Consider the following 72,089-nt stretch of genomic DNA (forward strand, 5'->3'; position numbering starts at 1 on the left):
GCACCCGTTATTTCCTTGGCCCTCAACAGAGACGTGTGTTTGCTTATCATTTATGTCATTTCAACTTCTCCCAGTGAACACATGCCGTACGCCCTTGAGTTTTGCAGTTTGGGTTCTTGTGAGCAACTCTAAAAGTCCACGATGTAGTGATTCATAACTCTTCTGAGACAGGAATTTGTGCTCCCTCTCTGAGGCTGGTGTATGGAAGTGAGTCATTTAGGAAGTGAGTGAGAGCCAAGGGGCTTCCCTGCACCTGCCCCGTCAGCTTGGGGGTTCTCATTTCTTCCACAGTCTCATGTAATCCTCACAACAATTTAGGTGTCTTTCTCTCCATTTAAAGACAATAAAATGACAAAACCAGGTACTTGAGATTTAGGTCGTCTCACAGATTCTGGACAGTTCAAGACAGAGTCAGAGCAGAGCGTGGGATCCGAAATGTGTACACAAGGGAAGTAACCCAAACCGGGAAAAGATGGTCACTGCCATCGGGCATTGAACTTCACCAGGAGCATCCTCACAGCCAAGGTCAGGGGGAAATATGGCAAAGTTCAACAAACTCAATAGCTTAACATTTCAATCATCAATGCTATTGCTTAAGGTATCATACGTATTTGCCTGGTAGACAGAAATCTGCTGAAAGAAATTCCTTCATTGTCTCCTCCATTTTTAGGACTTTCCATTCCCTTTTTTTTTTTTTTTCCTTAAGTAGGCTCCATGCCTAACTTGAGGCTTGAACTCACAACCTGGAGATTAAGACCTGAGCTGAGATCAAGTGTTGGATGCTTAACTGACTGAACCTCCCAGGTGCCCCCAAGAAATTCCTTCAAAGAGCTGGGCATCATCGGAGTTCAACTTTTTCTGACTCACTGGAATCTGGCAGGCCAATCTCCCACTCCACCTCATGCTAATTCTGTAAGGTTTTACAGGCGAGATACACAGGACACCAGGCAACATAGGCGCAAGGCAAGGTTTATTAAAGGCGCCCTTGGGCGAGGTTCCGCGACTCCCAAGAGGAGAGTCGGGGACCACGCCCGGGAGGGGGTCGAGTGGGTTTTTTATTTGGGTTAAGACAGCACATAGGTTCACAGCCATATAAGGTAAGGTATTGGGGGCGTGGGTTCACACAACTACATATGGTAAGGTATTTGGTGATTGGAGGGTAGGGGGAGTCCTGATGTTCCTGTTTCCTGCATAGGTATCGGTTTACTTATGGTGACGTGTCCTTGGCATACATCCTTCCGGCGCGAGAGTCATGGGTAAAGGAAGAGGGTGGCCTGGAAGATGACGGCCTAGCAGCCATTTTTATTGTTCCTCCTGCGTTCCCAGTGCTGCGGACCCAACAAATACATCTATACCACCAGAATCTACGTTCTCAGATTTATTGAAAAGTACTAATTTTTAGTATTATATTCCTTAAAATAAGAACAGAATGGTTTTCAATGTACCAAAAAATGTGTATCTCAATAGAGGGCGGAGAAAAGAAACAGGCGAGTTCGCCAGTATCCAACATGATAAATGATTACAAAAATCTCCAAGGAGCATATTCTTCTTATGAATACGTTTTTTCTTATAAACATATTTGTACTAAATATAGTCATGAAACAAAAAAGTAGTAAGTAAATGTAAATGGAGGTCTAAGACCACCAAAAATCCCAGAGCTTCTACAGGTGAGCAATACAAAAACAGAGTTAATATTCACTTTAAAGTTGCCCAGAAAATAGAAAAAGAGAAGAACAAATATTACCCAGTTCGTTTTATGAAACCAGTGTAATGTTGACTCTAAAGCCTTTTATGAACAATACCAATACAATTCTATTTCATTTATGACTATGGATAATAGTGAGAATAGAGATAATAATGATAACCCTGGGTAAAATATTAGCTAAGCAATGTAAAGAGTAATAAAACAATAATGATATATTTTTTAAAGACTTTATTTACTTACTTGACACAGAGAGAGAGGAAAGAAGCAGGAAGAGTAATAGGCAGAAAGAGGGGGCGAAGCAGTCTTCCTGGTGAGCAGAGAGTCTGATGTGGGGCTGATCCCAGGACCCCGGGATCATGACCTGGGTCGAAGGCAGACACTTAACCAACTGAGCCACCCAGATGCCCCCAACAATAATAATATGTTATCTGGGGGCACCTGGGTGACTCAGTCCTTAAGTATCTGCCTTCAGCTCAGGACACGATCCCAGGGTCCTGGGAGAGAGCCCCGCATTGGGCTCCCTGCTCAGCAGGAAGCCTCCTTCTCCTTCTCCCACTCCCCCTGCTTGTGTTCCCTCTCTTGCTGTGTCTCTCTCTGTCAAACAAATAAACAAAATCTTAAAAAAAAAAATAATATGGGGGTGCCTGGGTGGCTCCGTGGGTTAAAGCCTCTGCCTTCGGCTCAGGTCGTGATCCCAGGGTCCTGGGATTGAGCCCCGCATTGGGCTCTCTGCTCAGCAGGGAGCCTGCTTCTTCCTCTCTCTCTGCCTGCCTCTCTGCCTACTTGTGATCTCTGTCTGTCAAATAAATAAATAAAGTCTTTTAAAAAATAATAACAATAATATGTTATCTGTCAGTTATATCTCTTCCCTTCCAATTCTTAAACCTCTTCTTTACCCTTCTACGTCGTCTGGGGCCTCCAATGCCACGTTTGACAGTAGCAGTATGGGGAAGATTCTTTACCTTGTTCCTTGTCTTAAAAGATATGCACCAAAGTTTCTCCATAAAGTATTGTTTGCTGTTGTTTTAAATATAAAACTGAAATATAACTAAGTTTATTAAGAGTTGTTTTTAAAGTTATAAATAGTGATGAAATCTACCCAATGACTTTCCTGCACCTATTGAGATAATCAGATAATTTTGCTCTTTTACTGTATTCTGTAGTAAATTATACTGATAGTTTTTTTTTTAATGTACTATGCTTAACATTCCTTTAGGGGGGGAAATGTACCTGTTCATAACATATTGTTCCTTCCTGTTCAGTAAGAAACTCCGTCGAAACATTAATGAATGGACAATAGATTCACAGAAGTCCCTTGCAAACTATGAAACAAACATTGCAAGTTGAAACAACTAATATTTACAGTTTACAAGAAATCCCACCAAGCAGTAATAAAACGAAGAAATTAAAAAGTTAACAAACCTAAAAAGAGATGTTCAAAGTTGTAGTAATCACAGAAGTGCTAATGAAAACAATAGGGAGAGATGAAAGCACTTGGATCTGCATAGAGGAACCTCTGTGTTCTAGAAGAAGTAAAGGCTGAGGAGAGTGCTGGCAAGTCTCAGTAAAACCAATACAACCATGCCCGATGATTCAGAGTTTCCACTCCTAGGTATAGAGCCTAAAGAAATTCCCACCCAGGTTTATACAAGCACATGTTCAAGTATTATTGCAATGGGACTTGGGTAGAGAACGAGGGGAGTTGGCTGCAGCCTGATACCCATCACTGGGAGAGAAGCTGGATGAAATGTGGGCCAGCTGCCGCGGGGGTAGAAACACTGGTCAAGGTGTGCTGGTCATAATTTGAATAGCTTTATAATGGAGTTTGAGTGAGTGAGTCTGAGTAAATGAATAAGAGCTGTAACATAGTAACACTTGGGTAAGTGAAAAATACATACGTATAAAAAAAGACCCATGCTGCAGGAACACATAAAAGCAAAAAGATATAAATTAAGCTCATTTTAATGCTTGCCTAGGATAGTGTGGGGGAAGATGAAAAGAGGAAATGGGAATAAAATGGAAGAGGGAGAGAAAGAGACACAGGATTCGAGCCCTTCAATGATAATGTTTAATAACTTGAGAATCCTACGATCCTATTATTTCCAAAGAAGGGGAGGAGAGAATATATTCATGAAGAAACACTAATATACTCTTGAAAATAAAGATTCTTTACAGTCTTTTGTCAGTGAATGAGCCCACTTCCACCACCCCACTACCCCCCAAACCCAGCATCCCCATTCATCTTCCACCTCCCTCTACCCCACGACATCTAACTGCAGCAGCAGGAGCTGGGGCAAGAGCGAATTTAACATCCCTTAAAACAAGTTATGAAAGTAGGTCACCCAAAACTGAATATTTAAAAACAAGTAAATGTGGTGCTTTGATCAACTGATGAATGGTTTTCAGGAAGTTGATTTTTGGAAAGTTGACATTGAGCAATTAGGAAAACCTAGGTTCTGATTCTCTTTAAGCAACTTCCCATAACATATTGGAGCACTGCCATGTTCCTGGCATCAGTTCTGTATCTATAATATTGAAGAAAGCAGGAAATGGGGAAAAAATCAACTTTATAAGCCAGTGAATATTCAGTAGCTGAAAAGCCAAAGATTTAAATCTTGTAGCCTCAAATCTAGCGTGTTCCTTCATGTAAGCACAGAATATTCCTTCAACAGAATCAGACACCTACTATGTCCTAGGTACTGTGGTAGGAATACACACAGATTTCAACTTTTGACATAAAATCTACTCCCAGGACCAAAATTTCCAAGACTGTATATCTTATACGCATCATTGCTTGTAAGCATCAGGATAGCATCATTGAGGAAATACTACATAAAATAAGATCCAAATATGTCTATAATTATTAATGACATAAATATGTTTATAATTATTCATGCGTTTTTGGTAGGCAAAAAATTGTCAGAAACATCAAGACAAATAGCATATGATGTGCTTTGTTTCTTTTCTCCTTCTATTGAATTAAACCCTGCCCCCACTCCACACACACACCGCAAAGAAAAAGCTTGTAAGAGGTCTTCGAGTATAAGTTTTGCCTTTAAATCCTCATCGTATTCCAAATGTAAGTCTTCCTTTTATGTCCTTTCTATAGACAAAGATCTTTATAATATTTTGAGCATGTTATAAATACAGATTCTTAGCAGTCCGTAGAAGCAACAATATTTCAGTGTGTTAGACAGGAAGCATCTACGTAGGAATAGAGCTTCTGTTGCTTCTCTCCTGAAGATCAGGGGAATTTTGTCTCCGTGACTCTCCCCACCCACAATTGTCTAGGCATGTTCTCCCCACCCGGTATTTCTCAGAGTTCCCAGAAGAGTTTGGTTGTGTTGTTTCTAAATTTTCTCTCATGCATCACATCATTTATAGAACCAAAACTTTAACTAGAAAACTGCAGAAGTAACAGAAGTGAAGGAGAGCAGTGACTGGAATGAGGGTGTCTGTCCCACCAGCCAAGCACCCCCTACCTTCTCATCCCTGTCTCTCTGGTCTCTTCACATGTGGAACCACCAATGCATCACAAATACCAACTTGAAAACCAATGATCCTGTCCACTTCCAGGATTTCATAGAAAAGAAAAAGGGACCTGGTGAAGGGGAATGGGACCAAGGTCAGACGCCTGCTGAGGTAACTGTTTTTTTGGACCATGGAATTATTATTAACGAGGTAGAAGTAGAGCTAAAATTCACATCCAAATTTTCTACTTCCAGTTTCTTCTCCCTCGCTGTCCATCTCAGCTTACGGGTGTACTGTAAAGCAGTGGATAAGAGCACATGGGCAGGAATCGGGTCTCTTGGATTGCCGTTCTGGCTCTGTCACTTATCAGCAGTGTGATTTGGATGAATTCATCAACCAATAGATGCCACAAGGTGATAAAATGAATAATGATATCCACCTCATAGAAGTCTCATAAATACTAATAAGATGAACCATGAAAAGCACTTAAAACAGGTCTTGGTATCTAATACGTTTTCATTAAATATTGGTTATTACAACCTAAAGAAAGATGGCTGAAGATGTTACCTTATGATAAGTGCTATCTTTGTCAAGAAACAATTTGATCATACGCTATAGGCTAACACAATGAAAATACTCAACTCACTTTGCTGAACGTAAAAAGAGAAAATTACTATGGATACTGAAGATTTCTGCTATACCTCAAATTTGCCACCAGATGACAGCAGCTGATAATAGGAAAGACAGTTCAGACAACAAGTTGATTAATGCTTCCCTCCATTTGCAACATCAGTAAGAACACCCCTTCACGCCTTATTATACGCATATGTTTGTAAAGCTTTGTCAAAGAACTGTCAAATTTCCTTTCTTCTCTAGAACTTCTACTGTAAATGTAAATGCTAACAACAAAGGTTTAAACAGAACACAATCTCATTATATACATAGTGTTACTATTCAGCATTTTGAGGGAATAATGCTCATAAATATTTAGAAACTATAGAATTTACATTAAACCAGATTTTCACAGTGAATAAGCTATGTCCAAGCAAAATGAACAGTTGTTCACAAAATGAGATTCCAGGCAGCAGGGAAAAAAAGGCACAGACTCCAGCCCCATGTGACTTTTTTAACTGAAGCACTGAACGAGGGGTTTCTGTAGAACAGAGGGTTGTAGGAGTCTCATTAAACCCAAAGAACCGAGTGAATCCAGATTGTGCTCAGTCCTCCCAGCCTGAATCATGCTGCCTGTGGCTACCTGCAGACCTCAGGGAGTAAGAGAGAAGGGGCCTGGAGGACTGATTGCTCCAGAGAGCTGGTATGCAAATTAGCCACCTGAGTCCATGGGCCAGACAGGAGAAATTTTAGCCTACCAGGTCCAAGGTTCCGCTGGAGGGCCCGCTCATGGAGGAGATGAGCCCATCCCTTGAGAGTATGAGTTCAGAGTCAGACAAGTTGGGTTCAAATTCTGGCTTTGCCATTTGCTCTCTGGCTGTCTTTGTAGGGTCTATTTTACCTATTTAAGCCTTCATTTCCAAAAACGTGTAACTGAGGACTATGTGAACTTTAATTAGTGAGCAGTCGATAAATGTTAGCTTCCACTCATTATTATTTTTATCATTACCCAAATACTATATGCCAAGTTCTGAGGATACAGTAGAGAACAAAATAGAGATACACCTTTACAGGTCAGATACAGACAGGCAAATAAATGCATACTGAGTGTTATAAAACGGAGAGAAGAGGGTGCTGTGGGAGCCAGTGGAGAACAGTTAAACCCAAGCAAGGGGATGCTTCCCTTGGAGAAGTAAAATCTCCACTGGTAACTAAAGGATAAAAAGCTTTATCCGGGTGGAGTGTCTGGAACAGAAGGAAGAGCACCTGCGAAGCCCTGGACTTCAGACATTGCATTTAGCTTATGTGTAATAATGATAGCTAACACTTCCTGAGAGCTTAGTATGTGCCAAACACACTCGTAAGGACTTTACACATATAAATGCATTTGCTCTTCATAATAACCCCCATGAAAGACTATCGCAATCCTGATTTTACAGATGAAAAGACTGAGGCAGAACACCAATTAGGTCACATGTCTAAGGGCATAGAACCAGTAAGTGGCATAGCCAGGATTTGGCTCCAGAAACTTGACTTTCAAGGAACTCCTAGACTCTATCGTCTGGGAAGAACGAGCTAGAATGGAGTGGCCTCTACCAAAAGTTTGGAGAGACTCAAAAAGACCAACACAAACTAAAATACAGATCTGCAACCCCTTCCAAGAGCACTCAAGAATCAATGTTATCTCTCTGAAGTCCTCAGATCTAAGAATGAACCAGGGATTGCCCAGAACCCCTGGGGCATCTACAGATCAGACCAGCCCCAAAGGAAATGGCAAGAGCCATCTGTCACCACAAAGCCCTCTCTCAAAGAGTTCTCGAAAGCTCTGCTCTCTAGGACAGTAGCCACCACCTAGGTGTGGCTACTGAGCTCTCGAAACGTGGCCTACGGTACTGGTAGAACTGCATTTCCCTTTCATTATTGCAGCACATAAGACATTGTACAGTAGGATGTGTGTTAGCAAATATTGTCTTTTCTTACTTCTTAGTAATTTTTATATTATTGCTGGTTGAAATTATAATTTTTTAGATATACTGGATTTAATAAGATATATTTAAAATTCATGGTACCTATTTTTTTTTACTTTAAAAAAATGTTTAAATTACACATATGGTCCACATGTTCTCTCTATTGAACAGTGCTGGCCTAAAGGACCCCTGGAGGTTCCATTCAGAGTCACCATCCCATCATCAGGGGAGGGTCTGAGATGGATGATTTGGCCCCTCACACTCCAGGAGCTTTCCCCTTGTGCTTTGAATGTGTGAGCTGCTTGAGCTTGAATTAGAACAAGTCACAAAAATCAGCTTAAAATCTCAGCACAACTGGTTAAATCCATGTGTTGCAGTAAAAAGAGCACTGACTGGGACATCAGGCCACAGGGAGCTCATAAATTAGTCTTAGCCTTCACCAAATTCTTTTTTTTTTTTTTTAGATTTTGTTCATTGAGATAGGCGAGCCAGGTGGTGGGTATTAAGGAGGGCACGTATTGCATGGAGCATTGGGTGTGGTGCATAAACAAGGAATCTTGGAAGACTGAAAAAAATAAAATAAAAAATTAATTGATTAAAAAAAGATTTTATTCATTTCTTTGACAGAAAGAATGCATAAGCAGGGGTGAGGGGCAGAAGGAGAGGGAGAAGCAGACTCCCCGCTGAGCAAGGAACCTGACACGGGGCTCGATCCCAGGATCCTGTGATCATTACCTAAGCTGAAGTCAGACACTTAAACTGACTGAACCACCCAGTCACCCCCACCAAATTCTTTTTTTAATACTCACTATGATGTATTTTGTTGAAGAATAAATGATTTTTAACAGATCCATGTAGTCCTTTGAATAAGTGAGAATGTTCAAATATTCCACATCCGAGGTTAGGAATACCATTGAGAGTAGGAAAATGACAAAGGGACAATCTCTTGGATATCAGAGATACACAAAGCTTAATAAAGTAAGTTACATAAATTATACAGAGAGGACAAAATAAAAAACAAAAGAAATAGAAATTCCCAGAAAAAAATAGAAGGATCACGTGCTACCTCTAGAATCGGATCAAGAAATGTCAATGCTTGGCTCAGGCTAGGGGCTCTGCAATCCAGTGCAATTTTTCACCCCCAGGATCATTGGCCCTTTTAGAACTGCCATCCCAGAGAATCTCATCAAAGCCTTCTTTATGTCTATTCCTTAGGCTGTATATATGAAGGGGTTCAGCATGGGCATGGCCACGATGTACATCCCACTTGAGTGAGAGCTCTGGGTAGCAGTAGAGCTAAGATACTCTCCTAGCCTCATAGAATAAAATAAGGAGACTGGAGAGGTGAGATGCACAGGTGAAAAATGCTTCATACTTGCCTTGAGCTGATGACATTCTATATATAGAGAAAACTAACTGTTTTTGAGTAGGAGTAAAGGATCCCATCGAAGAGACCAACTACCAGCAACATCACTGCAAAATAGATCACCATGTTATTGAGAAAGGTGTCAGAACATGCAAGTTGTATCATTTGAGTGGGTTCACAGAAAAGGTGGGGGGCTGTACAGATGGCCACCACTGATGTTTGTAACAAGGAATGCAAGACACTCAGGACCCAGAACACCAGAGCCAGCAGTCCCCAGAGTCGGGGGTCCATGATGACCATATAGTTCAGGAAGTGACAGATGGCTACAAAGTGGTCATAAGCCATCACAGCCTAGAAGTTAGAAGTTGTCTAATCCTGCAAAACCATGAAAAAATACATCTGGCTGAGGCAGCCTTCATAAGTGATCACTTTGTTCTGAGTCTGCATGTTCCACAGCATCTTGGGGATGGTGGTGGAGGTGAAACAGATGTTTACAGAGGGCGGGTTGGAGAGGAAGAAGCACATGGGTGTGTGGAGGTGGGAGTCAGAGCTGACAGCCAGGATGATGAACAGGTTTCCAAACACAGTGATCAGGTACATGGAGAGGAAAAGCCCAGATATGAGGGGCTGCAATTCTGGTTCCTCTGAAAATTCCAGAAGCTGTAACTCTGAAATTCCTGTATAGTTTCCTGGGTCCCTATGGGGGAGGTTACTCTCCCATAAGGAATGTAGAAATAGTACCCAGAAATTCCTATTCATAGCTTCCCACCACCAACTTCTTTAATCTCCTCACACCTGCTTCCTCACTCCAGGTGGGCTAGATGCTTACTAAGGTCTGAAGACATTGTAATCTTTCATGATTAAACCAAGTATCAGAATCCATCCTGCTCCAGATCAAAGAAAAATCAGTCCACAATCACAACTCAGCAAGATAACATTCTGGAGACGCACTTGGCAGTGGAGGAGGAAAGCATGGACAGAAAGTGGGAAGGCCAGCCCAAGACCTTCACCCACTGGGGGGACAAAGTATGCACCCATCCACTTGAGGGCTCACACACCTCTCCCCTCCCCGACACACCCTCATTATCTGAGCATGCACAGGTATTAATCCAACCCTCAGCCAAAGACCCACCGAAAAGATGACACTTGAGACCATTCATTCATTCCCCTAGCAAGTATTTTGTGCCTTTTTCCTGTCCACAGGCACATGACAGATGCTAGGGATAGGATGTTAATAAGACTGAAAAATGCCTGCCCTCGGGGAGCTTAAATTCTGGTAGGAGAGACATTTAAGAAAGCGATGCGGAGGTAATTATTTAATTTAGTACAAAGTAGGAAGAAGAAACACTAGATGTGAAGACGGCTTAGAACAGGTGTCTCGATGATATTTCTGACACGCTGGGCAAGCCAATGCAGCTTAGCGGTGAAGAAATAAGACTCTGGGTGCAGTTCGGTTCAAAGCCCAATCAGACTATTAATGTCAGCGCTTTTCTTCTTTTAGTGTGGATTACTTACGATAACAGTGCTAGCAAGGACTCAATTCAACTCATTCATTTAATTCAATAAATTAAATAATGTGTACTCTCCTTGCTAGTAGTAATAGAAATTGGAACCCAGGTTTTCAGAAAGTAACTTGACAATATGTAACATGATTTCTGAAAATGTTCATACCCTATTAATTTCATTTTTAGAGTCCGAAGAAAATAATCTAAAGTGGAGACAAAGATGATCATTCTGTTATTATACAGAATTCTAGAAATAGTCTAATTACCCAATAATATGGAAACATTAAACAAATGATGGTATATTCACAAAAAGAAATTGGGGGAACTCATTAAAAATATTCACAAAGATTTTTAATCATATGGGGAAATATATATCAGACAATTTTTAATTTTTTTAAATGTCAGATATGAAATTATATATCCAGGCTAATTTCAGCCACATATGATGATAGACATAGAGAGATATAAATGCTGTGATGCTTTCATGAGCTGATGGGATGATTGGTGAATTTTTTTGTTCACATGAATATTTTTCTGCCGGTTCCTGTTTTTCAAAACGCTTATAGAAGTATTCTTTGCCTTAATGTTCTTCCAAGCTGGTAACAAGAGGTATGGGCATGTGACTGGAGATTTTCAGGAAAGTAATTGGAGCCAAATTTGAAAGAGTAGCTACAGGTCATGGAGCGCCTAATTCAAGCCTGCAATTCCAGGATTTAGGAATACAAAGGACGGAAAATGTATCATTTGCCCTTTCAATATTGTCTTCGCACACTTCCTTATCCTACCCTTACTCCCCGACTTCCTCTCCTGGCTTCCAGGGTGCCCTTGGAGTACCAGGAAAGACTCTTTGAAAGTAGCGCCCACCAACATGTGTTTAATTTCAATAAAAAGAGTTTCAGAGAATGGGCAAAGCTTGTAGGCAAAGACATTTACCTCCGACAGTGCCACTCCAAGCACTACCGTGACTGCCTGGTGACAGAGACGTGATGACCAGACCATGTTTCAAAGACGTGCCTTCGGTCTCCCCAAATGCAAATGCAGCCCTGGGCTGTGGTGTCTGGAGCTTTACAAATTCCGACTCCTTTCCCTGTGGACAACAAGAAGGTTTCACTCACCCACATGGATTTTCAATCTCAACTCTGATCCTTAAGACTCACCTAAATGTGGAGTGAATCTCACAAAAGAAAACCCAACAGTCTTGGTTTTCCTCAATCCCCACCCCACTTCAGGCTGGTTCGTACAGCATTACACCTGAGATCCGTGTATCTAATCAAGCAAATCTGCAACAATTTTCATTCATCAGCTGCTACATGAGAGTGACAAAGATGGGTGTGGCTTTCCAAGAGGGTCCTCGCATCTCTGAAGATTCTTTTTATTATGGAAGCCTGTATTCTGATGACCATGAATGCCAGGGGTAAACCCAGACTCGGGCCTGGCAGTCCTTGGCCCAGTTGCGTGAAGAACATACAGGAGTACCCTCGGCTTCCTAATGTGTTACAGGCAAGAAAGAGGATTGTTTTTTCCAGGGTTGTGCTAAAATGCTGGTACTCTGCAAAATCTTATGTCAAAGGCATCTAAAGAACAAAGCACGCAATCGCATCCATTTCTATGAAAGAGTCTTAAAATTTTGGACAAAATGTTGTATCTTCTGACCATTTTTCCCTTCCATTTGTATCAATTGATATTAAATTAAAAAACATTTTAACTTCTATTAGAGATGGATCATAAAGTCTTTACTGTTCTAACAGGGAAAAGCTAATTTCAGTTAAATTCCATTCCTCCTTATATATAAGAGTTTATCTTTGATGTGTTTTCCAAGCTGCCTTTTTAAGTGCTATTTTGTTGGAAACATAAATTCAGAATCATTAGAATCTTATTCTTCAATATATCTTTCCCATTACATGCTGTTTTTCTTATATTCACAAGTCTTGAGAGCTTCTAAACCATCTGCTAACTTTTCATCAATGTGTATCTTTTTATTTCACGTAGGGACTGAATTGTCAAATTTTTAAATTTGGTTGGAAAATCTCTTTGTACGGAAATTACAATCCTTTTACCTCTCTCATTCTGTCAGTTGGTCATTATTGAGCTATGAGCTCTTTCATTTGCATAGTTTCTGTAAGTAAACTTGAAACTTTATTTTCTTAGAAAATAGGTCATAAAATCATCTTAACTGATACAGCCATTTCACTAACCTTCAAAGATTGACTGCTGTTGTAATTTGGTGGTTTAAATTATAGTATTAACCTATTTTGTTAGCTCAGCAACATTTGATCTTCCTCCTAGAGGATATAAATCATGGATCCTTCTTCCCTTAATAATTTTAATAGTGCCTCTCAACAAAGAAACTTTATTTACTTCTCCTTGTCCTTATTTAGACTTAATAGCCTGAAACCTGTTATTCCCCTCTTATACCTTATAGTTCTAATACAGGATCTAATTTACCAAAGAATTCCATTTAGTTCATTTGGATTCATTTATTTCTGAACTATCTCTTCTCAAAAAAAAAAAAAAAGGTCTTACTTTTTTATGATATTTAGAAGATGGGGAAATTAGAATACATTATTTCTACACTATTTCAGTTGAAATATACACTATTTCAAGGTATATTGTTTTAAGTATATGTAAATTTTAAGATTTTATTTATTAATTTGACAGAGAAAGTGAGCATAAGCAGAGAGAGGGGTGTGGGACTTGATCCCAGGACCCTGGGATCATGACCTGAGCTGAAGGCAGAGGCTTAACCAACTGAGCCACCCAGACATCCCTTAAGTATATTCTTTCTATGCCTAAATACTACCAACTCAGTTCTTCTTAGTATCTTGTATTTTTAAATGTTTTTTGTTTTTATTCATTTGAGAGAGAGGGTGAGAGCAGGGGGAGGGACAAAGGGAGAAGCAGACCCCCTATAGGGAGCCCGATGCGGGGCTCTATCCCAAGATCCCGGGAGCCAAAGGCAGATGCTTAACCGGCTAAGCCATCCAGGTGTCCCAGTATCCAGTATTTTTAAATGCTTATAATGAGCTCGTCACATTACCATCTATTAGCACTTAATCAATTATAGATGAAGAACCATGGCTTAGGAAGTTTGCATACTTTACGTCAAATTGCATAGAGAGTGGAAGAGCCAGGATTTGACCCAGGTGTCTGATTCCAACAACACAGTAAGAACCTAGGGTTTTAGAGGAGAAAATAAACCACACACAGATAAATGTCAAATCACTTCTTTAACAAAAGATACACACAATACATGTCCTCAATTGAATTATGTGGTGAGGGTTTATTTTGTAAAAGCTCCCCAATCCATTTTATGGTGGAGAATCACTGCTCTAGGAAGAAAGAGAGCAAGAGATTTGTCAGAAGCTCAGTGAGGCATTATAGCCTCATGGATTTGAATATAACAGAAGGACAGTTAGGCTATGGGTGGGTATCTGGAGTGGGAGAGCTGTACGTGAAGGACATACATGGAGGGGAGCTGCAGGAAGAGGGCTCTCCTCCTAACCGCACCACGTGTTTCCCATCACCCGGCTGCAATAGTACCTCTCATCCACCCCACTAAACCCTATCACCTTCCTAAGTTTCCTGCCCTTCAACCCAACTTAGATGCACATCTTCAAAACGTCTTTACCAAACACTAGAAGGAGAAATTACAATAAACACAAGGAACACAAAGGAAAAAGGTTGAACCTAGAAGATAACAAGAAACTTAAGAGAGCTAAACTTGAGTTACAAATCTCTTAATCGACAAAATGTTCTACATACAGAGGTCACTGTTCTTCTTTCCACCTACAAGGATACTCCCACCCGAAACCATTCTGGTTGGCCCTGTTAAGAAGGACTTCAGTGCCCTCCAGAATTCAGTTCTTAATCTTTTGAGCATGTTCCACGGGGCCCCTGCTTCCTCCAACCAGAATTTCCATCCTATCTCCAAAACCAGTGCTCTGAAACAGCCCAGACTGGGGTTGCCTAATCTCTAACTTCTGTAACTGAGAAAATCCCTTTTCCAATCTGAGCCTAAATCTTGGGCACTCTGACACTCAGGAGGTTCTAGGATCATTTAGTACAGATTACTCCTGGCCGGTGCTAATGACTGGTTCAGCCTTTAGTGACACTTGCTTTCTGCACCTTGAGTTTCTCCACAGTATCCAAGCAAAGGCTTCATCACCATGGTGTGGTGCGAGGTGACAAGTTTCATCTTGGCAGCACTCAGTCCCAACTTCACCCTACCTTCCTTTGGCCAGTCAAACCCCTAACCGAAGCTTCTTCTTGTTGAACATCCTATTTCTCTTAATGAAAGTGATGGATCCTCACCCCTGAAAACACATGCACATACACATGAGTCTTGCAATTTTGCAAGTTCACAGGTCTCCTGAATCCTGTCCATAGACTTCCTAGAAATCCATGGACCCTAAATCAAGAATCCCCATCTCAGAACTTCCCACCTTGCCCAGGTCCTAGTCTGAGAAAGATACATGGTTCTCAGCTCATGTGTAAACAGTGATGACTATCATCCCTCAACCCTGTCATCCATTTCCCTCTCAACTCTTCTCTTCCATAATGAATTGTTAGCAAAAGTTTAATCATTTAGAACTGGACCATTTTTAAGCCATTTAGCCATATGATAGTCAAAAGGTGAGAGATTGTCTCACCTTTTGTCAGAAGTTATTTACAGGAGCAAAGATTTGCTGAAAGAATGGGAGCTCTATGTTTGCAAGACAGAAAACTATCAGGGAAGCAGTTCGGGGAATTATAAAAGACATAGATAGAGAAAGGGAGTCCCTCATGTGGAGGATCTTGATGTACAACAGAGAAGTCCACACTTCATCTATCCCATAATTACTTTACATAGGAAAAGTTTTGATTAGAGCAATGGTTAAGGAAAATGAATGTGGTTTTGGTGAGCAAAGTGGGCTGCAAGGAGGAAGGTCCAGAAATAGGGAAGTCCGCAGTAGGAGGCCAAGACTGTTGAAACAGCATAGGGAACCGGGGGTCCAAACAAATGTGAAAAGAACTTCTCCCACTACATGGCAGAATGACACCAGAGAAAAATAGAACTCAGTAACAAATTGTAGTTGGCGACAGGACTCAGAAGAGAAGTAGCAGGGGAAGAGAAAAAGGCAATGAGAAGTCAAAGACAATGAAAAATTGTGGACCTCATTAACTTGGAAGATATTCCTTAAAGATAAAATGAAACAAATTAATAGAATTTATAAATGTGGGGAGTTTGGTTAGAAATAAGAGTAGGGGCGCCTGGGTGGCTCAGCCGGCTAAGCGTTTGCCTTCAGCTCAGGTCATGGTCCCAAGGTCCTCAGACAGAGCCCTGAATTGGAGTTCTCTGCTCAGCCAGAAGCCTGCTTCTCCCTCTCCTACTCCCCCTGCTTGTGTTCCCTCTCTCGCTGTCTCTCTGTGTCAAATAAATAAATAAAATCTTAAAAAAAAAATAAGGATAAATTTCAAAGGAGTTATAATTTCTCTCTTTCTCTCTCTCTCTCTGAATGTGTTTAGATAAAGCAGAGACACTTAGGCAAGTTTTCAAGAACACCTATTGATAGGATGAGTTCTCTGGGTTGTTTCCATTTTCCATTCTGTAAGTCTGAGTCTAAGGCCATGTTTATATGCTGTCCATCTCTTCAGATGCAAAATCAAAAAATTAACCCATCTGGATACAGTAGTAGAAATAAAGTTGTATTTGGCAACACATAGGCAAAACATTCTGATAATCTTTTCTTCCTTCAGGTGTCTTGTTATTTTATGGATACATCCTACATGAAGCAATTTCCTTAGAATGAAACTTGTGGCAGGCAGATCTTACCTTCTTTCAATGTGCTTCGCAACGCATAAAAGTTTGAGCTCCTATAAGAATTCATTGTGGCTGATGACTAATATGATTTTGATGGTTGAAAATAATAATACATAATATTTGTGGGTCTGTGCAAAAAACATTATATGCAGTATATCTTCCAATCCTTACAATGACTTTGTGATGTAAGTATTATTATTACTGCCATTTTAAAGATGAGGAACTTGGAGTTTAAAGAATATTAAGTAACTTGACTAAGGTCACAGATGAGTCTACCTCAAAGCTTTCCTATGTATTTGTGAACTCTGAGTGTGTCTCAACCACTGCTTCTTCTAAAACTAATTCTTCCTCCTTTTTATGTAATAACAACTCAGTAAGTGTTTAATAGAGGATAGACGGGATGGGTGGATGGATGGAGACATTAGATAAATTAGGACAACCAGTGGGCAATATATTTCTGCTGGGTCACAGCTTCCAAAAAACAACAGCATTTCTAGAGCCTTCCTATGTATACACGAGGCACCCTGCCAAAGTGTCTCTTCTGGCAACAAGCACAAAGGCAGATAAGTTGAGTTTTTTACCTCGGTCAAATGGTCTGTCAACCACTTCCTTGATGGCTGTTTACTCATCACATCTAGCAGCTGCTCTGTTGAGCCCACATACGACCCTGGTTCCCGCTGTCTCACTTTCAGGTATTAAGCTCACCACATTTGGTCTCCATGTTTAATGCAGCAGATCTTATCAAAAAAAATTTTAAAACCACATAGGTTCATCAAGATCTACAGAGACTTATATAAAACATATAGTTACTTTTAAAAGTGACAGATAACAGGTCTGCATCTAACCTTTTCAGGCAGGGGGACGATCCTGAGAAGATAACAAACAGGCTTGTGTTAAACATCTACCATATATGTTTTATATAACGCTAAGAGCTACAACTTAATAAGTTTAAGTCTCACAAAAATAGATCAAAAATATTTTATATATAAAATATAGATATAATATATGGATATACACATGTATATGTATAAATTATATAATATATAAAATAGCCAAATTATGGAAACAGTCCAAGTGTCCATTGACTGATGAATGGATTAACAGGATGTGAGATATGTGTGTGTGTGTGTGTGTGTGTGTGTGTGTATGGCATACATATATATATATATAAAATGGAGTATTACTCAGCCATTAAAAAAGAATGAAATTTTGCCATTTGCAACAAAGTAGATGGAGCTAGAAGATATTATGCTAAGCGACATAAGTCAGTCAGAGAAAGACAAATACCATACCATCTCACTCGTATGTGGAATTTAAGAATAAACAAGGAAAGAGTAATTTATTTAAGAGTAATTTATTTATTTAAGAAATAAACAAGTAAAGAGTAAAAAAGTGGGGAAGCAAACCAAGAAACAGACTCTTAACTCTAGATAATGAATTGATGGTTACTGAGGGGAGGTGGCTGGGGGAATGGGGCTAATATGTGAGGGGGATTAAGGAATGCACTTGTGTGATGGGCACTGGCTGTCCTACAGAGGTGTTAAGCCTCTGTATCATACGCTTGAAACTAATATTACACTTTATATTCAAATAAAAATTTGAAAAAATAATAAAATTGTGATGCCATCAACAAAATAAAAACAATCCTTATCATTCAGGTTGAGCAGGAATAATAAAGCTGAAAGAACCAGGGTTATCTGGGCCAAGATTTGATGGAACGGATGAAACTACTTTGTCACCTACGGATGTTTTTCCTCTATCCTAGGAGGAAATTTACTTAGAGTACACAGGCCAGTTAGAATGTCTTCCCAACCCATAGCCCTTTTGTTTAAGAACAGAGCAAACTGAACTACAAGGCTAGACACCCCCCCACCACCACCAGTGGCACTGGTTTTACCACGTGATCCTGCACAAGGATAGCTGATTGGACACATGACTCAAAATAAGCCAATCAGACTCTCCTGAGACTCTGACTGGCATCAGAGAAATGCCTTTCAGTGGACCTGAGAATGTGTGAACATGGAAAGCCAACAGTGTAGAGAAAAAGTATCCACAGAGAGAGTAACAACATCGTTTAAGGAGAGGATGACTAAGGGACCAATTGCTTCACTCTGTTTTTTAGCTCTTGTGCCAGTGCTCCTAAATGCTTGCTGTAATTCTTGCCCTTGATTTCCTCAAGCCACCTTTATATTCTTACAGTTGTTTCACGTTTTTGCTTCAGCTAGCTCAACTGATTTCTATTGTAAAGAAAGAAACTACATAGTCTGCACATTTTCTCAAAAAAATATAGACAATAATGCAAAAACTTGTATATGTCCTATAGTAATAATAATATGTAGTTGAGCAAAGATGTAACTAATAAGATATTTATCACTGTATTAATAGTGAATAATTTGAAATGAATTTAAAGTGCATTAATAACAGACTAAATAAATGAATAATGGTATATAAATAAAATCGAACTTTAACCAAGCATGTTTAATAATATGTACATCAGACATTTTTCAAAATCAGTTGTTCTTCATCTACTATCATCTTACACTCAACATCAGGTTCATGAGGCTTAACTCAATTCCAGTCTAATGTTTTAAACCCTGACTCCTGCAAAGTTTGTCTCCATAGTTGAAATGTATTATGACGGTAATGTTCTAGTTCTTCAGATCAAACAGAAAAAAAAAAATCTGATTCACAGTCAACATATAATATGCAGTTCTCGTGCTTAAGTTCTACTTCTTCCGATGCCCCTGTTTTTAGGGAAAAGGAAAAGCAAATGTTATTGATCTTCTAATCAGAAGTTAAGCCAGGAAATTAAGCACTGATCCTCTTACCTGCATCCTCAGTGAAAGACAGAAATAAAGACACCTCTCTCTGCTCCCCCCTTATTTATTTTTATGGAAACCTGCACCTTGAGGGGAGTCTATATGTTAAAGGTATCTTAATCTAGACATGGTCATAGCACTAGACACTGAAGGATTGTCATAAAACAGACATAACAGACAATGGTAAATGGAAGAGGGTATACCTGCAAATAGATGAACAAAAGATAATTTGATAATGTTTAAGGCTTCACAATTTTTAAACTTCAAAAATAACAGAAAGTCACTTTTAGAAAGTAGGAAAATTTGTTGCAGAGTAAGTTTTTGTAAAGTTTCAATACCACCAACAAGTGTTGGTGAGGATATGGGGGAAAAGGAATTCTCACACACTGTTTGTGGGAATGCAAACTGGTACAGCCACTCTGAAAAACAGTATGGAGATTCTTCAAAGAGTGAGAAATAGAATTACTATATGATCCAGTAACTTTATTACTGGGTATTTACCCAAAGAATATGGAAACACTCATTTGAAGGAATACATGTACCCTATGTTTACTACAGTATTATTTATAATAGCCAAGATATGGAAACCATCAAGTGTCCGATGATAGATGAATGGAAAAAGATGTGGTACACACACACACACACACATACACACACGTGCACGCACACATGCACAATGGAATATTATTCAGCCATCAAAAAGAATGAAATCTTGCCATTTAAAACAACATGGATGGTCTATGTGTCTGTTTTTATGCCAGTACCATGCTGTCTTGGTGATCACAGCTTTGTAGTAAAGCTTGAAATCAGGCAATGTGATGCTGCCAGTTTTGTTTTTCTTTTTCAACGTTTCCTTAGCAGTTCGGGGTCTCTTCTGATTCCATACAAATTTTAGGATTATTTGCTCCAGTTCTTTGAAAAATACCGGTGGAATTTTGATCAGAATGGCATTAAAAGTATAGATTGTTCTAGGCAGTATAGACATTTTAACAATGTTTATTCTTCCGATCCAAGAGCATGGAATGGTCTCCCACCTTTTTGTGTCTTCTTCAATTTCTTTCATGAGCGTTCTGTAGTTCCTCGAGTACAAATCCTTTACCTCTTTGGTTAGGCTTATTCCCAGGTATCTTATGGTCCTTGGTGCTATGGTAAATGGAATCGATTCTCTAATTTCCCTTTCTGTGTTTTCATTGTTAGTGTATAAGAAAGCCCTGATTTCTGTACATTGTCTTTGTATCCTGCCACATTTCTGAATTGCTGTATGAGTTCTGGTAGTGGACCCTCAACTCTATGGTCAAATAATCTTCGACAAAACAGGAAAAAATACACAGTGGAAAAAAGACAGTCTCTTCAATAAATGGTGCTGGGAAAATTGGACAGCTATATGTAGAAAAATGAAACTCGACCATTCTCTTACACCATACACAAAGATAAACTCGAAATGGATAAAAGACCTCAACATGAGACAGGAATCCATCAGAATCATAGAGGAGAACATAGGCAGTAACCACTTTTATATCAGCCACAGCAACTTCTTTCAAGATATGTCTCCAAAGGCAAAGGAAACAAAAGCGAAAATGAACTTTTGGGACTTCATCAAGATCAAAAGCTTCTGCACAGCAAAGGAAACAGTCAACAAAACAAAGAGGCAACTCACAGAATGGGAGAAGATATTTGCAAATGACAGTACAGACAAAAGGCTGATATCCAGGATCTATAAAGAACTTCCCAAACTCAACACACACAAAATAGATAATCATCTCAAAAAGTGGGCAGAAGACATGAACAGACACTTCTCCAATGAAGACAACAAATGGCTATCAGACACATGAAAAAATGTTCATCATCACTAGCCATCAGGGAGATTCAAATTAAAACCACATTGAGATACCACCTTACACCAGTTAGAATGGCCAAAATTAACAAGACAGGAAAAAACGTGTTTTGGAGAGGATGTGGAGAAAGAGGAACCCTCTTACACTGTTGGTGGGAATGCAAGTTGGTGCAGCCAATTTGGAGAACAGTGTGGAGATTCCTTAAGAGATTAAAAATAGAGCTTCCCTATGACTCTGCAATTGCACTATTGGGTATTTATCCCAAAGATACAGATGTAGTGACAAGAAGGGCCATCTGTACCCCAATGTTCATAGCAGCAATGGCCACGGTCACCAAACTGTGGAAAGAACCAAGATGCCCTTCAACGGATGAATGGATAAGGAAGATGTGGTCCATATACACCATGGAGTATTATGCCTCCATCAGAAAGGATGAATACCCAACTTTTGTATCAACATGGATGGGACTGGAAGAGATTATGCTGAGTGAAATAAGTCAAGCAGAGAGAGTCAATTATCATATGGTTTCACTTATTTGTGGAGCATAAGAAATAACACAGAGGACATGGGGAGATGGAGAGGAGAAGGGAGTTGGGGGAAATTGGAGGGGGAGATGAACCATGAGAGACTATGGACTCTGAAAAACAATCCGAGGGTTTTGAAGGGGCAGAGGATGGGAGGTTGGGTGAGCCTGGTGGTGGGTATTATGGAGGGCACGTATTGCATGGAGCACTGGGTTGATGCATAAACAATGAATTCTGGAACACTGAAAAGAAATTAAATTTAAAAAAAAAAAAAAACATGGGGGTGCCTGGGTGGCTCAGTGGGTTAAGCTGCTGCCTTCGGCTCAGGTCATGATCCCAGAGTCCTGGGATCGAGTCCCACGTCAGGCTCTCTGCTCAGCGGGGAGCCTGCTTCTCCCCCTCTCCCTCTCTCTCTGCCTGCCTCTCCACCTACTTGTGATCTCTGTCTGTCAAATAAATAAATAAAGTCTTTTAAAAAAAATGGGTGGATCTAGAGAGTGTAACGCTAAGTAAAATAAGTCAGAGACAAATACCACATGATTTTACTTATATGAGGAATTCAAGAAACAAAACAAATGAACAAAGAAAAATAAAAAGAGACAAACAAACAAAAAAACAGACTCTTAATTATAGAGAACTGGTGGTTACCAGAGGGGAGGTTGGGGTGGGGGGGGGGTGAAATAAGTGAAGGGGATTAAGAATCCACTTATTTCAATGGTCACTGAGTAATGTATAGAATTGGTGAATCACTATATTGTATACCTGAAACTAATATAACACTGTATGTTAATTATACAGGAATTAAAATTAAAAAGAAAATTGCAAAAAAAAAGATGTCCCACTATCAGTGTTTTCAGTTTGTCACAGTGAAGAGACTACAGCCTTGAGAATCAGCCACATCTGTGACCCATCTCAGGCCCACCACCGGCAGACTAGGTGACTTTGAACTAGTTGCTGAAACCCACCAAACCTTAGTTCTCTTTTCTGCAAATTTGGATAGTAATATCCTATAGGATTGTTGTTGAAATTAAATAAAATAAATGAAAGATAAATATCGAAAACGTCTTGTGTGATGTTACAAAGGATATATCATTGACATTCATTTGACACCTACCATATGTTAGGTCACTGTTTTTCATACTCATATGCCTTTCTGTTTGTCTGTCTTTGTTGATGTCTTTAATGGCTATTGCCGTCGTAATAATATTACCTAGGATTTGTTTTTTTTTTTTAATTTCATTCATTATTTGACAGAGAAAGAGACAGCGAGACAGGGAACACAAGCAGGGGGAATGGGAGAGGGAGAAACAGGTTTCCCCTGAGCAGGGAGCCTGATGTGGGGCTCGATTCCACGACCCTGGGATCATGACCTGAGCTGAAGTCAGACTCTTAATGACTGAGCCACCCAGGCACCCTTACTTGGGATTTTTAAGAAGCTTTATAGATATCTACCAATTTATCTTCAACATTATTTTTATTATTATATTTGACTGTCATCCATCTGTGAATAGATTACCATACATTAAATTCATGTTCTTATAGACAGGACGGCTTACCCTCCTTACTAAAGCTGTTCACATCAACACAGTTTCTATTTATTTTACCAAGCAAAGATTGGTAAGGAAGTATTCTGACCCCAAATATTCACTCCTATGTCCACCATGGAAAGTACAAGGAAGAAAATTGCAACTCAGGGATGTCTGAGCAAATAAATCCTTTCATGTAATGATTTATCTGCCATACCATTAAAATAGTGAATAGGTCCCATTATCATTACACTTTTCATACTCCCGTAACTACCGAGAAAGCTTTGTTCTCCGAACCTGTCCTGTTGGGCCTCGTCAATAAGCTGTTTCTCTTTTTTGACCTTCAGTTGGTCTTGCTTCCTTCTGAGTCAAACCATCATCAAAAACTATTTGTAACTTGCTGGCATTAAGAATACCCAAAGGTCACCCTACTTTCCCAACCAAGCATATGTAACCCTGTTGGTCTTTCTCTTTCTTTGCTTTTACATCCTGATAACATCGCTAGTCAGCCAAATTCAGCAACTTTGGAAGTGCAGAACTCCACGGGAATTCTACTGAGCTAGGATTTATATTTATCGTATTGAACTCAACTCAGAGCTGCCATCCCATATACATTTATATATTTTCTATCTATCTATCCATCTATCATCATATACCTTTCTACACACAGACTAGGTTGTCCCTGCTCTGGGGCGGGGGGTGATATAGAGAAGTCAAAGACATAATTAAAACTTAGAAGCCACTAAAATATTCAACAATCAACAACTGGTTAAATGGTCTGCTGTTCCCTCATTGCTCAGGAGGTTAGGTGGCAAATCTGTTTCAAACACATGCACAGACAAAAAGAAGCTTATGAGGACAGCATGTTTAGAACACATTGTGAGGTGAGAAAACAGGTTACAAAGCAGTATTATAATATGGCCCAATTTCATTAAATATTTATACTTTCTTAATTGTATTTTTAAAAACTAGAACAATACACCTTAAATGGTCACATTTTGTAAAATTACAGGAGCAGTATACTCCAAAACTTATTTCTAAGAATTAGGATTATGGATTGATTTTGTTTTCTTCTTTTTGCTTTTCTTCCTTCCTTCACCCCACTATTTTGTATAACAAATGAGCATATATCACGTTCATGGTCTGAAAAAAACTGTGTGTGTGTATATAACAAATGAGCATATATCATGTTCACTCTCTGAAAAAAACTGTGTGTGTGTGTGTGTGTGTGTGTGTGTTGTTTGTGTGTGTGTACAGGTGTAGAAAGGTATATGATGGTTGATGGATGGATAGATAGAAAATATGTAATGTATATGGGATGGCAGCTCTGAGTTAATTTCAATACAATAAATATAAACTTGGAAATTCCTTTATTGTCAGCATAACAATATATAAACCAAAAGGACAAATTAATAATTTGTAGTGAGAACTACTCCTCTGTACTAATCAGAATGCCTGTATCCACCATCCGGGGCACTGGTTTCCAGGTTATCTAAGTATCTAAGAAGGCTACTTCATTATTAGCAAACAGTTTGGTAAGCACAGAATATGAATATAGGGTCTGAATTACCCTAGATGTGAGCCCCCTTCTACCCTGTTGTATCCCTAGAGCTCAACACGGTGCCCGGCATGTAATAAGTACTCAAGAAATATTTGTTGAATGAATGGCTATTTCATCCAGACCATTATGGAACCCTGAAGAAATTCCCCTACTTCCTCACAGAGTAGACATTCAAATGATCAGACAACTAGTATCCCTCGGAACCAATGGCTTTTTTCTCAAAAAAGTTTGACAATATCTGACAGAATCTCATGCCCTGACATTCTGATAAAAGTAAACATTTTAACAACATTCAGTGAGCATTTAATACACATATATATTACCTCCAAAACAGTATCTAATTCAGTCCTCACCACTCTTTATGAGTCATGTTTTATTGTTATCTCCATTTTGTAGGTATGGAAACTGAGTCACAGGTGATATAATTTTCCCAAGGACACACAGCTACTAACGTGGAGCTGGAATCTGATAATGGGAATGTGTAGTGTCAAAAACTTGTCCTTGACCAATATACTGAACAAGGGCCTTTTATAAGCCCCAGATGAAAACTTCCCTTCAAAATGTAATGATAAGGGGCCCCGGAGTGGCTCAGTCATTTAAGCGTCTGCCTTTGGCTCAGGTCATGATCCCAGAGTCCTGGGATCAAGCCCCACATCAGAGTCTCTGCTTGGTACAGAGCCTGCTTCTCTCTTCCCGCTGCTCATACTCTCTCTTGCTAATTCTCTCTCTAAAATCTTTTTTAAAAATGTGACAATAGGAAAAACTCCATCTCCTTTAAGAAATTAGCAAGCTTCTTCCTTTCTCATAGTGAGAACTACGTAACTGAGCATAACTACTTTTTTAATTTGGCTGCCAGGAAGCTCAGAGGCAAATGTAAATCTCAACTAGAGTAATTACATTGGGTTTTTTTGGACTTATGGGTTTTCTTTTCCTGGAACTTGACGTTTGAATCTGCATCCCCTGGGCCTGATTTATATTTTTCTCTGCTTTATTAATTGAATTTTTCTTGTAAGTTATCTCAAATTCTTCAGAGAATTTTGGAATAAGGAATTACAGCACAGTCATCTATCGATTTTACTATAGTTCCGAGTCACGAGTCACTGAGCCTCCACGGCTCCATAACATGCTCTGTACTGTATCCCCTGGAGAAGAACCAAGTATTGGTATCTTTACCAAATACCAATCTTTACTTGGTATTTATCAATACCAAGTATTGTATCTTTCGTTCCCACATTCTGTGGTTATCTCTAAATCACATTAGCTTCAAAATACCTGAAAAGAATATAAAGGTGCTCTCTTGGTAGGCCACACAGTGTGCGGTTTGTGCTGCTTATTTAATTTTAGACCTTACTTTAAGTGACATCCGTTTAGACTTGAAACTTCAGTCATTTGCTGACCTTGATTCTCAGGGTGTAAGATGAAGTCAGCATTACCAAAGGGAAGGCCACCGTAAAACAAATTTGCATGTGGCTGCTAATGTATAGTTACAGAATTCTAAATTTATTTGTTCGTCAAAGAAATGGAAAGTTTTCTGACCCACTTTAAATCACTGTTTCAGTAAAAGACTAGTGAGAAACCCACCTAAGGAAGAAGCTTGGTTTCCATGAGGTTCATAGTTATTACTCAAAGGAGAAATTGACACACTTATATGATGTGTTTGATTGTGGATTTTGATGTAGGGATTGGGGAAACACTGGTAGACTGCCACTGTTTCCAGATAACGTGATGTGAGATATCTCCTTCTGAGCTTCCAGGCATTATCTCAGTTCTTTGAGGCTGGGAAAGATGTGTAAAGAACAAGCCTCACTTATGAGATAAATGATAAAAGTCATTATGCACTATTTGGAAGTTACCAGGAACAGAATCAAATATCTCACATGGGTAATGTAATGGTTGTTTGCTGTTCTTTTGACCATTTGGTTGGTTTGGTTTTGGTTTTTTTTTTTTTTTGACCATTTGGTTTTTAAAGACGTTAAAACAGTTTTATGATCTGATTTCATCACATAAAAATAGTCTGGTCTAGACTACAGAGGAGGCAGCATCAAAAACCAAAAGTAGAAGAAATTAAGTTACTCAAAGGAGCTGTTCCCACAGGTCACCATCAGGAAGAGCAATCTACCAAGAGTTGGAACGACCAATGGTGAAAAAACAGAATCTGAATGTTGAAGAGGAGTCTGCCTCTCACCTCTCAGCCCTTACCAGCCCATTAACAATCACCCTGTTCAGATACCCTCATTGTCAATCATTCCCTCAATCCAGCATGTCATCTGAGGAAGAGAAATTCCTTCACCAGGGATCTCAGAGGAAGCCTCTCCCTACCCCCGCAGTATTCCCACCCAGCAATTCATCGTTCGGGATGGCCCTCAGAAACACAGACCATCGTGAATCCCTAACAGTGTTATGCTGGAGAGGAGCAATGATACTACCAGGCTGGGATTAAGATTGATGTTTCCTATTTAATAAATCATGTTAACTTCATATATAGTAAGTCCTGTTTCTCAAAGACAATAGTTTGGACCTCAATGCTGAACCTCTGGTACATAACACCATTAACATTTTGCAGTTGGGAGTAGATGATCTAGACCTTGATAAATTGAATCTAAATCTGGGTCTCAGTTAAATCCTGACTTTGGCAATTCTCCAAGGCCTTCCAGATGACTCTCTATTACAGACATTCTCCTTCCTTAATATCATATCTTCATCTAAAGTGTCTGATGTTGCTTGCTGTATGCTAGCCCAATTTCGAAGTATCGGCCTCCAGATTTAAAACTCAAGAGGAAAGGGACCTGGGTGGCTTGGTTGGTTAAGTGTCTGCCTTTGGCTCAGGTCATGATCCCAGGGTCCTGTGATGGAGCCCTGCATTGGGCTTTCAGCTCAGTAGGGAGCCTGCTTCTCCTCTCCCTCTGCCTGCTTCTTCCTCTCTCTCTACCAGTCGCTCCACCTGCTTGAGCTCTCTATCTGTCAAATAAATAAATAAAATCTTTAAAAAAAAAAAAAGGATTCCCTGCAGCTACTGTTTCCTTCTATTAGATCAAAAATCAAGAGAAAAGGAGTCTTGCTATTGATGTGCATGGCATTAAATAAATTGGCATGCTTGTCTTTTTACAGCTATTGCCTTTAAATGATAATACACACTAATCACTAATGATGGCACAGTGCCACCTCCTATACTGAGACAGACTATTGTTATTTTTTATTTAAAAAGGCCATAGATGGGGCGCCTGGGTGGCTCAGTGGGTTAAAGCCTCTGCCTTTGGCTCAGGTCATGATCTCAGGGTCCTGGGATCAAGCCCCACATCAGGCTCTCTGCTCAGCAGGGAGCCTGCTTCCTCCTCTCTCTCTCTCTGCCTGCCTCTTTGCCTACTTGTGATCTCTGTCTGTCAAATAAATAAATAAAATCTTTTAAAAAAATAAAAAGGCCATAGAAAAGAAATTAAAATACAGTATCACGAAGATGATTTCATTGTGGTAAGCATAGCATAACATATAAACTTATATAAACTTGTAGAATCACTATGTTGTACACCTGAAAGTAATGTAATGTGTGTGTCAACTATATTGAAAGGAAGAAAGGAAGAAAGAAAGAAAGAAAGAAAGAAAGAAAGAGGAAGGAAGAGAGGGAACAATAGTATTTCAGTGGTAACTTCACCACCCAAGCAAGATTTTTTTCAAAATTAGCTTATTTATTTATTTTATTTTTTTAATGACAGTCTTAATTTTCCACTACATCAAGACAAAAGACTCCACAATACTCTCTCCTGAATGCAAAAGGAAGAAAATTTTCTTCTATCTCTCACATTGTTCTTTATTATAAGTAGAAAAGAATAAAGTTTGGTGTCTTAATAATGCCAAAGAGCCTTCAAAATCCTTTCCCTAAGTCAAGAAGGCCACAGACATTTCACCAGTATCATCCCCTGAAATTCACCCAGGATTTTGGCTCCCAGGAGTATTTCCCGGTCTCCAGCAGCGGACCTTCTCCTCACCCAAGTCCCAACTTCCAATCTGAAGTTCCCCGTGTCCCATAGACGTCTGTTTTCCAAGCCCTTAAAGAAGCAAGAGTGAGAAACCTGAGGAAAATCACAAAGCAAAATAATGTGCTGCTCCTATTTGCTCTCCCACTATTTTTTTTGGAAAATTCACAAATAATCAAAGATTACCTGATGCAAAAAACCTCATTCTACCATGAGAGAAACTGAGACTCAAGGACATGAGGTACCCAAAGGCATGGGCAGTTAATGGCAGAGCCACAATGAACACAAACATGCCTTCTTGTCCAGCGTCCCAGGCATCCTAATTCTTAATCCAGCGTTCCCAGCCCACCCACCCCACCCCATCTCAACAGGTACTCAAACCTGAGCCAGCGGCTTCCGTAGACAAATACAGAGAAGGAGCCTCCCCACTCTTCACACCTCCTTTATACTTCTGGCCGTTCCTCTAGGAGGCACAGGCTTCCAGCTCAGGTGGGAAACCAGACCTACTCAAGGCTGGGCACACCCCACTCTGACCACCACTTCAAAATAATCATTTTTACACTTTTGTGAAAACCCACATTTCCCCAGACTTATTTTAGGGATTGGCATTTCAAAAGTTGGCGCACAGGCTGGATTTCACTGGTATAGGAGGCAGGCAATAGGGGAACTAGACTCAGCCTTCCCGCCTTGGCCATCAACCAAAAGAATTGGCAGCAAGCACATTCTCCTCCACCTCATCCTTGCCTGAAGGCAAAAGGCAAGAAATTCTCCACTCTGGGGTGGTCCAAAATCAGCTATAACCTTGTCATACAACAAAAGGATCAGGATGGAGAGTGAAGGCATTTGATCAAAATGGTTATTGGAATACAGTTGGGTCCCAAAAAGAATATTCAAAATTCTGAGCTAACTAAACAACATTCATACTGTCAACCGGTCAAAATATTGAGCACTTACTGTTTACCAGACATCATGTTGAAGGATTACAGAAGAATCTAAAAATGGAAATAAACATATGTCTTAAATATGCTTTTTCCAGCCAAACAAAATAGAGTACAAAATGAAGCAAAAGTTATTATAGAGGTAGGTATAAGCTATGTGTTATGGGAGCTGTTTGTTCCAACTAAGAAAATCAAGACAGACCACCAGACCTGAAGACACATTCAAACAGGTTCTGGAAGGACAAGTAACACTTAACAGAGGGTCATTTCAAAGATAGTACCTTAGCAAAAGGCATGGAGGCATTAGAGGAAGGGGAATCAGGACCTATGAGTTCAGGTCATACAACATGGTCCCCTCACTCCTTCATTTCCATCTCACTCCTCTTGAAGAATGGCATGAGTTAACAAGTTGCTTGGTAACATGCAGTGTTAGACATGCCTTTAATATCAAACCTCACATCTCTTGAACCTAGTTATTAGTTTTTTAAGCAGAGTAAACATTCAACAAAGCAGGTGTTAATTCAGTGAAATAATATACCTTCACATCATTAAATTTTTACTCACTTCTCAATTGTTTCTTTACATGGCAAGACCTTGAATAGTTTCTAGAATGGACTCCACAACGTCTGTCTAGAGAATCCGGTGAGGAAAGGAATTATCCAGTGGGAAATCAAGGTACATGATATCAGAAGACTTGAACGTTATAACAAACTTTCATTTCCCCATGAACCATTAGAATAGAGCATAGCTCTTATGACATCTTCATATGTGCCCATAAGTAAATGATATTAGCTCATCTTAGTCAGCTTCTGATAATAGTTCCTAGAATAATGAAGAAAGGACATAGTCTTTCAAAACATGAATTTCTGCCCTGTCCATTTTCCTTCAAAGTAGATACTACCTGTCACAAAGGGGAGGTTCTTTTCTGACCTCATTTGAGGATGGAACATTTAACTAAAATGATGTCTTTCCTTTACCCACCTCAATACGTCAACGTAAGTGACCACAGAGGAGCAAAGCCTTATAAAAAGGGGCAAGATAGCGCTACACTCTGTCCATCTTGAAGCAGGCACAAGCCAATCCAACTCCAGTCATCTGGGAAAGATTACAATGGCTCCTGCGACAACTTCATCCATGGTGAGTCCTGCACTAATGTGCAATACTTCTGTTGATTTGGACCAGATAATATTTCTGGACCGCAGGCATGAAATTCTGGATTCTAACTATGGAGATCCAAGAATGCTGCATACATAGGATAGGATACTAAGGCTTTGGTAGATACTCGTCATTTTATAGCATTTTCAAGAACTGATACACATCAGTTTGAGCGATGAGATTAAAACTGAAAGATAGCTAGATTGGGGCTAAACCACATGGAAAGTGTCACATGATGCTGTGCAGTGAGAAAGAATGCTTATTGAAAATCTGATTTTCTGGGGCACTTGGGTGGCTCAGTGGATTAAAGCCTCTGCCTTTGGCTCGGGTCCTGATCTCGGGGTCCTGGGATCGAGCCCCACATCAGGCTCTCTGCTCAGCGGGGAGCCTGCTTCCCTCTCTCTCTGCCTGCCTCTCCGCCTACTTGTGATCTCTCTCTCTCTCTCTCTGTCAAATAAATAAATAAATAAAAGAAAATCTGATTTTCTGAGTACAAGGAATTTAATATGATTCTCCAAGAGTATTTTTCTTTATTCCATAATAAAATGGAACAGTATCCTTGAGGATTTAATTAATGGCAACACTGACTTTCTTTTCCATTATTCTATTATTATACCACAAGCTTCTTTTTAAAGATTTATTTATTGGGGTGCCTGGGTGGCTCAGTGGGTTAAAGCCTCTGCCTTCGGCTCAGGTCATGATCCCAGGGTCCTGAGATCGAGTCCCGAATCGGGCTCTCTGCTCCATGGGGAGCCTGCTTCCTCCTCTCTCTCTGCCTGTCTTTCTGCCTACTTGTGATCTCTGTCTGTCAAATAAATAAATAAAATCTTAAAAAAAATAAATAAAATAAAGATTTATTTATTGGTTTGGGTGGGTTGGGGAGGGGAAAAGGGAGAGAAGAGAGAGAATCTCCAGCAGACTTCCTGCTGAGCATGGAACCTGATGCAAGGCTCAATCTCACGACCCTGAGATCATGACCTGAGCCGAAATCAAGAGTCAGATGCTTAACTGCTGAGTCACCCAGGCGCCCCTATTATACCATAGTCTAATACACCAAACCCACTTAGAAGTGTAGAAAGGTCTTTATAGAAGTGTAGAAGTGTAGAAGGTCTTTATATTTTTGAGGTCTATATATTTTTTTATATTTTTGAAATATTTAATTTAATTGATTACAGAATCAATATGTGTATATATGTAACTTTAGAAAACCTGGAAAATATACATAGAAAACATACGGGAGGGGACAAGTTTGGGGTTGAATGTCTGCCCAGCTTTTCTCACATGAACACGGATATGATAATACATGCATTTTCTACAGCCCTTTCTTCTAAGGCAAACATTTGACTTCACATCGGGTTTCACAGAATGCTAGGCCAGAGACCGATGACTTGCCATTTTTACTAAAATTACTGCCAACCAATAAAAAAAGGTGTCTCTCCTAATTCCAAAGAAGAATGTTCAAGACTAGTAAACACTCCATGGTCTTATTTCAGTCATTATTTTCATCATATAACCAGTCTTTCATCAAAATGATCCAAAAATTTATTATAGAGCGCCCTGGAACATAGTATGTTCTCCATGATTAGCAATACAATAATCTTTAAAATTTGTTGCCAAAAACCACATGCTAATCCGATATCCTACCTTCTTTTCCCCATTCGTTTCCAGGCACTGCTGCTGCTGCTGAGCCTGATGGCTATTGCGAAGGCGGGAATAGCATTCCCACAAAATCCAGGATGCCCAAACATTGAGGACAAGAACTTCCCTCAGCATGTGAAGGTCAATCTGAATATCCTTAATGGGAATACGAACTCCAGAAGGCCCTCAGACTACCACAACCGATCCACGTCACCTTGGAATCTGCAGTATGTAATGGCTCCCAATAAAAATCTCTGTATTGTTCTAACTTTCATGCAAAGGACTGCCAGTTAAGTCACCTTGAAGATGATTTTACTCAGAATCATCTGTCAAATCTGGAAGGGCTATTGTGCAAAGATTCTCAAATTTTATTCTACAGACTTCTTTGATGCACAGGACCACCTCTCCCCCATACTACCTACCCATTAGGTCTCACTGTCACCGACACCAAAAACCCACTCATGTTATTCATTATTCCAATATTTATGATACCTCAAGTCTACTGGAAATTTATTTTTTTTAATTTATCTTGGGGATTAATGCTTGAAGTCTCTTTAGCAGACCTACCACTGAGATGATTTGTTGAAAATGAGTAGTAATTAACTGGGATTTTTGTGCCTTTCTTTTTTTGGTCATATTAACAGGGGAATAATATGGTTTAAACCCAGTGAAGGAAATATCATGTTGGATATTTGCGCCCCTTTTTGAGTCAGACAGCCTTGATCTATATCACCAACAGACCTATATCTGTTGTCCTCTTAGTACAGCTAATATTTAGACCCCATTAAGATTAAATACAAAATGGTTTTTAGTATTTCGATTTTATGCAAAAACAAACAAACCAAAAAAACCCTTCAGTTATGTGGTGACTATAGCCTCCCATTACTAAGAATAGTTCAAATAAATCAAGTCAAAAGTCAAAACAAGTCATTCACTCAGCTGGAGGAGAGAGGGAAGAGAAGGTTATAGAGGGGCTTAAGCTTTTGTTTCCAGCCCTTTGTGTCAGCTCTGGGCTCTATCCCATGACCGTGCTGTCAGATAAAATTTTGATCCTTTCCCTGCTTCAAAGGCAGACTTCATTCAGTCAGATTAATGGCTATCATATACCTACATGATTCCCTTGGCTTTTCTCTATCATATATACCTTAAGAAATTGTCCTTTGTATCAAACTAAAATCCCCTCTGCGGTCTCATCTACCTTATTTGGTTCATTCTTCAAAGAAATTGGGAAAAACTGATCATTCTTTTCTATAACATTTCACGTGCCTACAAATCCAGGCTTTCCACAAACTTTGAGAATGTGCAATGCCCATGCTCTGTCACCCTGTGAATGTGCCTCCCTTTATTTATTCCTGTCTGATTTCCTCCCCGCTTTACCAGATACTCACTTTCTCCCTCGTTTTTGTCCCCCCTGCAGCCGCAACATGGACCCTGAGAGATACCCCTCTGTGATCTGGGAGGCCAAATGCCGCCATCTGGGCTGTGTCAGTGCTGAAGGGAAGATAAACTACCACATGAACTCCGTCCCCATCCAGCAAGAGATCCTGGTTCTGCGAAGAGAGTCTCAGCACTGCCCCCACAGCTTCCGGCTGGAGAAGATGCTGGTGGCCGTGGGCTGCACCTGCGTCACCCCCATTGTGCGCCATGTGGCTTAAGAGCTTCTGGTCCCAGCTCCCCAGCACCATTACTCTTTCTGGGGAGCACACCCAGCCCCATTTCTGACCAAATTCAATAGGCTTCTTCAATTAGTTCATCCAACTGAAGTTTCAGAGAGAACACTTTTTGTGCAGAGATAGAATCTGAATGATCTTTCCCTCTCTGCAGAGAGGAAAGTTTTGACTGAGTACCAATTTGCTTTCAGTGTGCTTTTCTAAGGGCTTTAAGCTATTTATGTATTTAATAGACCCTGAGATAACTTTGGGGCAGAAGCTTTCATTTTAATGAATTACGTGCTTTATTTTGTATTTTTATTTATTTATTTGACAGACAGAGATCACAATTAGGCAGAGAAGTAGGCAGAGACAGAGAGAGGAGGAAGCAGGCTCCCTGCTGAGCAGAAAGTCCAACGCAGGGCTCAATCCCAGGACCCTGAGATCATGACCTGAGCTGAAGGCAGAGGCCCCAACCCACTGAGCCACCCAGGCGCCCCTTTATTTTGTATTTTTTAAGACACGATTCCAGACTTCAGAACTTTGTTATTTAACAGGTAAACCTATATTTATTTGAACTATTTATGGATCTATTTATGTTTAAGTCATTAGAGAAAGGTGAAAGAGTGTGAATATCTGTTCTGCCTAGGGAAATCCTACAGAGAACTTAGTGGCAGTTGAAAATTCTGTCTTAGGAGTGCATGACATGGTTGTAAAAAAGACTAAACCTTGTTTCCTATTTATTAATTCTGCAAATTGTTGAGGTTTCATGAAGGAGATGTCAAGTCTAACTCTACTCTGTTAAATCCTCATAATAAAAAAAAATTGTAATAAAGTTTGGAAAGAAAATCGGTTTCCTTATTTTTTTCTCACTTAAAGTCCTTCAGAGAGCCCAGCTCTTACCTATTTGAAAGAGTATGCAACTTTGCTGAAAGAACAAAATAGGGATGCCTGGGTGGCTCGGTGGGCTAAGCGTCTGCCTGGGTGGCTCAGGTCATAATCCCAGGGTCCTGGGATCAAGTCCCCCATCAGGCTCCTTGTTCAGCAGGGAGCCTGCTTCTCCCTCTGCCTGCTCTGCCTGTCACTCTCCCTGCTTGTGCTTTCTCTCTCTCTCTCTCTCTCTCTCTCTGACAAATAAAATATAAAATCTAAGAAAGAAAGTAAGAGAAGGCCTTTGAATAATAGCACTCTACCCCAAGTCCACGTACTCAATTTTATAAGCCTTCCAGACAATAGAGGACCAAGGCTCTCATACTATTGGCCCATGCTGTGGACACAAGCATCCCAAAATGAACTAAGCAAATAAAAATAAAGGCCCTGGGGATATGGTCCATCATTATTAAAGACCTCACAGAGAAAAAACAAGACCATCCCAAAAATGTGACCTGAAGTTTGACAGGAAGGAGGAAAAAGACATTATTTTCAAACTAGAATGTCCAGCCTCTCTCCAAACTCAGGCTTCTTTTGAAGATTAATGCCAACTGGAGATCTAGAGAGGAACATTTTTTCCTTCCTCAGGCCACACCCCAGGACTACCCCCTCCTGCTCCTGGCCTTTTATCCCATTCTCCCCAGGACAGAAAAAAGAGCCACTGAGGCAAAACAAACTTCAAGTATGAGCAATGTTCAGCCCAAGTAAAACAAAAACTGAATCATATTCAATTCCAGAGTAGTTTTGGGTTTCGAGTCATAACCTGTGCCCCCACCATGGCCCAGCACACTATCTTGCCCTACTTCTAGAGGGCCCTGGAAATTCTCAGGCCAGTCCAACCACCCCTTGCTTGGTGAAATCCGTCTTGTGGGCTCCTTCATTCTCCGTTTCCCCCCATGCTCCAGCCCCACTCAGATACCCGTGGCTTCTCTCTGCTCCTTTTCCAATTCCAAACCTAGGGGTCCTTCCTTCTGGTGTCAGCTGTGTACTCTCACGGATTCTCATGGCCGTCTCCTATCCTGGTCCTTGCACAAGAGCTCCCCAGGCATCTGCCACTGGCCGTTTCTTACCACCTTCCTGCTTTACAGACTTGCGTTCAAATCCTGCTCTTCATTTCCCCGTTTTCCCTGAATGGTGGTGGTGAAAATAAAAATTCGTTTCTGTTTTGGGATGGAGGGCTGGAAACAGGCAAATATACCCACAGTCCTGACCTACTCTTTCCCACGAGACGGTATTCCTGGGAATTCTGTGGGTGAGGGCAGCCATTACCTTCCCCATCTCCCTCCAGGAGGTCCTGCTTTTACTCTGTCTTCACTCTGCCCCATTAGCACCATCATCTGCCCAGTCCCCTAGAAATCTGGGAGGCATCCCCGACGCTTCCCTCTCCCTCTTCCTCAGTCCTAATGTCTACAAATCACCAAACTCAGTAAGTTTCACTTTCTGAATGTTCTCCAATTAATCCCAGGTTCAGGGCATCATCTTTTCTCATCTCTCTTACTTTATTACAACAGCTTCCCACTTGTCCCGGCAGCGACAGCTCCTGTCCTCCTCATCCTTCCTCCAGCATCTGTCTCTGGCACAAAAGCAGACTGGACAATAGTCACCTTCCATAATCTGGCCCTCCTGCTGTGCCTGCTTTATCTCATGTGCTTCCTCCCTGATGTGTACCCTGTAGCCGTGGCGAATTTTTCTTGAACTCAATGTCTGTGTCGTGCGGTCCCTTCTACCTTGAATGCCTTTATCACCGTCTCCCTCCTGTCCCTCCATTCAAACCTTGTTGTTGTGGTCTGAATGTGTATGTCTATCCCAAAATTCATATGTTGAAACCTAACCCCCAGCGTGATGGGATTAAGAGGTGGAGTTGCTGGGGTGATTAGATCATGGAGGCAGAGCCCTCGAGAATGGGATTAATGTCCTTGTAGAAGAGACCCCAAGAACTCCCTCTCTCCTTCTGCCAGGTGAGGATACAACAAGTCTTCAACCTGGACGAAGGCCTTCATTCAGCTATGGTGTCCCCTCGATCTCAGACTGCAAGCCTCCAGGACTGTAAGAAATAAATTTCTGTCATTTGTAAGCTACCTAGTCCTTGGTATTTTTCTTTTCGGAAGCCCAAATAGCCTAAAACACCTACCCTGGCCCCCTCCCCTGTCCCACTGCTCCACCCATGTTTTAAGACTCCAATAGGTATCATTTCCTCTCAAGAGCCTTGCCAGACCCATCACTTCCAAGTAGGTCCCTCTCTTCTGAGCTCTAAGAGCACTTTGGGTATCTTTAACACCACTATTAAATACTATATTGGATTTATCTCTTTAATCTTTAAGAGTCCCTTGAGAGCCAGACCATGTGCACCTGACCTGGCATGTAGTAGTCAACGCTGAAGTAAACTTTGAACCATTGTCCACAGGCACCTCGAAGTCAACAGGGACTAACCTCACTAGCTCTACTCCCAAATTAGTTCTCCTACTGCCTCTCTTATCAACTCAAATGACATCATCTACTTATTCATCTGAGCAAGAAATCTGAATTCTCTCTGTCACTCATTCCTCTCATCCAATCCATGACAAACCTGTCATCAGTTCTCTTCTATCTCCTCGCTTCTCTCGAACTCCAAAGTTACTATGAAAATCGCATTGCAATATGATCCTAAATGGCGTTTCTGCCTTGCTTCTCACAGTTTATAATTCAATGATTCTCAAACTTCCAGGGGACCTGGTCAGTGTAGGTCATTAAAAGCTGTTGCAATAGGCAAAGCCCAAATAAATTAAATTTATTTCTTGTTCATGTTACTATCCAGCAGGGATTCTCAGGGAGCTTTGCCTCATTCATATATTCAGGAACTCAGGCTGACAGAGGTTCTACCTTCTTACAGAAGCAGCATCTAGCACTGCACAGTCTCAGGGGGCCTGGGTGGCTCAGTCGGGTGGTTAAGCACTCAACTCTTAATTTGGGCTCAGGTCATGGTCTCAGGGTTGTGAGATCAAGCCCCATGACGAGCTATGCACTGGGCTTGGAGTCTGCTTCAGATTCTCTCTCTCCCCCTCCCCCTACCCCTCCCCCACCCTCCTGAGTGTATACGCTCTCGAAGAAGAAGAAGAAGAAGAAGAAGAAGAAGAAGAAGAAGAAGAAGAAGAAAGAAAGAAATTCTGATTATCAGGTACAGCTAGAGCTGCATTGTCTTATACAGTAGACACCACCCACATGTGGCTATTGAGCACCTGAAATGTGGCTAATCCTAATTGCATTGTGTTGTGTGTAAAATATGTACTTATTTCAAAGAATTGTTTTGTTATTTTTGAGAGCTATTCTTCGCAAGAATTATTAGTTGTGAGGATCAATTATTAGTTGTGAGGGTCATGATTAAACATGTGACTCACACAGAGAGGATACTACCAGTATACTTAGCATGCATTCTTCCTAAGTAGAAAGCATGAACAATCTTATTACAGGCAGGCAGAATATAAGATATGATGGCGACTGTGGCAAATACTCTTAATATTTTGAGGGAGTCGGGGCAGTGGAACACTGAGATGCTTGTTTTCCATTTTGGCTCCTTAGTCCTGTGGATTCTGGTATTTTTCTCCCTTTTTAAAAAATTGAGATATAATTAACATATATTGTTTTAGTGTGAGGTGTACAACATCTTGATTTGATTTATGTATATGTCACAAAATAATTACCACTGTAAGTTTGTTAGTATCCATCAGCACACATAGTTACATTCTTTTTTCCTTATGATGACAACTTTTAAGATCTACTGTCTTAACAACTGTCAAATATATAATACTGTATTGTTAACTCTAGTCACTATGCTGCACATTACATCCCCAGGATTTATTTAACTTTTAATTAGAAGTTTGTACCTTTTGACCACCATCACCCATTACAATATTTTTTAAATGTAAAATATCTTGCTCACTTTTATATTAATAAATGTTGAAATGATAATATTTTAGATGTGCTGGGTTGGTTTAATATATTATTAAAACTGAAATTACTAGAAATTCACCTGTTTCTTTTTTTTTTTAAGATTTATTTATTTGACAGAAATCACAAGCAGTCAGAGAGACAGGCAGAGAGAGAGGGGAAGCAGGTTCCCTGCTGAGCAGAGATCCCAACACAGGGCTCGATCCCAGGACCCTAAGATCATGACCCAAGCCGAAGACAGGGGCTTAACCCACTGAGCCACCCAGGCGCCACTCACCTGTTTCTTTTTACTTTTTTATTTTATTTATTTATTTTTTTGAGAAAGAGAGTGCAGAGGGTTGGGAGAAAGGGAGAGAATTTAAAGCAGGCTGCACATTCAGTGCAGAGCCCAATGCCAGGCTCCATCTTATGACTGTGAGATCATGACCTGAGCCAAAACCAACAGTCAGATGCTTAACCAACTGAGCCACCCAGGTGCCCTTTTACTTTTTTTTAACATGGCTACTAGAAATTTCAAATTAATATGTGCCCAGCACTATAGTTCTCTTGGACATGTAGCCAAAGAAATTAAAGAGAAGGCAGAAAACTATATATGCAGGATTTTTTACAGACTTTATTTATTTACTTGAGAGAGAGAGAGATAACGACAGAGAGCATGAGCAGTGAGGAAGAGGGAGAAGCAGACTCCCCACTGAGCAGGGAGCCCTACGTGGGGCTCCATGCCAGGACCCTGAGATCATGACCTAAGCAGAAGGCAGACACTTAACTGACTGACTGAGTCACCCAGGTGCCCCTATATGTGCCGGTTTTTTTTTTAAGATTTTATTTATTTATTTGAAGAGAGAGGGGGGGAGAAAGAGAAAGCACAGGCAGGCAGAGGGGCAGAGGGAAAGGGAGAAGCAGACTCCCCACTGAGCAGGGACTCCCACCCCAACATGGGGCTCAGATCTCAGGACCGCAGGATCATGACCTGAGCCAAAAGCAATCGCCTAACTGACTGAACCACCCAGGTGCCCTCTCTACGGGCAGTTTTTAAGAGCCAATCTCATTGGTCAAAATTCAGTCACGTAGACCCAAGTTAATACCAATGAAGACTGAGAAATGTAGTCTTTTTGCATATTCAATAAAAGGAAAATGTAATGGGATTTGGTGAGACAGAGTGTTACCTCTGCCACAGGACATATGAATGAAGGTGCATTCATGACATACTCCCAGTTATACAATTCCAAACAGCTGAGCTGTTACGTGGCCACTTTCTAGTGTTAGAAAGCCTAGGTTGCACTTGAGAGTGATACTATTCTAGGAATAATCATGAATCTAATTTTTTAAGGAATATTCTTTACAAATTTTGGTATTTTAACATACTACAAAACAAATAACTTTGTTGTAATGCACATTACAATCAACTGGCGCACACAAGATGGCGTTGTTACCATGCGGCAACCATTGTTCTGTTTCCTTCCTCTCCGTCTTTCAAGGGTGTTCTTTCTAAAACACAGATCTGATCCCGTAACTGCCCTGTTCGCTCTTAATTCTCCCATGCCTTATGATAAAGTGCAAACTCTCTTGCATGACATAAATATCCCTCCATGACCTTGTCCAGGCCACCCCTCACAGTGTCCTAGACCACTTGCTCCCTCTCCACCACTGGCACTCAATGCCATGCATAACTCTTTCCCGCATCTGGGGTTTTGCTTATATTTCTTGCTGCTCTGGAATTTCGTTCTTGGTTTCCCCATTTCTCATCACCTTTAAAAGGGTGTAAATATCTCTGGAGATGGTGTTTGAGAAACTATCCTTAACAAACTCCCCAGGTGGTACATTCTGTCTGGTAACCCTCTACAGACCATCCTTGGTGAGGACTATTAGAGAGGACCAATTTGAGATGTTCTCTGGGAGTACAGATGAAGAGTACAAAGAAACAGGGAACCTGGGTGGCTCAGTGGGTTGGAGCCTCTGCTTTCAGCTCGGGTCATGATCCCAGGGTCCTGGGATCAAGTCCCGCATCGGGCTCTCTGCTCAGCGGGAAGCCTGCTTCCTCCTGCCTCTCTGCCTGCTTGTGATCTCTGTCTGTCAAATAAATAAATAAATAAATAAATAAAAATAAAAGAGTACAAAGAAACAAAGAGATGATAAATACAAAGTGATAGGAGATATAAGTCAGTGAGCAGAGAGGAAATGTATGAACAACAAATAAGACGGTTTAAAGAAAGAAAGAAAGAATGGAACCTGGATAAATCAAAGAGATACAATAAAGAAAGTTATAATAGGATAAAGGATTCCATGGTTGTGGAATTTTTTTTTTAAGTGGATCTAGGGGGTGCCTGGGTGACTCAGAGGGTTAAGCCTCTGCCTTTGGCTCAGGTTATGATCTCAGGGTCCTGGGATCAAACCCCAATTTGGGCTCTTTGCTCAGCAGGGAGCCTGCTTCCCCTTCTCTCTCTGCCCGCCTCTCTGCCTGCGTGTTATCTCTCTCTGTGTGTCAAATAAATAAATAAAATCTCTGGAAAGTACATTTAGACCAATTAATTAAAAGAGACCACACTCAAACATATTGCACCAGTTTTTTTTTTTTTTTTTAATTTTCAGAATAAAAAAGATATAGGACTCACAGTCAAGAGGAAAATATAAAATACCCAATCAGGAACGAAAACTATATTGATGTCAGACTTTTCCACAATAAACGCCAGGAAGTAATGGAGTAAAATCTTCAAAATACTGAGGGAGAGAAAGTGACCTCACATTGTGCCTGCTTAGGCAAGATTTCTTTGATCACCAAGTGATAAATTTGGGAAATTTTATTGACTTGTACACTTATGAGTTGTACATTTCTCCATATGTCTGTAATGGCTCAATACAAATTTCGCTTGAGAAAAAAGAACAGAGGGAGGAGTCAAGATGGTGGAGAAGTAGCAGGCTGAGATGACATCGGGTAGTAGGAGATCAGCTAGATAGCTTATCTAACCATTGTGAACACCTACAAATCCAACGGGAAATCGAAAAGAAGAAGAGCAACAATTCCAGAAACAGAAAATCAATCACTTTCTGAAAGGTAGGACCTGCGGAGAAGTGAATCCAAAGCGACGGGAAGACAGACCGCGGGGGGAGGGGCCGGCTCCCGGCAAGCAGCGGAGCAATGGAGCACAAAATTGGGACTTCTAAAAGTCTGCTCCACGGAGGGACATCGCTCCAGAGGCTAAACCGGGGGGAAGCCCAGGCGGGGTCAGTGTACCCCAGGTCCCGCGGGGTCACAGAAGGACCGGGGGTGTCTGAGTGCCGCAGAGCTCGCAGGTATTAGAGCGGGGAAGCCGGCTACAGCGACAAAGCCAAGGAGTGAGCCCTCAGCCCGGGGTTACCTTGTGCCGGTCGCAGGCTGGGTGGGCTCAGAGCGAAGCTGGAGGCCACGGAGATGGAAGCAACCGGGCACTTTTCTCCAAGTGCCAGCAATTGACTGCTTTCCTCCAGGGGCAACCGCAGGCCAGGGAGGCGGGGCGGTTGGGCGCTTTTCTCTGAGGGTGCACTGAGGAGCGGGACTCCAAGCTCTCGGCTCCTCCGGGCCGGAGATTGGGAGGCCGCCATCTTCATTCCCGTCCTCCGGAACTCTATGGAAAGCGCTCAGGGAACAAAAGCTCCCGAAAGCAAACCTGAGCGGATTACTTAGCCCGGCCCCTGGCAAGGGCGGTGCAATTCCGCCTGCGGCAAAGACACTTGAGAATCACTACAACAGGCCCCTCCCCCAGAAGATCAACAAGAAACCCAGCCAAGACCAACTTCACTCACCAAGAACAGCGGAATTCCACAGCAGGAGAAAGCAAATCTTATCTGGACAAAATGACAAAGCGGAAAAACTCACCACAGAAAAAAAAACAAGAGGAAGTACCGAAGGCTGGGGACCTAATCAATACAGACATTGGTAATATGACAGATCTAGAGTTCAGAATGACGATTCTCAAGGTTCTAGCCGGGCTCGAAAAAGGCATAGAAGATATTAGAGAAACCCTCTCCGGAGAGATAAAAGCCCTTTCTGGAGAAATAAAAGAACTAAAATCTAACCAAGTTGAAATAAAAAAAGCTATTAATGAGGTGCAATCAAAAATGGAAGCTCTTACTGCTAGGATAAATGAGGCAGAAGAAAGAATTAGTGACATAGAAGACCAAATGACAGAGAATAAAGAAGCTGAGCAAAAGAGACACAAACAAATACTGGACCACAAGGAGAGAATTCGAGAGATAAGCGACACCATAAGACAACACAACATTAGAATAATTGGGATTCCAGAAGAAGAAGAAAGAGAGAGGGGAGCAGAAGGTATATTGGAGACAATTATTGGAGAGAATTTCCCTAATATGGCAAAGGGAACAAACATCAAAATCCAGGAGATGCTAAGAACGTCCCTCAAAATCAATAAAAATAGGTCCACACCTCGTCACTTGATAGTAAAATTTACAAGTCTTAGTGACAAAGAGAAAATCCTGAAAGCAGCCCAGGAAAAGAAGTCTGTAACATACAAGGGTAAAAACATTAGATTGGCAGCGGACCTATCCACAGAGACCTGGCAGGCCAGAAAGAACTGGCATGATATATTCAGAGCACTAAACGAGAAAAACATGCAGCCAAGAATACTATATCCGGCTAGGCTATCATTGAAAATAGAAGGAGAGATAAAGAGCTTCCAGGACAAACAAAAGCTGAAAGAATTTGCAAGCACCAAACCAGCTCTACAGGAAATATTGAAAGGGGTCCTCTAAGCAAAGAGAGACCCTAAAAGTAGTAGATCGGAAAGAAACAGAGACAGTATACAGTAACAGTCACCTTACAGGCAATACAATGACAATAAATTCATATCTCTCAATAGTTACCCTGAATGTTAAAGGGCTAAATGCCCCAATCAAAAGACACAGGGTATCAGAATGGATTAAAAAACAAAACCCATCAATATGCTGCCTACAAGAAACTCATTTTAGACCCGAAGACACCTCCAGATTTCAAGTGAGGGGCTGGAAAACAATGTACCATGCTAATGGACATCAGAAGAAAGCTGGTGTGGCAATCCTTATATCAGATCAATTAGATTTTAAGCTAAAGACTATAATAAGAGATGAGGAAGGACACTATATCATACTCAAAGGGTCTGTCCAACAAGAAGACCTAACAATCTTAAATATCTATGCCCCTAACATGGGAGCAGCCAACTACATAAACCAATTAATAACAAAATCAAAGAAATACATCGACAGTAATACAATAATAGCAGGGGACTTTAACACTCCCCTCACTGAAATGGACAGATCGTCTAAGCAAATGATCAACAAGGAAATAAAGGCCTTAAATGACACACTGGACCAGATGGACATCACAGATATATTCAGAACATTCCATCCCAAAGCAACAGAATATACATTCCTCTCTAGTGCACATGAAACATTCTCCAGAATAGACCACATCCTGGGTCATAAATCAGGTCTCAACTGGTATCAAAAGATTGAGATCATTCCCTGCATATTTACAGACCACAATGCTCTGAAGCTAGAACTCAATCACAAGAGGAAATTTGGAAAGAACTCAAATACATGGAGACTAAACAGCATCCTTCTAAAAAATGAATGGGTCAACCAGGAAATTAAAGAAGAATTGAAAAAATTCATGGAAACAAATGATAATGAAAACACAACGGTTCAAAATCTGTGGGACACAACAAAGGCAGTCCTGAGAAGAAAATATATAGCAGTACAAGCCTTTCTCAAGAAACAAGAAAGGTCTCAAATACACAACCTAGCCCTACACCTAAAGGAGCTGGAGAAAGAACAACAAAGAAAGCCTAAACCCAGCAGGAGAAGAGAAATCATAAAGATCAGAGCAGAAATCAATGAAATAGAAACTAAAAAAAGAATAGAACAAATCAACAAAACTAGGAACTGGTTCTTTGAAAGAATTAATAAGATTGACAAACCCCTGGCCAGACTTATCAAAAAGAAAAGAGAAAGGACCCAAATAAATAAAATCATGAATGAAAGAGGAGAGATCACAACCAACACCAAAGAAATACAAACAATTATAAGAACATACTACGGGGACGCCTGGGTGGCTCAGTTGGTTAAGCAGCTGCCTTCGGCTCAGGTCATGATCCCAGCGTCCTGGGATCGAGTCCCGCATCGGGCTCCTTGCTCAGCAGGGAGCCTGCTTCTCCCTCTGCCTCTGCCTGCCACTCTGCCTGCCTGTGCTCGTTCGTTCTCTCTCCCTCTCTCTCTCTCTGACAAATAAATAAATAAAATCTTTAAAAAAAAAAAAAAAAAAAAAAAAAGAACATACTACGAGCAACTCTATGCCAACAAATTTGACAACCTGGAAGAAATGGATACATTGCTAGAGACACATAAACTACCACAACTGAACCAGGAAGAAATAGAAAACCTGAACAGACCCATAACCAGTAAGGAGATTGAAACAGTCACCAAAAATCTCCAAACAAACAAAAGTCCAGGACCAGATGGCTTCCCAGGGGAATTCTACCAAACATTTAAAGAAGAATTAATTCCTATTCTCCTGAAACTGTTCCAAAAAATAGAAATGGAAGGAAAACTTCCAAACTCATTCTATGAGGCCAGCATCACCTTGATCCCAAAACCAGACAAGGATCCCACCCAAAAAGAGAATTATAGACCAATATCCTTGATGAACACAGATGCGAAAATTCTCACCAAAATACTGGCCAATAGGATCCAACAGTACATTAAAAGGATTATTCACCACGACCAAGTGGGATTTATTCCAGGGCTACAAGGTTGGTTCAACATCCGCAAATCCATCAATGTGATACAATACATTAGTAAAAGAAAGAATAAGAACCATATGATACTCCCAATAGATGCTGAAAAAGCATTTGACAAAGTGCAGCATCCCTTCCTGATTAAAACTCTTCAAAGTGTAGGGATAGAAGGCACATACCTCAATATTATCAAAACCATCTATGAAAAACCCACCGCAAATATCATTCTCAATGGAGAAAAACTGAAAGCTTTTCTGCTAAGGTCAGGAACATGGCAAGGATGTCCGTTATCACCACTGCTGTTCAACATAGTACTAGAAGTCCTAGCCTCGGCAATCAGACAACAAAAAGAAATTAAAGGCATCCAAATTGGCAAAGAAGAAGTCAAACTATCACTCTTTGCAGATGATATGATACTATATGTGGAAAACCCAAAAGGCTCCACTCCAAAACTGCTAGAACTTATACAGGAATTCAGTAAAGTGTCAGGATATAAAGTCAATGCACAGAAATCAGTCGCATTTCTTTACACTAACAACAAGACAGCAGAAAGAGAAATTGAGGAGTCAGTCCCATTTACAATCGCACCCAAAACCATAAGATACCTAGGAATAAATCTAACCAAAGAGGCAAAGAATCTATACTCAGATAACTATAAAGTACTCATGAAAGAAATTGAGGAAGACACAAAGGAATGGAAAAATATTCCATGCTCATGGATTGGAAGAACAAATATTGTGAAAATGTCTATTCTACCTAAAGCAGTCTACACATTTAATGCAATCCCTATCAAAATCCCATCCATTTTTTTCAAAGAAATAGAACAAATAATCCTAAAATTTATATGGAACCAGAAAAGACCTCAAATAGCCAAAGGAATATTGAAAAAGAAAGCCAAAGTCGGTGGCATCACAATTCCAGACTTCAAGCTCTATTACAAAGCTGTCATCATCAAGACAGTATGGTACTGGCACAAAAACAGACATATAGATCAATGGAACAGAATAGACAGCCCAGAAATAGACCCTCAACTCTATGGTCAACTAATCTTCGACAAAGCAGGAAGGAATGTCCAATGGAAAAAAGACAGCCTCTTCAACAAATGATGCTGGGAAAATTGGACGGCCACATGCAGAAAAATGAAATTGGACTATTTCCTTACACCACACACGAAAATAGACTCAAAATGGATGAAGGACCTCAATGTGAGAAAGGAATCCATCAAAATCCTTGAGGAGAATGCAGGCAGCAACCTCTTTGACCTCAACCGCAACAACTTCTTCCTAGGAACATCTCCAAAGGCAACAGAAGCAAGGGCAAAAATGAACTATTGGGATTTCATCAAGATCAAAAACTTTTGCACAGCAAAGGAAACAGTTAACGAAACCAAAAGACAACTGACAGAATGGGAGAAGATCTATGCAAACAACATATCAGATAAAGGGCTAGTATCTAAAATCTATAAAGAGCTTAGCAAACTCAACACCCAAAGAACAAATAATCCAATCAAGAAATGGGCAGAGGACATGAACAGACATTTCTGCAAAGAAGACATCCAGATGGCCAACAGACACATGAAAAAATGCTCCACATCACTCGGCATCAGGGAAATACAAATCAAAACTGCAATGAGATACCACCTCACACCAGTCAGAATGGCTAAAATTAACAAGTCAAGAAATGACAGATGCTGGCGAGGATGCGGAGAGAGGGGAACCCTCCTACACTGCTGGTGGGAATGCAAGCTGGTGCAACCACTCTGGAAAACAGTGTGGAGCTTCCTCAAAAAACTGAAAATAGAGCTACCCTATGACCCAGCAATTGCACTACTGGGTATATATCCTAAATATACAAACATGGTGCTCTGAAGGGGCACGTGCACCCGAATGTTTATAGCAGCAATGTCCACAATAGCCAAACTGTGGAAAGAACCTAGATGTCCATCAATAGATGAATGGATAAAGAAGGTGTGGTATATATACACAATGGAATACTATGCAGCCATCAAAAGAAATAAAATCTTGCCATTTGCGACAACATGGATGGAAAGAGGGTATCATGCTTAGCGAAATAAGTCAATCGGAGAAAGACAACTATCATATGATCTCTTTGATATGAGGAAGTGGAGATGCAATGTGGGGGGTTGGGGGAAGGTAGGAAAAGAAAAAATGAAAAGATGGGATTGGGAGAGAGACAAACCATAAAAGACTCAATCTCAAAAAACAGACTGAGGGTTGCTGGGGGGAGGGGGGACGGGAGAGGGTGGTGGGGATATGGACATTGGGGTGGGTATGTGCTATGATGAGTGCTGTGTAATGTGTAATCCTGGCGATTCACAGACCTGTACCCCTGGGGATAAAAATACATTATATGTTTATTAAAATTTAAAAAAAATTAAAATTAAAAAAAAGATAAAGGGATAATTATGATAATGATAGCAATTATAAAAGAATTTAAAATAAAAAACATAAGAGAACCACAAAAAAAAAGAAAAAAGAACAATGTTTAGTGCATGTAGGTTCCCAATAAATGTTTGCTAAATAAAAGAATAAATGGTTCAACCAAAAATTCTTTATGAAATAACATTCTGTAAGGTCAACAGAAAGACTTTCTCAAATATGTGAGGATGGAGGAAAATAGGGGCACTCTTCTAAGTAAACACAATATTCGGAAATATGCTTTAGCTAATTGAGACATGAACCAAAGCTAGGGATTTAAGAATGGGCACCTTTGTCCTGACATTTCTAGAGAGTATTATGCTGAGTGAAGTAAGTCAGACTGAGGAAGACAAATACCACATGATCCACTCATAAGTGGAATCTTTAAAAAATTAATAAACAAACAAAAAGCAAAATCAGACCTTCGAATAGAGAACAAACTGGTGGTTGCCAGAGGGGACGGGGATGGTGGGATGGGCAAAATGGGTGCAGGGGAGTGGGAGATACAGGCCTCCAGTTATGGCATGAGTAAGTCATAAGGATAAAAGGCAGAGCATAAGGAATATATAGTCAGTGATACTGTACTAGAAATGTGACAGGACAGATGGTAGCTACACTTGCGGTGAACACAGCATCATGTATAAACTTGTGAAGTCACTAAGTTGTACACCTGAAACTAATGTAATATTGTGTGTCAACCATAGTCAAATTGAAAAGAAAAATAAATAATGTGCTCCATCAAAACAAGAGCATAAACCAAGACATAGACGATGAGTCAACATAAGAAAGAGGCAAAGGAACTTCTTGGTAGACTGGCAAAGTAGTTGCCAGGATGGCAGCCATGCACCAGGGATAGAGGACACCCAGTCTAGATTGGAGCCATAAGATTCAAGAGACACACCTATTAAAGACTGTTATCAGTAACAGTCCCCCTCCCACTCAGCTCTGGAATTTAAGAACAGAAGAGCTGGAAAATTGTATTGCAGATTCTTATTCATAATTGGCCTCTCTTGGTTATGAGCTGAAGAAATTCCTTGCCCCGCTGACTGGACTAGTTTAAGACACTCGGCTCCCTGCCACCAAAGGGTCTGTTTTGATCTACTTTTGAAAACTGAAGATTGGGCCTGGTAGTCTCAGAAATAGACAATACAGAGCAGCTTGCTCACCATGACTATCCTTCTGCTGGACCTGGAGAAGGAGCATTATCAGTTAGGGTAGGCTGAATGGCTGAGGAACAGATCTAGAATGCTTCATGGTGGAACAGAAGTTTATCCCCACTCACATGCTGTAGACTGAATGTTTGTGTGCCCCGGAAATTCATATGTTGAAAGCTAATGCCCAGTGTGATGGGATTTGGAGGTGGTGCCTCTGGGATGCCAGGAGGTCATGAGGGAGGAGCCTGCATGAATAGGATTAATGCCCTTATAAAAGAGGCCCCAGAAAATTCCCTCACCCTTTCTGCTATGCAAGGACATGGTCTCCAGAACTAGGAGAAATAAGTTTCTGTTGCTTATAAGCCACCTAGTCTCTAGTTTTCTGTTATAGGAGCCCAAGTGGACTAAAACAGCACATAAGACTTCAAGTGAAACGTTCCTGGCCTCTGTGCCTGCATCCTTTATGTGGAGGTTTGGGAACCCAGTCTCCTTTCCCTCGTAAAGGTGCTGGGAAATGAGACCCCTGCATGAGCAGAAGCGTCCCAGCTACAACTCTGCTCCAGATTCTGGGACAGCTGGCCACTCTGCTTCTCTGGCCCCACCGCACACCTCTCAGGGTTTCCCAGGTCTCACTCCTGCCTGGTCCAGGTGCTCTTGCAAAGTCTCAGGAAAGCTGAAGGCAGACTCTGACCAAGATAAAGGATTCCACAGCTCCTGGGTGGCCCCCAAAACAGTGCGGATGTGGCCTCTCACCAGCTAGTTTTGTGGTTGCCCTTTGGTTTTTCACAACTAAGCAATATGTCATTTAAGGATGTAAACATAAGTGTGATATGACTATTTTAAAAAGCAATAAAAAGAGAAACATAAAAATCAGGACAGTGGTCCCTTCTAGAGGGAAAAGAGGGGGAGGGGAGGAGCACCAGGACTCAAGTCCCGGCAATATTTCACTTCTTAACTTGGACAGCACAGTTTCAGGTGTTGGGAGTTTGTTTGTTTTTATTTAATTCTTTAAATTATACACATACATTTTGTTCTTTCTTGCACATATATGATGCATTTCACAATTAAAAGGTTTTAAAAGAATAGGGTAGTTGGGTTATGGACATTGGGGAGGGTATGGGCTATGGTGAGTGCTGTGAAATGTGTAAGCCTGATGAATCACAGACCTGTACTCCTGCAGCAAATAATACATTATATGTTAATAAAAATAATTTAAAAAGGAAGGTTTTAAAAGATATGGGTGAAAAACACAAAGGGAAAAAGTGATAGATTCAGCCACACAGAACTGTAAATCTTCTATATGTTGAAACATTAAACTGAAAGGCAAACAACAGATTGGGAAAATATTTGTCACAAATACTGCAAGACATTAATATCTGGCTTACTAATCTAAGAACTAACACACTCCCACCTCCACACCTTTGCCCTTACTGTTCCCTTCCCCAGGACACTCTTCCCCAGACAACCTCATGAGCTTCTCTTCCCTTATTTTAATCTTCTAACATATGTCACTTTCTCAGGGAAGGTTTCTCTGACCACCCTGTCACTCCTCCCACAACTTCTCTGATTTATTTTTCTCCGTGGTGTACATTCTTCCTAACATACTACGTCACTTACTTCTCCTGGTTTTGTTTCTCCTCACTAGAGTCAAACTCATTGTGGGCAGGAATATTTGTCTACTTTGTTCACTGCTTTATCCCCTCTGCCCCCCGCAGTGCTCTAACAGTCCCTAGCACCCTTCAGGTACTCAGTAGATATTTATTAACTGATTGACTATGAAAATCTCATGTTAATTGATAAGACAATCATTAAGAACATCTGCTCAAAGGACAGAAGATGTAAATTGAAAATGTAGTAAGGGACCAAAATGTCTTTGAAACCCATACAGAAACATTTATTGTCACTAAAGATCAAATAAGTTCACATTAAACAATTACCTACCTTTCGCCTATCAAATTAGCAGTCAGTTTTTTAAGTCTAACTGTATTGGCAATAATGTGCTGAAATGAGCAATTATTTACAGCTAGTAAGCATAAATGAGTACAGCATTCTGAAGTGCAATTTATAATTTAAGAAACTTGTGTGTTCATGCTCTTTGGACCAATAACTACACTTCTAGAAAGTTATCAGAGCAAAATAATTTTAAAATATACAAATAAAATTCTTTGTACAAAACTGTGATAGCTTATAAAATATCATGAAAATTTTTCAAACGTTTAAAATGTTATTAAACACGAATAAAAATCAGGACGAGAGAAAATAATTCAACTATTTGAAAGAAAACATTAAAAAATAAGAAGAAAATACATAAAAATACTAATAGGAATTACTCTGAATCATAGGGATGGAGAATTTTAATATTTTCTTATAATTTCTGATTTTTTTAATTTTTTTAAAAGATTTATTTATTTATTTGAGAGAGAGCGTGCATGAGAGAAAGGATGGTGGGGGGGAGGGGCAGAGGGAGAGGGAGAGAGATTCTCAAGCAGACTCCCTGCTGAGTGTGGAGCCCATCCTGGGCTCAGTCTCACAACCTTGAGACCATGACATGAGCTGAAATCATGAGCTGGTCACTTAACTGACTGAGCTACCCAGGCTCCCCTATAATTTCTGATTTTAAATGAACATCTACTTCTTTTTTAAATGCTGGTACCTTTATGATCTGTAAATCGGCATCTTTTTTTTTAATTTATTTATCCATTTGACAGACAGAGATCACAGGCAGAGAGGCAGTAGGGGGGCCGGTGAGCAGGCTCTCTGCTGAGGCATTAAACCACTGAGGTACCCAGGTGCCCCTGTAAATCGGCATCTTTAAAAACAATGGTTATTTGGTAATTCAAATAAGTCATTTCCATGTTTAATGACATAGTATAATGCATTTGATCGTAGCCAAATGGCAGAGAAGTGATATGAAATAGTATGAGTGGGAAATGTGAAATTATATGAAAATGGCTCTAGGAAAGAGTATCTGAAGCCTGCAACTTCACACCGACAAAAACAAAAACAATAAAACAAAAAAAAACAAAAAAAAAAAAAAATAGAGAGAGGCCACCATGCTTGTGGTCCATTGTGCCACCTTGTGGCGGCACCCTCAAGTAGAGAAGCAGCAAGGAACGAACCCATGCGAGCTGGGGAAAAACGACAAAATCTAGCAAATAATTCCCTATAAAAACAAAGCCTCATATTCAAAACATCAGGGGAAATATCTAACCCACACAAAGCAGCAGTGAGCTAAGCACATGCTTTCATCCGTTTTATGTTCTCCTATCCGTTCCCCGGAATGAAGGACACAGCCGTAGACACAGAACTGCCAACCTCTGTTAAGAACTACTTATGCCCAAGGCACAGTAAGTCAGTCTACTTAGGGCATAAACTAGCCACAGGGGTTATTTCTCCTGATCAAATTAAGGTCATCACTGCCACAGCCCCACCACTTGCTCAGCCCTGTGATGTCTCAGATGAAAAATCAATTCAGCAAGTTCAAAAAACAAGTTATGGGGGCAGTTTAAGCGGAGGCGGGGAAACAGGAGGAAATTGGGTTCAGAGGAGTTAAAATATCAAAATGTCACAAGTTGAAATGCTAAGAAAGTACTAATGGTTTTCCAGTTCTTACAATGGGGAAGATTTTTAAATATTACATCACCTACTTTTACATCATTACATCAATTCCCCAAAATGGCTCCTGTCAGCAATGACTTCCATGTTGCCAAATTCCATGGCCATTTCTCAGTCTTCATCTCACCCCTCCTTTCAGCAACATTTGATATGTAGAAACATCCCCTCCTTTCTTTTTTCCACAGCTTTCATTCCATGGCTAACCTTGCAAGCAAGTTTTCTTCAGATATAAAAGCACCATGACTACACCATGAAGGGCAAGTGGAAAGATAGGTAAAAAGTTCCCACATACATACGCCCCTTCCATATGCCAGCCAAGTGCCAAGGGTGCTCCTCACAACCATCCTTCCTCCATCTTAAACGTCAAGAATGCCATACTTGAGTTATGAGCCTAGCTGACCTTCCTCAGCCTTCCTCTGCAGACTGCATAGTAGAAAGGCCATGCCCACAGGCTCCTTCCTGCTAGCAAGAAAGTCGTCGCTAATTTCCTAGAGGGAAAGCAAAGATCTCACTTGGAACCTAATGTCGGAGACCTAGGGAAATCCATGCTTCCCATGTTTCTAAGTCTTGGAGGGGTTCCGCCAGCCCATCTTTCCTCCAAATGTGGCAAATAGTCTCACCAGTTATCCCAGGGCACTGGGCTGGAGTTCAAGTTGGAAGGAATACCTATTTTTCCGGGGTATCTGTTGTCAAATGTCTTGGGCTCTGAAAGATGCTCAAAAGGTCCACCAAGAAGTCCTGTGCTATAGACCCGCAGCCCACCTGCCCTGGACAAAACAGTGAATGAGATGAAATCAAATTTTCCTTGATTTGTTTAATGATCAGTTTCTCCTGCTGCTTTATCAAAAGGCTCCAGCTGCAGCTCCCTGTGCTGACTGTGACCATATTTCCAATGGGAAAATACGTCAAGACAGGAGGTCTCAAAGAGATCTGTGTGCCACTTCCGGGTGGGAAAAGAACTTCCGGGAAGATGTTTCACCTTCGAAGTGTTGACATTTTCAGGATAGATCCAATGATTTGGGGAGAAATGGGAAGAATATTTAAAACCCAAGCTGGCTTATACACTGTGAAACAAGCAGAGGCACTTCCCATGTTCAAATTATCTCTCTGTCCCCCTCTCCTCGACAAATCATTGATTTCTATTTTCTCCCTATCCTCCTCTCAGCTGCCTTTCAAAGAGGTTTCTAATCCATACTACGATATCAGGGACAGGCATTAATGTGTCATTACACCTCGCACGTTTTCATTTCATTTCCCTATGAGCCCAAAAGAATTATCAAATAGTGGGCACCCAGGCACCATCGAGTGAAGCAAAGAAGCCTTTTCTCACTCCCCAAAAACCAGAGGCAGCAGAGCATTTGATAATGAGCCTGATCTGGCTTTTGACAGCCCTGGTCGACACGTGGCCTCAGCTTTAGTAATTCTGGAGGTCCCTAATAATGCTCATTGCGCTGCTAGCATGGTCATAGCACCTAGGGTATAGAGAAGGCTCGACCACTTAAATGATTTGCTATTGCATTTATTTTTTTTCTATTGGCTGGGCAACTGGCTCTACTATGTATAAAAGTGGTCGGCAGCAAATCCTGAACCCCCACTAATATCGTGCTGGAGCGCACAGACCAGATGAAGAGAGAGCTGAGTCAGCATGTGCCACCACATGTTTGGGCTTATTCCTGCAATGGGTTTTCCTCTTCTGCTGGACAGCCCCCCTTCTCCCTTCTGCTTGGATGCAGGTCCCATTTGGAGGTCAATCTGCACCATGCATGCTGTCCTCTCCTCAGCCCTGATCAAACTCCAGGGGGAGGAAATGGGGGATTTAATGTAACAATGGGTTTTTACGAATTTGATGAGTTTTCTCCTTCTTTCGAGTATTGGTTTGATGCTTACTCTGTGCTTATTTTTGAACTAAGCATTTATGACAATAAAAAGGACACATAAGACCATCTCCCTAGAGGAGATTATGCCTACCCCTCCCTTCTCTTTCTCTTCCCCCTCTCCTCCCCTTCTCCCACTTCTTCTCCTTCTTGCTCACTTTTTGTTCTCCAAGAAGGATGAAAGGTAGAGCTTCTCCAGAGGCTAGGGCACATACATAGGTCCATTTTACAACATTCCTAAGCCTTAGACACTCTTCCTTTTGAAGGCTCACCACCCATGAGACCCAACCATAAAAATTCATCTATATCCAACCATAAGCAAAATTTGCATATAATTATTTGAATTGATAAAATGTAATTGGTTAGGGCACCTGGGTGGCTCAGTCATTAAGCATCTGCCTGTGGCTCAGGTCATGATCCCAGGGTCCTGTTATTGAGTCCCACATTAGACTCCCTGCTTGGTGGGAAGCCTGCTTCTCCCTCTCCTGCTCCCCCTTGCTTATGTTCCCTCTCTCTGTGTGTGTCTCTCTCTGTCAAATAAATAAATAAAATCTTTTTTTTTAAAGTAATTGACTAGTTGACATGATGCTTGGTTCTGTGTAAGTACCTAATTTTTTTTAAAAAGACAATATAATATTTAACTTTGTTTTTCTGATGTTAGTTTCCTTTGACATTTGGGAGCCAGTTAATTCCCCTTTTCACATCTGGAATATTTTTTAAGCTCCAGAAGGGTGTATAAACCCTGAGTGCTACACACTAGAGCGGAGAAGACAAACAGCCCTGGCCGGATTAGTGTTAGCCCAGATCTATCTGTTATTTAGCTGTATGAGTTCGGGTAAATCACTTAAGTTCTCTGAGCTTCAGTCACCCTACCAGTCAAATGAACCCATTCAGACATAACTTAGCAAGCTCTGAGCCCACGGCTTTCATAGAAATGCAGTTCAATGACTAATTGTTTTTCCAAATTTTCTCATTCCGAGTCTTAAAGCACGCAGAGTCCCCGGCCAAGTTACTCTGAGCTAAACAGAAAATATGATATAGATTGAGATTGGAAAGAGCCTGTTTGAATATAGCATCTCCTGCCCTTGTTCTAAGGCTCAGTCACTGAGAACCTCAAATGGAATGTGTTGAAGCAGTGACAGAGTCTCTGAGAATCATTCTTTTTCTTAAAGATTGTATTTGTTTATTTGAGAGAGAGAGAAAGAGAGAGAGAGAGGACATGAGCGAGGGGAAGGGCAGAAGGACAGGCAGACGTCCTACTAAGCAGGGAGCCCAATGCAGGGCTCAATCCCAGGACCCTGAGATCATGACCTGAGCCGAAGGCAGACTCTCAACTGACTGAGACACCCAGGCATCCCTCTAAGGAACAATCCTGTGTTTGCTTTTGTTCATTCCTACCCTCACACTTCAAGCCCCAGGCTCTGTGTTCTGCAACAAAAATAATGACTCTTTCGTTCACACTCATGAGGGACATCCAACGTGGAGATCCAAATCTCAGACATCTTGTGCTCATGTGTCTTGGTGGGGGGTGCCTGAGGAGACAGAGCTGAAAAAGAGAAGCACACAGACAGGCCCAGGCAACAAGGGCTGGAACCACATGGAGGCATCTCAGAGTGTCAGTGGTGGAGCAGAGTTTACAAAGAATCAGAGAACAGTTGGTTTCTTCAACTGAATAGATTTTCCTGGTTATTCTCCTCAATAACAAACCCAAATAACCAAGCACATTTGGCTTTTCAGTCGGTAGAGCATGCAACTCTTAATCTCAGTGTTGTGAGCTCAAATACCACAATGGACATGGAGCCTACTTAAGATTTTTTTTAAAGAGCAATATAGATTAATCATTTTACTGTTTCAATTGTGTTGAGCACTTATTTGGAGCAAAACATCCTGCTAGGGACTATGGAGATAGTCAAGGATGAACAATGAAGGTCCCATCAAAGAACCTGTAGTCTGATAGGGTCAGGGAAAGTGGGGATAGGGGATAAGTACAAAGAAAGAATTGAGGTCCTGTGGCAGGATACTGACTAAATTAGAGGGACAGATTATAAGTGTCAAAGACTTTCAAGAGAAAAACACTTCACTTTAGGAGAGGATGGCCAAGAAGAGCTTCACCCAGGATGAGAAATTTGAGCTGTGCCTGGGAGAAGTTTCAGAATATCTGGAAAAAGAAGTGGTAAAAGTAACTGAGGAAGAGGAGGGAGAGGGGGAGGCAGGGAAAGAGAGAGAGAGGGAGCGAGCAAGCAGGGTCATGGTCCAGGTGTTTCCTGTTTCTTAGACTACAAAGGCATATTTAGAATCCAGGTTCAGTAGCTCAGAGCCTGTCACAAAAAGAACAGTAAGAAAGGATAGTGCAAACACCAACGAGAGAGGCCTGGAGACTTCAAGAGTGGTTGTCCTTGTGCTTGCTTTCTCACATCCTCACACACCAGCTCTCACCACGTGTACAATTTAGAGCAGAGCTGACAAAGTTAATTCTCAATGCATGTTGCTGGGGAGATAGGGGAAGTCCATATGTGTCTGTGGTTAAAAGCAAGCAAACTTAAAAGGCTCATATCAAAGGTGACCTGTATCTCACGTGTCTCATGTTGGAATGCTACATGTAGATTACTGTCATGAGTTCCTGGAAGGAGTAACAAGGCACAGTAGTTTAAACATACCCTAATGTGTGCCAAGTAGAGATTTGGTGACAATAATGGCAATGAAGATTTGGTCTGTAACATTTACTGAGGACACCTGTGTCATCAATCCTGCTCTACTTACTTGGGAAGACAGAGGTAAAAAGCCTGGCTCATTCACCTTTACCTGCCCAGTGCCTTCCTGGAGGAGTAGGGCCTTAACTGAGTCTTATTGGATGATTACAAGGATTATTATGAAAGTTTATGCTGGAAGAATGTTTGAATGGCCTTCTCATCTGTGTCTCTGTCAAAAGGTAAGAAAGTGATACTCTGTATAAGCAAAAACATTATAACATCAATTTTGTTTTGTTTACAAGATTTTTATCACCAACAATTTTAGGAAAATAGAAAGAGAATAAAAAACAAGAAGTATTTATAAAGGCCTTGGTTGCCAGATTGTGGTTTAACTTCATTGTAGGAAATCAAATAACATTAGCTTTGAAGAACTTCAAATATGGAAATGTCACAATCCAGTGAGTGATTCATTACTTCCAAAAATCAAGAAGTCCTGCTTATGTCCTGCTGAAATCTTTGTCTTGAATTTGGTCCATGTATCATTGTATAAAAAGTCATTACAGTTATTATCCCATGTTTGGAGGTCATGCTATGGGACAGCCAAGAAGCCATACTAAACTTACCTTTTAACTGAGAAAAAAACACAGCATTGATTCAGTGATAACACTGAATAGTGACACCATATAATGACACCATATAATGATATAACACTATGTGAAATTATATTCAAGTCATTGAATCTTATACAGTGGTATTACCCTCCTGAGGAGATCTATGATAATTTGAATAAAGCAAGAACTATGAAGAAACCTCTGTAGAGAAGAATTCTAGAGCTATGAGCTTGAGTGGGATCAGAGAATAGGAACTAGTGACTCAACGGAACAGTCAGTCCAGCTGCTCAGAGTACAGTCAGGTCGTCTGGAGTAATAGGAGAGTAGACAGACCCAGGCAGGCAAGTACACAGTTGTGAGTGTACTGTAGGACTTAAGTTCTCTTCTGATTGCTTTTTTTCTGAATAAAATAAGATGCAAGGTTATCTACCTAGCGGGAAGGTGGTGGAGGAAGTATTGAGTTTTGAGGACTCTATCAATTGAGATAGACTTGGAGAAGAGAGGCAATACATTGGTAACTGGCACCAGGAGATAAGAGAAAACACAAAACAGTTACACAGGAGAGTGGGTGGCAAACGGAAGTTTGGGCAGCATTACAGGCCCAGTTGAGGTTCGTGGTCATGAATTTAATGTGAGATTAGTCAGCATGATTGTAGATTTTTCTCCACCCACATTCAGCAGTGTAAGTTCAAGTACAGAATAAATGGAGACTTGAATTTAACTGCAGGTGGAGTTTTACCAGTTGAATCTGACCAAGTGAGAGAGGCAAAGGATGGAGGTCATGTGCAAAAGAAGTGATTATAATAATTGACTGTGGGATTTAAGCTTGGTAGGAAGGAGAAATAATGACATAAGGGCAAGGGACAGTAAACTGATTACAGGGTTTAGCGGGGGTGAGGGAACAAGTGTCAAAGACTGTTAGAACTAGGGTACTCGACTCACATAAAGTCACTACTGACTATTAATTTTTCCATTCCACCTCCTTTTTACTGAGGTATAATTTAGTCTCTGTCTGTTCAACATATCTGACTCCAATCCAAGCTGGAGAGTGATGAATTTCATAATGTGCAGAGTAGCCAGTTTGGTGGATGGTTGGGATGGAAGTGGAGGAGAGATCAGTTAAGATTTAGACTCCTAATATGTGGTTTAGTGAGGAAGCAGGCAAGAGGAGGTGTCCAAGATAGAATAGAACATTTGACTAGAAGCGGATACTGCCCCCCTTTAATAGTATTTTGGGTGTAACACAGAGTTGCTAAATATGTTTGAAGAATGAAATTGAGTGGGTAAATGAACAGCATTCTCAGCATGGAGGAAATAATTGAAAAGATAGGATTTTTCCAAGGGAGAAAATAAGTAGTAGCTGTGGAAATGGAGAGAAGCGGTGAATTTGAGAAACATTAAGGGTAAAATCAATAGGATTTGAAGGCAAAGTTGGGGAGAAATAAGCAGGAGCGGAGAAAGACAAGGATGGGTCCAGATTTCTGACTTGGTTAATGGGGTGGATGGTGATGTCCTTCAGTAAAATAAGCAATGGAAGGAAGAAGAATATTAGGTTAGGGGCCAATGGAAGCAGTGGATTAACTCTGAGCTTACTGGGTTCGAGACCACTGTGGGACATCTACATAGAATGTCCGGTGAGAAAATGGAGAAAGAAGCTCAGCAAAGGTTGGAGCTTGAGGAACTTGGACAGTAAAACCCCTAGGCAAAAGCAGGTGACATCCAAAGCACTAGCATGTGAATGAGTATCAGAAGCGATGTTTTCACTGGTGTCTCCAGAAGAGAAGGTACAAAGTGAAAGGACCGAACAGCTTAAGATTGAACCCAATGTCTATGAAGGAGGCTCAGAAAGAGCAACCCAAACTTACAAAGAGAAATCAGAGAGAGAGAGAAGCCAACTGAATGGAGAACTTAAAAATGAGGAAGTAGTCAACAGATTCAAATGCCAAGAAACATCAATTAAGTTATGACCGGAAAAGTGTCTGTTAGATATTAGAAACTACATCACTGAGCTCTAGAGAGAAACCTGTCTTTCTTGGAGTGGCAGCCAAAACCAGATTAGAAGAGACAGAGGAGAGAATGGAAGGGGAGGAAGTGGGAGACGCAAGGAAGGGGTCTTTCTGAAGTAGCTCGGCTATGAAAAGAAAGGCATTCGAGTGGTAGCCATGGGAACCTGTTACTTATTTGTAGTTTTTACAGTTTTGCTTTTTGAAGACTGAAAAACTCTTGATCAATAAACAGAGAAAATGGCCAGAAGCTGAAGACAGGGGAGAGTTCAGGAGAGTAAGGTTCCTCAGGCCAAAGCAAATAGAATCTAAAGCACAGAAAGATGTCCACCTCTTCCCCTACTGGAAGAAGCAAAGGATGACTCAGATGTATCTTTATGTCTACTGTGCTTATTGAAAGACATGTCTGTCCTTGTTTCCTCCACTTTCTCATTACCTGATCCTATGCATTCTGGCTTCTGCCTCTACTGCTTTGTTGTCTGTCACTGCACTTTCTAAAGTCTCGAATATCCTCTCAATTTCAAATTCAGCAGCATCTTCTCGGTTCTCTCCTTCTGAGCTTCTGTGCAGGATTAACCCTATTGAACACCCTCTCCTCCCTAAAACTCTGCCTTAGTTTGGTTCCTGTGACATTCTACCTCATCTCCCTATCAATTTCTTCTGTTTCCATGTCAGTTTCACTTCTTTGTGCCCTAAATGTGGACATGCTCCTAAGATCTGTGACTTCAACTGTCATCTGCATAAAGATGGCATTCAAATTTACATTTCCCATCCCTATTATCTGACTTCAGCTGTCCAGGACTCCATTGTTCAGGTCTCTAGCCCAAGATTTCTTTTTTAAATGGAGCAGATCAATCACGGTCACTGGGCATTGTGAATAGCACCAAATCAGTAAAGAGAATCAATGATGACTGACCAAAGCTTTCAATATAAGACTATGGTAGAGTGACCGTGGCATGAACATGAAAACCAGTATAACCCTGTATTACCTGGGGTGGATTCAGAATAAAGATAAATGCCAGTCTACCAGGAGAAAAGAGAAAGGCAAAAGGTCAACTTGTACTTACAAAGGATGAAAGTGGAACCATATTCCTCACTGAAGGACACGTGACAAGATGCCATATATTCTGTGAAGAAACTCAAAGGAACCCTCACAAAAGCGGGACAAGTTGACATAAAAGGTGAAAAAAATCAACTTTTCTGATAAAGAACTATCTAAGGTGGAACAGCTGGTACATGGGATTGGCCACTCATGTATGCAAGCCTCTGTAAATGGTAACACCTAAATGAAAGGACAGAGCTCTTTAGTGTTGCAAATATTTACATCAATATAGTATGACATGCAAATTAAAAGCTCATTGATGGGGTACCTGGGTGTCTCAGTCGGTAGAGCACTGACTCTTGATCTCAGGGTCATGAGCTCAAGCCCCACACTTGACATGGAGCCTACTTAAAAAGATAGATGGATGATAGATAGATAGATGATAGATGATAGATAGACAGATGATAGATAATACGTAAGTAAGTAGATAGATAAATCGATCGATCGCTAGAAAAATAAAAGCACATTGAAATACTCACCCACTAGAGAGATGAGAATTTAAAAACTAACAATACCCAGGGCGCCTGGGTGGCTCAGTGGGTTAAAGCCTCTGCCTTCAGCTCATGATCCCAGGTCATGATCCCAGGGTCCTGGGATCAAGCCCCTCATCAGGCTCTCTGCTCAGCAGGGAGCCTGCTTCCTCCTCTCTCTCTCTGCCTGCCTCTTTGCCTACTTGTGACCTCTGTCTGTCAAGTAAATAAATAAAATCTTAAAAAAAAAATTAAAAAAAAAAAACTAACAATATCCAGCAAGTGCTGACAAGAATGTGGGAGCAACTGGAACTCTCATATGTTTCAGGCAGGAATGCAAAGTGACACAGTCACTTCGGAAAATAGCTGACCAGTTAAACATACACTATCATAAGCATCAAAAATTCTACTCTTAGAAAGGCTACCTAAGAGAAATGAAAAGGTAGGTCACAAAGACCTAAATGTAAAATTTTAGTCAGAGTAGCAAAAACTGTAAACAACTCAACGCCTACCAACTGGTGTGAGAATAAATAAATTTTAGCAGAGGCATATAATGGAATCCTATTCAGCAGTGAAAAGCAGTAAACCACTGACACCCAACAACTTGGATGAATCTTAAAAACATCGTGCTAACATTAAAGAAGCCAATTGTCAGAGAATATATCCTCATATTACCTATTGCTCAACTTTGAGCAGAAGCTCTGTTATGAGAAATTGTATTTATATTTGAAAATCATGCATTCAGTCTACCATTTCACTGTGCCTGTGATAAGCAAACAGTTTTGCCCAAGGGCAAATTTTAGAAAAGAACAGAAATATTTGCAGGTTACACCTTATTTTATAAATTATAGTTTTCTATCAGGAGTGTAGCAGCTGCCACTGGGCTTACACATCTGTTTAATATTTCTTTAATAAAGGGTGTTGGATGATTTGCAAAAGTTCTGAAATGATAGAGGACTATACAGTACATTATCTGATTTTAACTTTTGTCCTTGAACAGATAGCGTTGTTGAGTAAAATACTCATAAAGCTCCTCCCTGTCCCAGATAACCTAGCCTTTATCTTTGTGTCACAACCAAGGCTCCTCCCACAAGCCCTGTCCTCTCTCAGCTCTGTCTAGCTTGTGTCTCAGTGAGCCATGTGGTTAACCAGACTGTCTATACCCTCATGACTAGAGGATGGCTCACTGTAGTGATGCTTACCACAAGAATGTGATAACCCTTTCTCTCATATCCAGAGAGAAACGGGAAGAAACAAATGCATGTGCTTGCTTCATTGCAACAAAGTTGAAATTCTCATCTTGAATAATAATAGGAGTGAATCTAACACAGCCAGAAGGAGAACTACTCCAGGGCCAATCTTTCTGGAGACCTTTCCCCTTCCTTTAAGACCCTTTGCCTGCCCTCAGCATCAGCTTCAAGTCTAGCACTAAAGGAAAACAAAACAGAAAAAAACTTTTCCGTACTTTTAAGAAAAAGTTAAATCTTTCACAGCCAATCATGGCTCAACCTGAAATACTCCTGAGTTGTTACTGTAGTTGTATTTTCTCTAATTTCTTCAAACACTGGCAGATGAGCATGTTCAAAGAGGTTCTAAACAAAAAAGGAAGAAAGAGAGAGAAGGGAAGGAAGAGAAGGAACACTAGTAGAAAACAGAATGTGGCCTTGAGGAGAGGGAGGTTGGCAGCTGTAGGAACTTGAGCTGGTTGTGCACACCATACGTATTGGCTGGGGAAGACGGCCTCGTCAGGCATGAGGAGATGGGCTGGGGGTGGGATATGCCAGAACAGGACCCTCAGCTTCACTCTCCTCCAATGGTGTGTGTCCCATTCCGGGCATAGCACATTTCAACAGGCCTAGCTTGCAGCGGGATCCCAGGATCCCAGGGAGGCAGAGTAGCTCCCCCTCACCCATGGGTGTGAAGTAACTCACCCATCCCAGCAGGACATCCCATTGCAAATTCTAACAGATACTGCCTTTCCCAGACATGATGGGGCTCGGTGTTCTCAGCAGCAATGCCCCTGAGTCCATGGTGAGACTCTGGGCAATGGATGTTTTCCATGACTTCCACGCCTTTCTGGTATTGGGTACCTTGGGGATCCGAAGTCTGGCATATGAGCAACAGGTCCTAATGAATGACCATTCAAGTGTATTAAAGGCTGGGACAGTACTTTAATCCACCAGGCCAAGGGAGTTTTATCTGTTAATAATTTAATCCACTGCTTTAATATCTCATTTGTCCTTTCTACAACTCTGCTGCTTGTGGGTTATAGGGAGAGGGAGCTTCCGTTCTTTTGCCCCGTCTTATATAGCACGACCTTCAGAATGTGACCGCCTATCATTGTCTGTTCAAAAGGATATCTGTACAGGGTACTTAGCTTCTCTAACCCCTCATAGCGGCAGCCGGGTTTGCACAATGACTAGAGACAGCTCAAGTAAAATCAGATGCAGTGTCCACACAAACGAAGGCATATTTAAAATCCTTACTCACAAGGAGGGTGGCCAATATGATCAATCCCTTACCAGTTGGGAACTCTGCTGGAGGACAGCAGCCCATTTCAACTGTTGCCTTAGACATTGTTTGGAACACATATAACATGTTTTTACTGCATTAACCAAGCCAATGTATCTCAAGGGCCATCTGGCTTCCTTGGCAAAACACCACCCTGCCCAGGCACCGTGGTGGCCAATCTTTCTAGGCACTCAGTCTGCTGTATCTACTGAAGGGTCAGTTGCTAGGGCTGATATCCAAGCAAGGGCATCAGCTTCTTGACTGAATAAAAGACCTCTAAAACCCTAACATGTATCTTACCTGACTCCCAAACTTTACGGCAGTGCCCGGACCTTGAATTTTCTGTGGCTTCATGGCACATCTTCTCCTTCACAGGTGTTCCAGCAAAGCCTGCAGGGGGTCATCCTGCAACAAAGGTAAATATTTACATGGGAACCTTACAGCATCAACATAATGGGTCCATTTGACGGATGCAGGGAAGGAGAACAGGGACACATCTAAGGCTCCCATCACATGACCTACTGTGAGGCTAGGCAGGTAGCCTTGGGGAGACATCTGAAAGGCTCATTGGTGTCCCTCCCACATGAAGGCAAATTGATCATAATTATCAGAAATCTGTACTTGTCAGAGTCTTTTTCATGAATCTCCTTGAAGACAAAGCACTTCTGCAGAAATGCTTTTTGCCAAGGCACCAGAGGAAAGCAAGAACTATCTGCAAATAACAAAGGATTTTAAAAAACAGCCATGGTTGAGGATCTGATGAGCATTCCTTATACTGCAATTGACAAGGGGATTTGGTTATTTCCTTGACATACATTTTCAAATGATGACTGACACCATGATACCAGGGCATATCAGATTTAGGAATTTCACACAAATATACTCTAAAGAAAGTCTACATTGCTTCTTATTTGACAATGCTTCCTATGAAATTTAACATATATAAAAAGTCACATAATTGTAAAAAAAAAAAAAAAACTTAGCTCTTTTAATAGAGAATACTCAGTTTCTTAAGCAAAGACCAGATAAAAACAAAGCACAGAGTCTTTTTTTCCTAGGTAGATTCCATTAAAGGTAAAGAAAAACCTTTCTTCACAATTTCTTATCAAGAGCAGATCAATAGTCTAAGAAAACTTTGTCCTTTTAACAGAGAAAGAAAAATTCTATTTTGCACTAGTGTGCATTTGATACTAAAACTCTCTTTTTTTCCCTCTTACACAAATCCACTCCAATTTTAGCTTAACTGCACATAAAATTCCTTTCTCAATATTCTTTTTCCACACACAAATGTATATATATATTCCTTTTCCACAAACCATCTACAAATTTATATATCCATTCAGCTTCTGTCCTATATATTTTTTCCATCCTGGAAAAATCATTTTACTTAAGGATAAAATTACTTTCTTTTTTCCTTTACAAAAAGAAAGAGAGGAAGAAGGAAGGAAGGAGAAGGGAAGGCAAGGTGAGAGGAAGGAAGGAAAGAATGTATACCTTTCATAACTTTCCTTATCCAAAAAAGGCCACATCTCTTTTCCTCACCTACTTATCATATATAGCCATTTTCTTTCACCCTTATTATTTCTAGTAGTTTGTTAGGGAAAAAAAAAAAACCAAGAAACAAACAAACAAAAACCACCTTAGATCTCTTACAAATCAATTCTGGCAGTACCTCTAGAGGTAGGAAAATATCACCAGATGTGACTTACTGATCTTAGTTGCCCCAGTAGCTGGCACAATGCTGGACCCTTAAGAGAAGAGTCTGAGGAGGATGTCACAAAAATTTAACCTACCTTAACCAGCCCAATGTGTCAACCTCCTGGAGGTGTGTATTTTTCAAAAAAAAAAAAAAAAAGAAAGAAAGAAAAGGAAGGCCCTCAAAAGTGATGTTTCAAAGAGAGGATTTAAGCAAAACACAAAGATCTATTTTGGAGGCAGAATCCTTTCTCAGTGCCCCCACAAACCACAGAGCCTAGAAAATAGTCTGTTTTGCTAACCCTGAGACCCAGTCATAGCTGACAATCCCACATGAGGATAGAAACAAAGAATGAGAGGTTCTGGAAGTAGAGGAGACAGGTTTTCCTAAAAAACATCCCATCCACAAAGACAAATAGTGACCCACTCAGGGTTTTTTGCCCTATTGTCCTTTAATATAACAAATTCATAGAGTTTGAGAAGCCAAAGAATTTCAAATAATCTTTATATCAAATATGATTGCCATGCAGTGTTTACTTTTTTATGTTTAACCCTGCTCCGCCACAGTAGAAGGAAGGTCATTTTGGAGGATGAAAATGTAGGTCACACATCTGGGCTTAAGTTCGTGGAAGGAGCGCTCCACCGACACTGACTTCCTTCCCCTGAGCTTACTGTAAGAAGTTGCTTGTTTAGGTCAGATGGTGAGAAGCCAATTCCGGGTCCCAGAATGCTCTTCATGCATCTCCCACACGGGGTACACAGCAGTCAACCTGAAACAGCATCCTTCTGCCTCCTTTCCGACCCACCACAAGGGTGAGTCAGAGGCATTTCCCAGCCTGCACCTCTTGCTGTCACCGAAGACGCTGTTCAACGGGGTTGGCCACGAGATAGAGCAAATTGTCCGGAAGAGACACAAAGGCGGTCCGAACGCGATGAAGCTCAGTTACGGCTCTGTGGCAAGGACAGTGGCCCGGAGATCACCGATGGGTAAATCACGCTGAACAAGTCCTAACATATGCCCTCCCACCCGGGAACACAATGCTTGGGCTCATCAAACAACCACGCTGATGAAGAGTTTCCCACGCAAGAACGATTTTCAAACAAGAAATAAACAATCAGACATGCACTTAGTAGTTTATGACCAGTACTACAACAAATTACCGCTCACTGGGTGGCTTGAAACAGCACATGTTTATTCCCTTACAGTTCACTGGGCCCAAGTCAAGTTCTCAGCAGGGCTGTGCTCCTTCCAGAGGCTCCAGGGAATGTGCCATTTCCAGCTTCCAGAGCTACATTCCTTGACCGGTGGCCCCTTGGTCCATCCATCACGTTATCGTCTTCTACTGTCAAATCACCCTCCTCTATGACCCCCTCCCTCATAAAGACATTCATGAGTACGTTTAGTGTCTACCATAAAAAACCTAGGGTAATCTCAACAGCCTTCATTTAACCCCCAGCTGCACACACCCTTTTGCCATGTAAAGTAACAATCACAGGCTCCAGGGATTTGGACACGGATATCTTTGGGGGTCAGTGTTTAGCCAGCTACCCCACACAAGACTTTCAAAGAAAACAATCAGAGACAGTCTACAGCACCCTAACACAAGGGAACTTAATCGTCTCTTGATTATTTAGAAAACAGCACATAAGAAAGAAAGAAAGCAACACCTAAGATTGTTCCCATTATGAATATCAATTTACCAGATTCTAAGGTCACGAAAGTGCTTGTTAACACAAAATTCTGGCAAATAAATGAAACCAGAGATTCAGCTTTCTTTGATTTCAGAATCAACATTGAGGTATGTTTTCTTCAAATAAGAGTCCCTAAAATTTGTGAAAGCTTAGTGCGAATAGTAGAATTAGGAAATCTGCATTTCCAGGTGGCAAGCAATTTTTTTTTTGCCTTGCACAAGATGTGTCTTGAAACTCCCTACTTTTTTCTAAGAAATGCGCACAATTAAGCCTTTAAATTATGCAAATATAAAGTGGAACTACTTGGGGAAGCTGTGGTTCCTGGGGATTAAATTGCCCTTTGTGAAAGGTGATTTTGAAGGTCATTTGTATTGTCGGCAGAGTGGTATCTCTACAGACTATGTCCTTTGTAGAAAAAGTGCCTTTTGAATTATCAATATCCTGTGCTGTTGTTCACGGTTGCTTGTTATTATACAAGTGAGTTTCTTTCATTTTATTTATTATATTTGTATTATATTTGTGAGTTTTTAATTAGTAGTTGTTGAAACAGTCAAAAATGCAGCAAAGATACCAAGGCACAATTTTCAACTCTGGCTAGAGGACAGAACAATAAACAGAACTGGACTATAGGTATAGCCCAGCCCACATAGACTCACAATTTCAGGGCTATATAAACTTTTAAGAAGTCCAAGAATGCTGAGCTATTAGAGCCTGAAATAACTGTCCTTAGGGCTGATACAATTACTGTGGCCCTGTTATAAATCACTCCAGATTTTCTAGTGTAAAACAACCATTTCATTTTGACCACAAAACTTTGGGAAGGGCTCTGTGGTGCAGTTCTCAGATCTTGCGAGCAGGCTGGCTTCGTGCATGTACAACCTTGACGTTGCCTATGGATGCTGCTCTTAAATGGGACCCACTCTTGGTTTAATGCTCACTTACCAGTCTTGGAATTGTGTGTTTTAATTTTTCACAGGGCCCCACACATTATGTGGCCAGTCCCACCTATATGGTTGCATTCTGTTATTAGCTGGGGCTGCACAACTTGAGGTCTTGGCTAGGCTGAGCGTCCCAGATGGCTCTTTAACTTGCGTGGGGGCTGATGCTGGCTGTAGGCTGGGAGCTCATGGAACATTGTCAACCAGAGCATCTACACATGCCCTTTCCAGCATAACATTATCAGGGCAGCTAGGCTTCTTACATGGCAATTGGCTTCCACCAGAAGTAGCATGTTAAGAGAACCAGATGGAAGCTGCATAACCTTTGATAGACTAGCCTCGGAAAGTCATAAAGCCTGATAGATTTATGTCAGGCCTCCTCCTGTAGGCGGCGGGGGGTGGGGGTGGGGGGGAGAGTGGGGCAGTGGCAGCAGGGATTGGTTTTCCAAGGCCAGGCAATTGACTAAGGTAGTAAGCAAGGGTAGGAAACTCTAGAGGGAAATGAGGATGATGCTCAGAGATTCCCAGAAACCTCTGAGGAAGATGGCAAGTAGATGACTGGAATTCCTATGCACAAAGAAGACGAGGGCCATTACAATTTGAGGTGCTTCTGGAAGCTGGTGGAGTCAAGGATCTATTGATTACATTTCCAGGAAGCCATAAAATTCTATAATTGTATGAGTACACGAATACTGTAATTCACCTGCTCTCTCTGACCATTCACAGAGAAGGATCCTCAGAGATTCTATGGTTGAGACGTTTCAGTACAGGCAAGTAATTCCTGGCGGATCTCTTACACAGAGGCAGTGTAGCTTACAGAAAACAGGCAGGAACCTACCAACCAGATGACTACTATAATCTCAAGGAAGGTATTCACTCAATCTGTGCCTCAGTTTTCTCCTCTGTACAATGGCACTAATTAATAGTTTCTAAATCACACATTATTATAATTGAATGAGTAAATATGTATATATATATATATATATATATATATATATTAGAAAAGAGTGTTTATTAGAGTTAATTCAAGAGGCCTTAGCTTCCATTATAAAGGGCTCTGCTACTAATGAGAGTCATTGGGAAACCCTTGATAATCAATCACCTTCTGTACAATAGAAGTAATTCAACCATTACTTCACCCAGTAAACTCACTCTCAAGTGACAACTTCGATTCATCAAAATTCTTAAGCCCAAATTACAGTAGCAGGTTTCAAAAGCTAAGCAACATAGATCCAAAGGATGTGTCTTCTTTTATACTTCCTTATAGTTTTTACATGTTTTCAGATACAGGAATCAGAAGTTTGACATCCCCTATGCAGATCCAGTCCAAAGCAAGTGGCAGAAGCAAAGCTTGTTTTCTTAATGGACCTCACTTGGGGTTCGGGGTAAGCACCGAAGGCACTTTGGCATTTGGCAACTGATCTGTGGGAGATCTGCATCTTTCTTCTAGATGTTAAAAAGCCTAGGAGTGTAGAATTGACAGATGCCTGGGACCACAGGACACTTGGAATTGTCCACGAGCAAGGTGTCCCATCCGAGGAAGCCAGGTGCACTCAGACCCGACTCCACCATCCAGGACATGGAACCCATCCAGAGTGGTGCCTCCCAGATTTGGTCTCTGTCGAAGTCACGAGAATGTGGTTGTGGGAAATGGTTACATGGCTTCTGGTGCTGTCACCACTATAAACAAAGTCTGGTCCTTGCCTTCAGGCCATGCAAAGGGCTGTGGTGTATCACCTTCAGACAGCACATAAGGAAACCACAGAGGTAAGCCAGTGGAGTAGGAAGTCTGTACGTTTCATGACAGCCACAACCCAGAACAAGTCATAAATCCATCTTTGTCAAATGCATTGATTTACTTAGCTTTGAAAACAAGAATGAAAAGGTGGGAGTTTGTAGCTGGAGGCCCTCCGTGTAAGTAAGACAGACTAGTAACAGCTTAAACAGACTACAGAACAGAAACAGTAACAGTTTCAACAGACTAGTTGAAACTCAGAACTGCTCTAATGATTTATATTATTTTTTTAATCCATACCACAGCTGTAGGTGACAAGTATTACTGTCATTCTCATTTTACAGTTGAGGAAACCAAGGCTGAAAGAGATTAAGTAGCTCGCCCAGGTAACCTTTAGATAATGAAAATGCACACATGTAGAATTTTAACACGGAAGGCAACTATATGTATATAAAGATATATACACTTCTGTCCACATTATATAGTTCATAATAAAAAAAAAACAGCAACAAGCATTATCAAATTTTTGTAAGCGGAAATAAAGGTTTTAGAAAAGGAAGAACTAGGGGCGCCCGGGTGGCTCAGTGGGTTAAACTGCCTTCGGCTAAGGTCATGTCTCCAGGGTCCTGTGATCTAGCCCTGCATGGGGCTCTCTGCTCAACGGGAGTCTTCTCTCTCTCCCTCTGCCTGCCTCTCTGCCTACTTGTGTGCTCTCTCTCTCTCTCTCTCTCTCTCTGCATCAAATAAATAAACAAACAAACAAACAAATAAATAATTTTTTAAAGGAATAACTAAATAAATTCTGGTTTACCAATCTGAAAGAATAGTATGTAGCCACTAAAAATTATTGTGAACACTATATAGAAACATAGAAAATATGTAGTAAGTAATTTGAAGTAAAAAATTACCAAATGCAGATTGCATATATGTTATGGTTACAGCTGTATAAAACAGATGAGACAAATGAGAAGAAACAAAAGAAAAATTAATATGTAATTGGGATACTGGATGACTTTTCCCTTTTTAAATAAAATACCTGACAATACACGTACCATGCCAGGCCCTAGTCTTAGCACCTTATCTATATTATCTTTTTCTAGCCTCTCAACAACACTGTGAAGTAGGTACTGCTCTCGTCCCCATTTTACAGTAGACAATAGGGAGGCACAGAGAGGTTAGGTGACTTGCCTGAGATCACCAGTAAAGGCGCAGTTAGTAAGTGTCAAACTGGAATTTTCATCTGGCATCTGGCTCTACTGTCCACGTGCTCCGTCATTATTCTGATATCTGATACTGCTATGATGTTTGTACATTTTAAGAGAAGAGATTGCCATTTTGCAAGCAAGAATGTCTTCATGCTCAAATTGGAGTCATCCTTTTTTAAAATTTAATCTTAGTTTCAACATATGTTCTTTTCACTCCTGAGTACAATTCTCAAAATCACCACCCCCTAAGTGCTCTTAGTGAGGAAGAAATACATCATAGTTTTCAAAAATTTCTTTAGGGTCAGGAGGAGCAGAGGAAGAGAGAGAATCTTTTTTTTTTTTTGCATATTTTATTTTTTTTTTAAGATTTTATTTATTTATTTGACAGAGAGAGAGATCACAAGTAGGCAAAAAAGGCAGGCAGAGAGGGAGCGGAAAGCAGGCTCCCTGCTGAGAAGAGAACCCAATGCGGGGTTCAATCCAAGGACCCTGAGATCATGACCTGAGCCGAAGGCAAAGGCTTAACCCACTGAGCCACCCAGTGCCCTATTTTTTTATTAACATATAATGTACAATTTGTTTCAGAGGGTCTGTGAATCATCAGTCTTACACAATTCACAGCACTCACCGTAGCACATACCCTCCCCAATGTCCATAACACAGCCACAGTTTGTTTCCTGAGATTAAGAGTCT

General features: G+C 40.8%; 1 protein-coding gene across 1 annotated transcript; it reads left to right on the forward strand.

Annotated features, from left to right (window-relative positions):
* Window positions 1–9,352: 9,352 nt before the first annotated feature.
* IL17A (interleukin 17A) lies at window positions 9,353–34,048 on the forward strand (the record flags this gene model as incomplete). The annotated part of the gene is made up of 3 exons (XM_080805921.1): window positions 9,353–9,715; window positions 32,424–32,620; window positions 33,811–34,048. The coding sequence occupies 3 exons, from the start codon at window positions 9,353–9,355 to the stop codon at window positions 34,046–34,048; spliced, it is 798 nt and encodes a 265-aa protein (XP_080662047.1).
* Between the last annotated feature and the right edge of the window lie 38,041 nt (window positions 34,049–72,089).

The sequence above is a fragment of the Martes martes genome (assembly GCF_963455335.1).
Source record: "Martes martes genome assembly, chromosome: 6".
NCBI classification, from domain to species: domain Eukaryota; kingdom Metazoa; phylum Chordata; class Mammalia; order Carnivora; family Mustelidae; genus Martes; species Martes martes.